This window comes from Netta rufina, assembly GCF_964035555.1.
Source record: "Netta rufina genome assembly, chromosome: 1".
NCBI lineage: Eukaryota > Metazoa > Chordata > Aves > Anseriformes > Anatidae > Netta > Netta rufina.
This window is the reverse complement of record NC_140123.1, coordinates 31740076-31807663: the sequence shown is the minus strand read 5'-3', so window position 1 is coordinate 31807663 and position 67588 is coordinate 31740076. Positions and strand designations below refer to the sequence as shown.

The 67588-nt window shown below is 37.6% G+C and overlaps 1 protein-coding gene across 2 annotated transcripts; it reads left to right on the top strand.

The window, feature by feature from the left end:
* The first annotated feature begins 25158 nt into the window (after nucleotides 1–25158).
* AKAP11 (A-kinase anchoring protein 11) lies at nucleotides 25159–67254 on the top strand. 2 transcript variants are annotated; one of them, XM_084294113.1, is made up of 12 exons: nucleotides 25159–25257; nucleotides 29466–29569; nucleotides 35322–35438; nucleotides 39108–39155; nucleotides 40521–40646; nucleotides 41527–41791; nucleotides 42249–46905; nucleotides 49311–49466; nucleotides 53952–54035; nucleotides 54776–54822; nucleotides 56805–56965; nucleotides 62355–67254. In XM_084294113.1, the coding sequence occupies exons 2-12, from the start codon at nucleotides 29510–29512 to the stop codon at nucleotides 62499–62501; spliced, it is 5868 nt and encodes a 1955-aa protein (XP_084150239.1). In that variant the 5' UTR covers nucleotides 25159–25257; nucleotides 29466–29509; the 3' UTR covers nucleotides 62502–67254. The 2 variants fall into 2 exon arrangements, with proteins under 2 accessions (XP_084150239.1, XP_084150240.1); XM_084294114.1 differs by lacking the exon at nucleotides 53952–54035.
* The last annotated feature ends 334 nt before the right edge of the window (nucleotides 67255–67588 follow it).

Below are 67588 nucleotides of genomic sequence, written 5' to 3'. Positions count from 1 at the left end.
TTCCTGATTGTAGGATTCACTCTCTCCGCAACTTTCAGTCTTGCTATATGCAATGTGGTAAGATGGGCTATAGAGCAGGATATCTTAAGTTAAGACAACATGATGATGGCTATAGAGGCCTAAATGAGTATATTAAAAAAGCAGAGGTGCTTTTGGGCAGGGAGAATGACCAAGTGTTGTTTTGTAATGTGATTTTCTTATGATGCTCTTAGATTACCTCAGTATAGGACAACTTGTCTTTACAAAGTTCCATTTTTTTAAGTGACCACCAAAGAATTCAACTTTGATTGTCCTAAAGCAGAGGGTTTTTTTTTTAAATGTGCAAATAGAAGTATTTTAAGCATCGGTTATGCTATATTTAATAGCATGATCTGTATGCCCTGGAGAGCACGTTTTATGCAGCTCTATGCCTTAGAATAGCTTTGAATATCAATTCCAAATGCATTTGATAAGGAGGCTCAAAATATTTTATGGGATTTTGCTACGAAGGTCATGGGTTATAACTGTCTTCTCTGACGTGGCTTTTCTAAGGAAAGATTTTTGAAAACAGTGTTAACTATCTCATGATTATTGCAGATTTCCAAGTATTGTTTTTTTCCTTAGTACTGTCAAAATCTCAGCTCCTAGAACTGAGGATATACATAAGATGTATGTTAGCAAACAGAATTCTTTATAACTTAATCCCGACATTTGAAGTGCTTTAAAGCATACTTCCTAATATTTCAATACAAATAAGATATGCCAATTCCCTAGAAGTAGTTAATTTTCCAGAAAACTAGTTAATCCCAGTAGCTTTTGTGGAGCCTGCTTCAACATGCTAGATTCATGAAGACAAAAAAAACAACACTGTATAGTGTTTACTGGATTAATTTTTCTTTTCCCAATAGTCTGATATACTTCTGTGGTCAGTCAGCATACCTTGAAATCTGTGACGGCAAAGCCAAGCAATCAACATTTTTTGAAGTGGATGATATTCATGTAGATTAATGTGCTATGCTTCAGAAAGTGGAAGAGAAGGTTTTTAAATGACAGTAAATTGCTTAGCACGTGTTTATGTTTTGTGATTTTCAAGTAGATTTTTTTCCAGCTTGTGTTCAATTGTTGTAGCAGCCTCTGATTTGGGTGATGCGTGTATTGCCTTTGTAATACGTAACGCCTTCTTTTTAGAAACTGAGTGAAGCTCATGGTTTTATTTATTTTCTTACAGGACCTTAAAGAAAAAACTTGTTCAAAAATATTTTTTTTTACTATGATGGCAACTACAATTTTTTTTTATGATACCTTTTTTGTGTATTTCTCCCTAACCATTATTTTTTCTCCTAAATACATCTTTCTTTCAAAGAAAAATATTTTAAACCTCTGGAAGAACAGTAAAAGGTAAAGCATGTGATCAAAAACCTTCCCAGACAATTTTAATCCAGTATTTCTTTCTTTGGGACTGGAGTAAATATCCTTGGTCCTATAAATAATAAATAGAAAACACCTTTCTTTCTCCATCCCCACCCAAAGAAATTCAGACTGTAATGTTTATAATTGTAATTTAAGTAAGAGGAATTGATTTATTTTTTTTATAATGGCCCATTTTGTATATTCCCTTTTTTGTTGTTGTTGTTGGTTTTTGTTTGTTTTTGCAGAGAAATACAAAACCTGACAATTTTTACTTTTTAATTGAACTCAGTGATGTTTGTTCACTTAATGAAAATTCATTATGCCCTGATAATGCACAGATCTTGTTGCAAGGCTAAAATAATTAGTGTTTTTCATTGCATCTAGGCAGGAAACCTTCATATGTAATGGAAAAGTAATATTTAAACCAACTAGGAGAGGAAGTGCAGCAGTGTTACTTTTAAAATAAATTTCAAACTACATGTTATACATAGATAATTTCACAAAGGACATATAAGAACAACAACAACAAAACCCACAATGATTCAGTTTCGCTTGATGCTTGCTATTAATTATTGCATTACTAATATTTGACACTTTTTCTCCATTGCTCTATCTGTGCCCCTGAGTATTAAGTTCTAGAATACAAGTTTGAGAGTTCTGGTAACTAATAATTAGCAGTGTAAAGTGTATTTGTGAAAGTTAAAGTTGCAAGCAATGTATGTTGTTGAGGATAACTGAGCTGGAGCAATATATTTAGTGTACAACCAGGAAATCATCTTGTCACTTGTGTCAGTGAGAGCCCCAGAAAATTGTATGAATTTTGCTTTTAGTTTTTCACCCCAATGTACCTCTTCACTACAATGTTCTGACTGTTGCATTTATACCGTGGGCTCCCCCATTTTTTGATTGTTTTCATAGATTGTATGTTTTGTGGTATGAATTTCATATCATCAAGGTTTGATGCTGCTTATGCTAACTGCAAAGATTTGATGTTTGCAGGAACTGTACATGACTGTATTGCTGTCTTAGGTAAAAGGAGGAGTTTCTGATGACTCAAGGAAGCTGAAGAGTTTGGACAGGAGTTTAAACCTGTCTCCTGCCTCTTCAGAGCTGAATGATAGCGTCAGTAGGATTGATAAAGCATCATATGGTAATTATCAGTAGATGATCTTTACTGGTTGTATAAATTCGTGTATTTATATATAGAGCATAGTGTGGAACTTGATCTTTTCTATAAAAAGAAAAAAAATTTTCTAGTTCTTTTCTACTACTGTTGCATTAGGTTTAATAGCTCTGTTAATGGTTAGCTTATGTACTTGAAATGCTCATTTCTGCCATACAGAAGCCCAGCCTGTTTCTCAGAAATTGTGTTCCATTTGGAAACCATCTGGATTGTTCCAGGAGTATTCCTGCTGCCAGTTGGAGCTAATACCACCATTCGCAGTAACTTTTGTAGGCTTACATTGATTGCCCACAATTTTATAACCAAAAAAAATGCTTTTGAAAGGTGTTTTTTTATTATTATTATAAATTATGCAGAACTAAACTCAAAACACGATCCTTTCATTATCTGTAAAAGTGCGTGTGTGTGTATATATATATATATATGTAACGTATGTATGTATGTATATATATTAGCACTGTTAACACTTCAGCAAACTAGCAAAATGCTGGCAATTACAGACCTGAAAGTATTTCTGGACAAACTGTAATGAATTTAGCTTCAGTGCTTAAAGAGCTACCACCTTCAGAGCAGCCAAGAGAAAATGCATACATTTACATGGTAAAATGATAAAAATCTCTTTCAAATGGTTGAAGACCTTGTTTCCCAGTTGACACACACTTTTTATGTAAGCATTTGGATGGGATTTTGAGTTCATATTCATGTAACCTTTTGCTTATATTAGCAAGGGCAGAAGAAGCTGGTGTGTAATTTGTATTTAACACAGGTCGTGTCTGTACTCATGTTCCCACACTACTTCCCAGCTCCTGTGCCTGGATAACTTCCCAGCTGCTTGGCAAGATGAGACCCACACACGTCTCCCCCAGTTTCCATTCAGAATAGCTGGACAGGCAGGCTAGGAAAGATCTGTAGGATGCTCCAGGAGGTCTCCTAGACTAACCAAGGCTTCAGGCCTGTTATTCTCCTATAGCCATGGTGAGCTAAAATCCTCCAGGTTGTACTCCTGCAATCCCTGCCGAAAGCGTGATTTAGTTTGCCATCTCGCTAACAATTAGCATTATCTACTTGAATGCCCTTTGAAAGAGAAGTGCTTGGGTAACTTCATCGACTGTGTCAGGTTTTTGAACCTACTAGAAATTATGATAGCTATTAGTAGGACAGGTATGCAAGTGACTATTCTACAGAACAAATACTTCGGAAAAATATTGTAGTATGATTGAAAGATTAGTGACGGGATTGAAAAGAAACTGAAAGTAAAATATGGTACAAAGCTTAAAGCCATTTTATTTATTTATTTATTAACAAAGACCTGCACAGTGCCCCAAATCCCTACTATGAACATCTGAAGGGAATTACCATTGTAAGTCCTACTTTTAATCAACTAGAAAAATAGGATTGGTAACTTTTTAGTTATTAATAACCTGTCAATGACTGTAACAGGGAAAGGGTTATAGATGATACTATTTTTCTCCTTCCCTGCATTAGTTGCAGTAAGCTTGGCATGGGACTGCTTCTCATTGCAGCTGTGGTCAATTATTATCTGAATATAGAGGTTGAGGAAAACCCTTAGAAGCTGCTTGGTTTTGTTTCTTCTGTGAGGGAGAATACATGTGCTGACAAGAAACGACACAGGGGGGTCTTAGTGAGATTTTTAAGATATCAGAGCTTCTTCTTGTATGATTTGTGAATGTTTATGATGAGTACATAGGTGTGGAGACACTCACCCAGAAGGTTTCCAGTGGCACTGTCCTCTTGAGATGCCATCTCTCTCTATTGAAATAGGTATTTCAATATGCTTTAGGTTGTACCATAACTCACATACATATCAACTATCTTAATAAACAAATAGTGTCTTAAATACCAGTAAGATCCAGAATCTAAGTAAGCACTTGCCTTATCTCTCTCCACTGATAGTTATTTTTTTCAGAATACATTCATTGGTATTCTTCGCTTGGGACGGGTAGAAAGTTTCCATAGGATGTCCAGAGCAGGTTATCTTTAAATCTGAATGCTATGGAATTGCTCTGGATGTTTTGGCATTTTCAAAAAGCTAATTTCTTCTAAGGGTATTTCAGAGGTGCTGAGAGAGGTCCTAGCACAACATGAGTGGTTTCTCTTATTGGCCAAGCTTGTCTCTTAGAGTAGTATTCCAGCCAAGTCCAGCATTTAGTCAGTTCTGCAATAACATCCACTTACTTGCATGAGTAAATGCATAAAGCACACGTGTAAATGTTGCTGGATGCATCTCATTCAGAGATGTGATACTACAGTTTTCTGCACAGCTCATATGTTTGGGTCTGAATGTATTTTGAAGCAAAAAGCTGAAATACAGTTTCTACATTTCCACCTTTTTTTCTGCTTTCTCAATTAGATGAAAATACCTAACATGGTTTGTACTGTTCTAGTAAGGTGGAAAAAAAATAAGAATCTCAGAATCAAAGGATAGTTTAGGTTGTAAAGGACCGGTGGAGATCATCTTGTTCAACCTGCATGCTCAGTAGCTTCTGCTGTTCATTTCCCCTTGGTCCTGCTTACCCCACAGGGAAACTCATTGTCTTTGCAAATATGCAGATTAAGGCCACAGACTGTTGGCACTTACACATGTGCTTGGCTTCAAACAGCACTTTAGTCCCCCCTTGAGATTGCTCTTGTATTTTAGTTTAGCATTTACGTGTAAGCCTAGAAGAGATTTGGGTAGGTAGGAATTGTTCTTCACGTGGAAGTCATCGTCAGACTGATCATTGGTAGACTTTTGAATGCCATACCTATGAATGTTGTTCTCTTGCCAGTATTTGCGTGTGCATGTGTGTATATATGCAGTATCTAGTTAGTGTGTGTGCACACACACTTGTACATATATATGTATATATATGCCCTGGTTTTACCCAATATAATGACGCCAACTTGTGTGTAGAGCCAAAAACTTAAATATATACAATGCTTGAGATGCTGCATTGTTTTTATTATAATATTTTTATATCAGATAAATTGCAGGATGTTTACAGATGCTTATTAATATTTAACTTATACAATGGAGTGGCAGGATGTTTATGATTGTTGTCAGCTAAAGAACTGTACAATATTCTGGGTGAAATTTTGGCTTTGTTGAAATCCTTGGCAAAACTCCTATTGATCTCACTGGGGCCAAGATTAAACCCCTCTGAATCTATTGTTTACTGGCTATTTTCCTACTGTGATTTTTTTTTTTTGAGTGACTGAAATGTATTTATTTATCCCAATGTGAAATCCGCAGTTGCTATTTGGATTTTTCTACAGAACCTGCAAGATACAACACAGGTGGGAATATATGCCTCATTGAATGTACAGACTTTTTTCATTGTTCTGGTCCTTGAATACGTCTAAGAAAATAGCTTCTAAAATAACTTTTGTAAGATTTAATATAGAATCTTCTAAAAATAGATCATTTTTCATATCTTCCTCCACAAAGTTGGCATGCAGTGTAGTAAGTGAAGATGAAGAATTATTTATACAGTTCACTTGGCTCTGCTGATCTGGAATGAAACATAAAGAACCTGGTCCAAAAGTACCTTATCTAAACAAACACACAAACAAAAAAAACAACCCAACTTTATATTATATAGTGTTTTAAACTTCTCATCAAGACATGGAGGTATCTTCAGAGCCAGTCTGTAGAATTATTCTTTTAATATTTCATGAGTGAATACAATTACGCAAATATTAAGTGGTAGGGTAAGTCAGACATTGACATTAAAGAAAGCACTTACTAAGAGACAGAAGGATCAGTTCTTCTAGCACCAGGGAGGAAAAATATTGTAATGCAGTGCTTCCTAAATCCCCTTCCAGGGTATCTTTTAATTCTGTATGCTCTGAGTATATTCTTCCTGTAAAGAGACAGAAGGCTGTGTAACAGCCTAATAAATACAAATTATTATTATTATTATTATTTTTCATCTGAGGCTAAAAATTTTGTTTTCAAGCAACAGCTATTGTGCACTTTGAAATATGTGTGTCTGGAAGAGGTAAGTTTGCATTCATTGTAGGTAGCCATCCCGGGGATACAGTAGGACTTGCAAAATGAGATAGTTATCAACAATGTTATCAAACGTTGTCAGAAGCTGAAGAATTAGGGAGCCAGCCTTATTCCCCTGTGAGGCTCTTTCTGAAGACATCTGTACACAATGCCCACCACCCCTAAGCTTCTTTTGCTCTAATTTTGTTTAAGAAAGGATAATATTCCGATTCACACTCTTCCCCTTGCTAATAAGGAAGGAAGTATGCACGCTGGTTGAACTTTCCAGGATTTTGTCTCTGTTGGCTATAGAAACCTCAAAAGAATGATCAGCAGTCGCTTACGAAGGATACACAGGGCTCTGCCTGGGCTCGCTGGTCTGCTAATGGGGATCTGATTGCAGATTTGGGATAAAAGCTCCCATTGTGCTCCCTCTGTGGTCAGTCTCCATGGTTATTAGTGGGAGCAGGTGGGTGCCCAAGTGAGCAGACAGCTTTGCTTTTGCATGTGCATTGTCTTTCTGTAATTGTAATCAGGAATGGGGTTCAGGACTCAATGTTATTTGTCTGAAAGGCCATGATGAGTGCAGGATATAGGAGGAAATGAGGAGGCAGGGGCTGGAGGTCTGGGTTCTGCTTTTGGTTTCCTGCTGCTGAGTTGGTAGGACTGAGGGCAAGTCAGTTACCCTTGGTGTGCCTCGCTGCTTCTGCCGTGGGCAGGAAGGATGCTTACCAGCTTGAACAGCCCCTGAGACCTATAGATGAGTGGTGGTCTATGAGTGGCTAAGTTTTACTGACACTGTTGTATGTAGTATAAATAAATTAATTTGTTCATAACACTGCAAAAAATTTAAAAAAAAATAAAAACCTGCTTTTTCTGGTTTCAGTTCTGACTATTTAACGACCTACTACATGCTGGGTAGTCAGTTTTGAAGCTTAGCAATTGCTATAGTACTTACAATTACACACATAGTGGGCTCTGTTTGCTGCAGAAAAGAGTAAAACTTTCAACTGCCTGACAAAACTTGCCAATGAAGTATATCTAACAGAGCAGGGGTGTAACTTTTGGCTTTATTTACTTGTAATAATGGTAAGGAACAGTGAATTTTGTTTGTTTACATACTGTTTACAATGGCACAGTTTTATTTTTAATATATTAAAACAATTGAGGTATTTATTGCATATACTATTTTAAAGATGTTTTATGTGTTTTCACCTTTGGAATATATTGTTACATTTCCTTGTACAGATAATTTGGGTGGCTTTGTTAATATAGTTAGTAATTTTTATGACTACTAAGTGACCAGTTTTCCGTGCCTTTTTATTGTTGAATGCATGATTACATATTTATTATTGTATGGAAGTCACTGAGATGTGTATTTTTGTATTCTGCTGGAAGCAATGGTTGATTTTATTGTACATGATAAGAGATGCCTTCTATAATGGGCACTCATATGAGATCTTCCTTCTCAAATAAACAGAATACATTCGATGTATGTAAGTCCTTGAATTCTTTCTGTGTCTGGAAATTGATGGAGATCCTTCAACACCATTACACTGAATTTTAGATGTTATCCACTCAAAATGTGGGCTGGTAGCAATGTCATCAAATCTAAAACAAAATTCCCCACTGAAATCAATACAATATTAAGTTCTTGGCACACTGTAAGCCTTTGTAATTTAAAAGAAAACTCTGTATGCTAAAGCTAAATAAAATTTGGATGAATGACTATCAAGCATCCTTTCTATTCAGTCTGCCACACATTGCACTAAAATTGTTTCAAATTGCAGTCTTTGAATGCAGCTTTTGAAAATCCTTTATATGGCTACGTGCGAGTCCCCATGTAACTAGTAAGTAGGTCACTGTGCATGTAGGTGTTTACATTTGCAGGGATCTTCCGCTAGGTCTTGCCGGCATACAGCGTATTAACTGTAAAAATAGATTTACACTTGCATCCATAGTAACAACAGTCGTTAAAACATAATATACATTTCTCCAAGGTCAGTGGCAGTAAAACAAACACATTTTTTCCTGGTAGTATATGCTGAACCTCTATAACTCCAACCCAGGTAAACAGTCACTGAGCTGATTCCACGCCAAGAGCTGAAGACAGAGGGCAATTCTGCAGGCAACGATCATCTGCCGTGTTGTGGGTCAGTGAGCTACTAGGCTAGCACTTAACACAAGACGTGATGTGAAAGTAACTGCGATCAATGGCATATGCAGAAGACAATGTACAGTGTACGTGAGCTCCAGCCAGTTGATTAGGGAGCCAGGTTCCTGTTGTCCTGATGTGAACGTATACGTGAGAGGGATTTTTATGGATAACCTGTATTGTTTAAAGGTCAGAGCTGGTGGTTTTAGCAACCAGTGAACTCCAGGTGCTTATAAATCTTGTAGGATCAAAGCTTGTACTTTAATTTTGGGGGTGTTTTCTGTGTATTCCATTTCTTTAATAAATCCTAAATGGTTGGTTGTAATAATCACAGCCATGGAATAGATGAGAGGCTGTATTAAGAAAAATAGCCAATGAGCCAAAGTAGGGGATGCTACTGGGGTGGCTCTGCAGTGCATGAGGAGACTGAACATGATGGTGCATTGACACCATGAATTCTCTAGCTTCTGGCAATAACATGTAACACAAGTAGGTTTCAAGTAGGTTTCGTGTCTGTATGTTAGATTTGTGTGACTAAGAATTCAAAGTGTTGAAAAGGCGGTTTTGCTATATACTTGGCATATGTACTTAAGGAATTTTTTAATTACATTAAAAAGATGAAGGTTAAATGGATGAACTTCCTACCACAATGTATATTTTAGTCCTTGTGTTTAATCAATCTGTTAATGCCAATGACACTGAATACCTGATGATAAATTATTTGAAACTGGGCTTTTAACCCCCATGACAGAGTTTATTATAACCTGAAAACATGAGTTGATAGATGTGTCAGAGTTTAAATCAGAACTCCTGAAGGCATGAAACCCCTAGAAGCAAATCTAATAGAATTCTTGCTTGGAAAATTTATCAAAAAGGGCCATATAGATGTCTAGTCTAGAATGTGAAATCAAATTGAGATTCCCCTGATGCCAGGGAAGATCATGAGGCAGATCGTCTTAATTGCCCGCATACCAGGTGATCAAGCCCAGTCAGTATGGGTTTATCAAAGGCAGGTCCTGCCTGACTAACCTGATCCCCTTCTGTGATAAGATGTCATGCTTAGTAGATGATGGAAAGGCTGTAGGCATTGTTTACTTGGATTTTAGCAAAGGATTTGTTTGCCACAGCATTCACCTGGAGAACTGGCTGAGAATGGCTTGGATGCACTGTTCACTGAGTAAAAACTGGCTGGATGTCTGCGCCCAAAGAGTCGTGGTGAACGGAGTTAAATTCAGTTGGAGGCTGGTCACTAGTGGAGTCCCACCAGGGCTCACTATCTTTATCAATGATCTGGATGAGGGGATCAAGCGCACCCTCAGTAGGTTGGCAGGTGACACCGAGTTAGGTGTGAGTGTTGATCTGCTTGAGGGTAGTAGAGCTCTGCAGAGGGATCTGAATAGGTTAGATCGATGGGCTGCATCCACTTGCATGGCATTCAGCAAGGCTAAATGTCAGGTGCTACACATGGGTCATAACTACCCAACGCTGTGGCTTAGGCAAGTGCATCTGGGAAGCTGCTCCACAAGAAAGGACCTGGGACTGCTGGTCAACAACTAGTTTAACATGAGCCCTCAGTGTGCCCAGGTGGCCAAGAAGACCAGCGGTATCCTGGTCTGCATCAGAAATCAACTAGGGAAGTGATTGTCCCTTGGTGCGCAGCACTGATGAGACCGCACCTCAAATACTGTGTTCGTATCTGACCCCTCACTACAAGAAGGATACCGAACTGTTCAGGTGTGTGCAGACAAGTGCAACAAAGCTGGTGAGGGGACCAGAAAATGAGACTTAAGAGGAGTGGCTGAGGGAACTGGGATTGTTTAGTCTGGAGGACAGGAGACTGATGGGAGACGTCATCACTCTCTACAACTACCTGAAAGAAGGTTGCAGGGAGGAAGGTGTTGGTCTCTTTTCCCAGGTAACATGTGATAGAACATGAGGAGATGGCCTCAAGTTGTGCCAGGGGAGATTTAGATTGGACATTATGAAATATTTCTCCACAGGAAGGGTGGTTAGGCAGTGGAACAACCAGAGTAGTGGTGTCACCACCCTTTGAGGTATTTAAGGGGCATGTGAACGTGGTGCTTAGGGACATGGTTTAGCAGTGGACTTCATAGTGTTAGGTGATGTTTGGCCTTGATGATCTTAAGGGTCTTTTCCAACCTAAACGATTCTATGATTCTTTTTGAAGAGTTTTAGTGGGCACGGAGTGACAGACTACAGAAGGAAAAGTGAAACTGAGCAGCTATCGTCAACAGCTCCCTCACTTCACGTTAGTCTGTTAGTCATGCACATAGATGCATGTGGTAAAAAGTGGAAAAGAAAGCTATTTTAAGATGATACCATTCAAGCCACTGGTACTCTGTGTTTAGATTAAAATCTGCCCCTGTCGTGGAAACAGAGGTAGGAGTATGGTGTTAGCCCAAACTGTCTAGTTGAGTCGTACCGTTTCCTTTGGAGTTATACAATTTGGTTTTGAATTACATAATTGCAGTTCAGATCATATTTATAAGCACACATTTGGGAAATAAAATAATCCAGGGCAAGGGAACTCTGGCCATATTCACCCCACAGTCAACTAATGGCAGGAAAACTTCATGGATCAAGCTTGTATGCTAGGCATGAGAACATAAAGGAGACACAGTATTTTCTGACCCAGCCAAGTGCACAACATATGAGTGAGAGCAGCAGCTGACCCAGGTCCTCTTCTTTTAGATAAGCACTAAGAGGATCTACACGGAAGTTCATCTGTCTTTTTATAGGGGGAGAGGCTCAGAGATTTCACAGTGATGAAATGGGACATCCTGGAACGCCAGGATTTCTGCTGGGGCTTTACTTTCCATTTCCTTTTTTTCTGGCAGCAGCCCAGAGCTGTGTCTGCAGTTACCCCTCTGAACTCATACCTCCACTCTGACCTTTATCTGCTATTTTCTTCTCACATGTCTCAAAGCTTTCAGTTGTTCTCAGGTGCCTACTGTCATTTCCCAATTTACGTTTGCCAAGTGCAATTTCCTTTCTTCAATTTCATTCCAAAAAAAAATCTTATCTGCTGCCTGTCTACTTCAGAGTGACAGCAGATATACATTCTCCTGGCAATCACGCTATCCTCTGCGTAACTCAGTTCATTAATTAAAAATCAAACATTTAACACCTCTGAATCCCTAACACACTGTCCCTGGTAATAATAACCTGCTAATATCATAACAAACAGCATGTTTTCTCATATGCTGAGAGAACTTTGCTGAGATTTTCTGGGATTGGCTTCTTTGACCCTCTGTGGGAGCATTCATTTCTCTGTAGGTCAGGTCAGCAAGTTTTTGCACAGGAGCCTGCAAACAGCTGGTGAATCTCACACAGTATCAGAGTATGTCCTTCTAATTTATGCTTGATGACTTACTTCCCTGATAACTGTTTGTCTAAAAGCATGTACTCAGTCAATCAATCTGAAACATTAGGTGAATATTTTCAGATGAGTAAGAAGGAAGCAAGTTTGGAAGTGGTTGAAGATGTCACGGAGCTGCTTCCAAAACGCTGTTTGGACTAGGGAAAGCTGCAAATTTAAGCACAGTAGGTTCACAAGTGACTTCAGAATATCTGCAATAAGAGCTCAGTAGGTAATGCTTTCTAGCCAGTAGTTACCAACTTTTATAATCACTGAGAGGAGCAGGTGGGTTTGGGGGTCAAACCCACATTTGATCCATAGTTCAAGTTTGGAGGATGATGCCATAAACCCAACAAAATATTTGCACATATGGAATACTTGACATAAGAGACAGAAGAGCACCAGACAGCACCGACTGCCTCATAAAATCCAGTTGAAATCTGAAATTATTTTTCCAGATGGCAGTTAGTCACATCTGTCGCTTGTTTTCTTACTTACGAGAAGAAAATATTCAAAGTTTACATATGAATAAAAATCAAATATGTTCCTTAAAGAATTTATAAGTGAATTAGCTAAACAAGGGGAGATAGAGTAGACAACACTTGTGCCAGCCCTGATCCTCCACAGCACCTAGAAATGAACAGTGTAAGTTTTACAGCTTTAGTATAAAACCTTCCCTAAATTGCATTAGGAAGGTAAATAGTGCTTTACAAATCAAACGTCTTCAGTATTACATTTTCAATATAATTGCATCTCCCTGTGGCCACTCAGCCATGAAAATGATTACTGTGTAATTCCCAGAATCTTAAGCCTATTTAAAATATCGATAGGAATATTAATTAAATCTTCCAAACACTATAGAAAGAGTAGCCTGGGCAAATGAACCTAAATTCCTGAAAAATACAATAATCATTAATTATGTCAGGACAATCAATCACCATTTATTTCTCAGTCAATAAGAACCATAGCTAATGGCTGACTAAGCTCAGTTAAGGTTTGATGAAGTACATTCTTTTAAATAGAAGTTAAATTAACCCGTATTATTTGCCAGCAGGATAAACAATAGGTTGTCTTATTTACTCAACATAAATTCTGTCTCGAAATGTATATATTTTGAAACAAGATTCATTGTCCTGTGTTTTCTTAGATGGCCAGTCAATCTAGAATATTATTAAAGATTTTTTCCCTTGATGCATTAAATGGAAAAAAATCTGTAACATCAACCTTTATGATTCTTTTATATCTGTTAATCTAGTACCTAGTTTTTGGTATCCAGAGTAATCCCTGGGGAAGTGGAAAGAGAAAATATTTCTCATTAATTTAAGGAGCTCTCCTAGCCTCAGCAGACCTATTTGCTTCGTGACTTGTAGGAACTTGGCCCTTAAGCTATCTCTGGGTTGGTGGAAGAGGTCTCCCTAGGAGAAACCCCGGGAAGCACCCCTGGAAAGCTGTTACATGACATATCACCAACTTGTTAATGTTCCTACTGCAGCTGCCAGACTCACTTGTTGCTGCTGTCAGGTTCCCACCTCCTATATTAAATAGCTAAAGATGAGAATGTTAAGGTCCATGACATGCTAGAACCTGCTGCAGCCTTGCCTGGAGTATGAGGTGATTCTGGTACCTACAACATCCTTGATAGAGCCCCTTACTATTTTATCAGAGCTTGGTCTGCTTTTGATATTCACTGAAATATATATATGTATATTTAGTGGTTCAAGATATTTACAAAAAAAAGTTGAATTGTTTCTTTGCAATTATTATTTTTTTTTTAAACTGCCCTAGAGTAGAAGACACTCTCTTCTAGAGGTACACAAGTTACAGCTCCTAGCAGGACCCATTCTGTGGGCTTTCCCAGAAGACATTCATGTACCTCAGCCAAAATGCAGTGTCTGTTTTTGAATCTTTTCTTTTTCTCTCATCCTTCCTTTCTGACAGTCAAAAATAAAACTGGAGCAAAAAGACAGTTGGCAACACCACACTATGCAGGGTAGCTGCATCTCCCATCTTTCCTTCTCCTTTGCCTGTCAGTAGCTTTGAAGGTGTCTAACACCAACATTGGTGATGACTCTTCCTTCAAGCATATGAGTATCCTTCCACAGGGGAGTTGAAGACTTTTTACTGGATGGAGTCCGGGAATGGGGAAATACACCTCTGCAAATACAAATGATGTTGTTTTAGTGTACAGAATTCTTCCTTAATTGCTGTCATTGCTGTTTGTTGAGTTGTAATGGCTCATGCTTATGATTATGTCACAGGAAACCACCTCAGCTGAGCTGTAGTAACTCTGCATCTGTCACAGCAAGTTAGAAGCAATTCAACTTCATCCTCTATGAAAGAAATTTAAACTATGGTACAGCAAAAGCCTGCATACAGATATTTTAATTTATTAACTTGATCCAGTGTCTAAACAATCTGATAAATCACCTCTAATATTTATGAAGTGAGTACAATATGCTGTGATTCCACTGTACTGCAATAAACAGCAACTAATATTCTCTGAATTATTCACAGAATAACATGATTTATAAAATACTTACATAACTTGAGCAAATTGGACATTTTAATCCTGTCTTGCCTACTAAACTAGATGTGATTTGCAATTTCCTTTAAAAGTAGGCCACCTAGTGCCTACGGGGCCACATCACAGTGAAAAACCCACTGCAAACAGCTTGTTTTACTCCCTGTTTATAATCCCTTTAAACCACGAAGCTGCTCGCTCCTTTTCAACACATACTATGAGTTATGTTATAACAAAATTTAAAGAGCGGAAATTTTGGGTTGTGATTTCACATCAACGGATCTTGCCCATTCCCTGCCTTGCTCTCTGCTATTTTCTGAGCCCCAGCACTGTTTTCTGTCAGGCCTCTTTGCCAGCTAGTGTAACTCCCTAACATGGTCAAGAACAGGCAACGACCACAACAACACGGTGGGGATCTGCTGGGTTAATGAGCTAAATCAAATTACAGCAGAAACACTGACAACTCCTTCTTCTCCAGAATGTCACCGAGCTGCTTTTAGAGGCGAGGAAGAAGGCCCCAGTCCTTTACAAGTGCTATTAAAAAATCATGAGCTAAGCAGTTTCCATACGGGAATGTGACATCTCCAAAGAAAGGTGAAAAGCATAGCCTGAAATGATGTTGCTAATTCTGTAGCTGCCTGATTAGTTACTGATGATAGTTGCTGTTGTAACCAGCACCCAGGGAAGAGACTTCAAGCCAGCATTTTGCTGGACCTTTCCATCCTCCTCCCAGTGAGACAGAAGCAGAAAAAAATAACCATTTGTGGTCATTAAAGATCCCATGGTCCTTTCCATTGTGTGTTCAAATTCTGGTAATGGTCAATCCGATTTTCGCATTGGATAAATCTTCTCCACCTTAGCAAAATTATCTCAGTGATCTCAAGTGAGAGGTGAGTTGTTATTATTATTATTTTTTAATGCATGTGTAAGAACTGTAAATATTGAACTATTCAGCCTTGCACATGGTATAGCATAGCTAAAGTCAGCTAATGCATTTGGCAACATTCTCCTTTTTTCATAAGTTCAGTCTTTCAGGTACAATTCTGTTTCCATTTTGTGAAAGATCAGAAATTCATCATTCTGTTTGGCTTTTGAAGAAGTGCAAAGCTTTTACTTAAACAAACAAACAGCAACAACAAAACAAACAAACAAAAAACCAACACAACCACTAGTTAGGGGATCAGATCCATGTTACTAACATTTGTAGAAATACATTTGTAGAATACATTTGTAGAAATCCCATGTCTCAGAGTGAAATGCTTAAAAAACAAACAAACAAACAAAAAAGATTAAATGTCAGAAGTTATAAACAAATGCTTTGTATATTTGACCTAAATCAGATAATGGACTTACTGCACCTTCATTTAACACATCTTTTGTTAATTACTGCCAGAGATGGTGCATAGGCTGTTGGATCTGACATGGACATGATGCCATTTCTGCTGTGATAGGAAATTTAATAGGAAACCAAGTCTAAATGAGCTTCTTTTGGTCATAAATCTCAGAAAATTACAGAAACATTCTGAATTTTAAAGAAACCTGCGTTCTTCAAGAGAGATGTAGCAAGCTGATCTGTACAATATACTACTGCATGCATACTTTGTGCAGCTGTTTGTCAGCTATGTCAAAGGAAATCTGTTATATCAAATTGACTGAATATTTTGTCCTTGGTAAAATAGTATGTGCATAGATGGACATCAGTTCTGTAACACTGCTTCTCATTTTTTTCCCTTTTGCAGAATTGTACTTTTGACTTGGGTTCATTGCTCATTAATTTTGAATGGTGAAAGACTGTTGAATGAAAAAAGAGGTGTGCACGATCACACTTCAGCTGAATGTCAGAGATATTTTTATATAATTAATGTAGTCCAAAAAACGTCAGTCTTTATGTACACACAGAACATTAATATTTTAAATTAGGCTTTTCTTTCTAATTTTAGAATCATTGAATCATGAATCAAGACATAGTTTACAAAGAGCCATACGGCACCACTTTGGGATTGCTACAGAGAACACTGTTACAGAAATAACTGTAATTCAAATTTTTCAATGATATCTTAAAACTTGTCAGCTAGAAAACTGACATTCATTTTGCCTAGAAACTCAGCATTAACACAATCAATACAGATCAGCAATACTGCTCTCTTTTCAAGTGCAGCTAAGTAGAAAATCATCCTTTCCTTGGACATGTTAGGTACAAGGGGACAAAATAAATGCCCTGAATTAAAAACAAATAAACAAGCAAACAAGGCTATAATCTCTACAATGGATCCTGGCACATTTTCCATTTCTTAGCTTTGGCTCTTCCTGCACCACATACCATCTACGAGGACTGGACTTATGTGTTCTAATGCTGTGCCTCATTAAATATCCTCTTTTTTTTCTGTGATAAGGAAAATCAGCCAGTCAGAATAGCAGGAACTGCAGTGCTGCGAAGGGTTTCCTTTACGTGAATGACGAAGGAGGCAGGATGAGAAAGTAAACCTGCCTTGCCAGAGCCTGAGAGAATTAGGATCCGAAGACAAAACATTAGTCTATTTCCTGACATAGGATGTGTGCAAACTCTGCAGTGATTCTTCCCAAACCTTGATGTTCTCAGCATTCTTCACACAAGCTATTATTATCAATTTTCAGAAACAAAAAATGCTTTCAAAGCCCCGGAAAATCAACATAATTTTGCCAATGAGGTAACTGAATTAGATCAATGTAACTTTGTTTTCAGATATAAAAATGGTAAGGTTAGGCCTGTAGGAGAAATGAAATCCATTTCATTTTTTTTTTCTCCTTTAGTATGATGCATTTAAATGTTATATTACTACAGAATCCATCATCTGTACATTATTATAACTTCATTTTCTGTGATTTTATTATACAAATATACAATCCTCATGATGGATCAGATAATTCTGTTTATGACTACTGTATACATTTTAGAATAAAGGGGAATAAACACGAGTATTATAGAGGCTTCAGCCACTAGTTTATTTCCTGTACCCCAACTTTATTGTCCCTAAAACCCCCAAAATTGCAATTTGTCAATCCTTACTTCACTTTTAGTAGCAGGAAAATTATAAGGAAACCTTCTGACTGCAGTCTTTCCTGATAACCATCTTGCAGGGACAAGCCTCAATATTTCCACATCTTCAAAGCTAATGAAAGGAAAAGCTGCTGGTAATTCTGGAAACTTTTCTGCAGATAGATAAGGAAAAAAATGATGCAATACTTTTTACAACACAGCTTTCAGGATCAAAGTATGACTTATCTATAGCACATCTGTTTTATTATGCAGCATGTGGCCTGGGCAATCATTTGAAAGCAAATACCATTTCTCATTTTCTATTCACTTATAGATAGAACAGTGTCTTATCAGATGAAAATGATGATACACTGTTAAATTTCAAACAATTTTATTTTAATATAATTTTATGATTTATTATATATACTTTTATGATTTACATTTTCAAATATTCCTAACACAGTTTCTTGCAAATGACCAAAGAGATAATTGCTTATTCCCCTTTCAACCAATGAAAAACATTTTTTTTAGAAAATATTTTTTAAAGAAACGACTAATACATCATTGCTACACTGTCCAATATAACAACAAATGGCCTTACCAGGATGTATAATTTTACACTGTTTCTGAATCTCAGAAAACTCAATTTACTGCCACAGTCAACTAAGCCATAAGAGAAACTATTGAAAATGCTTCTGAATATTTTTGCTGCTTTGCAGCTGATACTCTATTTTCTGCATATCACATTTTAGCAACAAAGAAATGCAGAGACTTGTTCTTAGATTCTAGCTTGTTCCATTCACCTGCAGTCTTCCGGGCCAAACTGAAGTCATGCAGCTGCTTCTTTTCTCTTTTTGAAGCCGCACCTTGACTCAGTGACAGAACATTATAGACATTACTGTGGTCATTATCCTTATGTCTCTAGATGCAGAAAATTTACCCAGGCATAGTTCAGCATTACCCTGTCCACTGCATCACTTGCACAATAGAATTCAGCTCCTGTCTTCCATATAGTTTTTAGCCCACGGTTAATGTGTACGATAAAGCTATATTTAGATATCAGGAGTACATGCGGTAACCATCACTCCAGTTCTGTAGGTAAATTAGATTTATTCTGGAAATACATTTCAGCTTTACTTGTTTACATTCCACATTTCTGCTCTGATCTGCTCCTGTGACAGTTGAAAAATTAAATGTATTTGGCTCTAAATAGGCTGTGTAAATGTAGCATTTCTGAGCTCAGAAATTTTCCTGGGAAATCTTCATTGGGAAAATGACATAGCACTCAGTAAATGTAGCTCAAAAAGAGTCAGTCAGGAATCTTACTGCAGTGGGGAACAACTAACAGTATTTCTTTCAGGCTTTTCTATTCTTTGTCTCATTCTGGCCAAGATTTTCGGTCTCCAAACCATGATTTCCAAAGAGGTCCTTGGAGCAGAGCTTTCAGTGGCCATTTTTCACAGTAGCAGGCATTGGGATAATAATTGCCTTTCTGTGGCATAAGGCGTGAGGGATTCTTTGCATCATGATGAGCTTTTATACAGCCACATACATGCAGGAGCATGACACTGCTAGCCTGTCTTAGTCATGACACTCCTAGTCATGACACTCCTAGTCTGTCTGATTTCTTCCTTGTCACTGCTAGTTTCTTTTTTTTTTTTTTAAGAGAAGTGAAAATGATTTTTTTTTTTTTAGAAGCTACTGATACTCCTATTATTGCTGATAAGGTGTCACCAAGCAGTGTAAGAACTTGTCAGTTTCCCTTCAATATTTTGACAGAGAAGACAGTGAAATGCATTAAAATGCACTGATGTTTAAAAGAGCATTTCTTCCTTTATGTATCGAATCAGGGAGGAAATGAAATAATTTCTGAGGATGTGGTACAATTGAGGAAATTAAGAATTAGAGAGACTTAAATGATTCACAGCAGCAGTTATTTGTGCGTGGAATATAAAATTGGGCAATCCAAATGGACATATTGACTGAGACTGACTTGAACCTTAAACTTATACTGAAGTTACTGTACCATCTGAGAGAAAGACCACATTTTAACATATAATCCACCAGGAATGAAGAATAAAATACACCATGAACTGCACATTAGACTATCTTCAGTGTGGGACAGGCTCACAATGCACATTATTTCCAGTTTGAACATATACTCTGTAAAAACAGCAATAATGTGGGACATGCATAGGAAAGGCAAAGGACAAAGGTCAATGAAAAGCAAAGCAACCACCATAAAAATAAGTTGGAAACCAGATGGTAACAGGATGGGATTCACCAAGAATGCTGTAGCACCTCCGCTGTAGTTGAATGAGAGGACACAAAAATAAGATTCAGGTTTATTTACAAGTAGAAGGAACAAGATTTGAAATGTAGCTCAGCAAAGCATCTGTTGTTCCTCTTATTTCACAGCAGGAGTGTGAGAGACTACTTAAATAGACGAAGTTGCAGAAAATTTAATTATCCCTAAACTTTTACGAGGCAGTTCATTATCTCCAGGAGTTACCACTGCTGAAGTAACGATGTATATGACATCTCTTGGCTTTAAAGAGCAAATATATGCAGCAAGTGGTTGGCAATAACTGAGAGATTTCTTGTAGAAACCTTCTTGCAGAGTATACAGTATCTGCAGATTTTAAAAATGATGACATTTATTCTAAAACAGAGATGATCTAAACATTTTAAAAAGCAGCTGATGACTTCTATGATGATACTATAATCTTAAACTGCAGGAAGGCAAAGATGTCCTTTTTAACAAAATTTTCCAATACCTTTTCCAAAAATGTTGAAAGATAATTTCAACAATTCCAGGATTCTGCAGTAATTTCTGAGTCTGTCTTCAGCAAACTTAGCACTTATGCACTGCTGGTTCAGAAAATGTAGAGGGCTCTCTGTATTGCTGTTGACCTTGACATTACCAACTACACAGTATGGTGTAAAGATCATGATCTTTTACCTAGTTCAGATGTATTTGCCTCATGACTGCACTTTGACAAGCTCATCATAACTTAGATTCATCCATAAATACAGACTGAAGACAATGAGACATATATTTGATAACAGACATGAGTTGATTCCAATCTAATGGTCTATCACAACTACCTTCTGGATAGTGGGCATCTGCAAACAGATATTATTAGGTATTCCTAGCACATAACAACATTTGGATAACAATAGTCACAGAACTAGCAATGAAGGACACCCTAAAAACTCCATTCTGGGCTTGAGTGTCATCTGTGATCTCTAAGGAAAGCTTAGTTGATGTCATAAACTCTCACTAGTGGGAAAATAAATAAATAAATAAATAAACAAACAAACAAAAACAACAGGTGCATAAATTGCAAGACAAAGTTGAAGAAGTCCATAAGGAATCCAAAGTGAAGTACAGTTTCATTCCTTTCTGACAGCAGTCAGTTTTTGGGAGGATGTTTATGCACTTTCTAATTGAACAGATTGGCACTGGAAATGTTGGATAGTACTGGACCCATCACAACTTTTGAGAGAAGCTAAAGCCGTGACATGGCTGTGGCAGCTGGACAGAAGTCCACCCAAGCTGGCTGTTTACTTTAGCTCAGCTGAGTGGCCCTCTCTCTCCCTGGCAATACGCCGACTGCTCAGTTGGTTTCTTGGCTCCCCAGGCATGTCAGCTGGCAAAGAAATAGATTGTTCCATTTTTGCCAGAAAGGCTGCAGAGCCAACGTGTTTTGTTGCAGTGCTTGATGAAACAAAATATTGACAAGCTGGAATTTCTTGTAGAATAAAAATTTCACTTCCCAGCCAGCTCTTGTTACTATCGTACACCCTTGTGTAATGTAGTGATGGTGTTATCGCATCCTTTAAGTAAACACAATGCGCAGAAAGGATTTGACTCCGGAGAGTTCTTGGATAAGAATCTCCAAGCATCTGAAGCCGCCTTTATGCAGCACAATGCATCTCTTTATAAAGTTATTTTGCAACGCTTTCCATTTTGTATTTAAAGGCCTAATAGGTTGGCTCTGAGAAGCCATTTGTCAGCAGGACGTAACTGGTGAACTGAGTGATGAATTCTGAATATAGTCTGTGGATTATGTCTCTCATGCATATTGTTTTGGGAGATGATTTATGTAAGTTACAGATCAAACTCCTGGGAAAGAAAAAAATAATAACAGCGCAATGTAGTTATATATAAAGATTATTAGTTTCAGTGTTTAAAAAAAAAAAAAAAAAAGGACATAAAAAAAATCTAAAAACATGCAAATAAAAATTACTTCTGAAAAATGTCACTGGAAACAACAGATTAGTGAAACAGCCTAAAGAAACCATTATGCCATAATGCCCGCAACTGAACCATTTGTCAGAGACAAATGCCATGGCGCAGCACACGTGAAAGATTCCTGACAGGATGAGTAATGAAACAATGCACTCAGATGAAGAGTTCCAGTTTTGGAGCTGGTAGGTGTGTCAAGAGTGTTTTCAAGGCGACATTGAGCAGGGTTTAAAGGGCAATGCAAGTCATCACATGGGTATGCACTTGGTGGCAGAACAAGCCAATTTAAGCTGTTTCTGTTCGCGGTCGTCTCTGTGCTATCCCCAGTGCGATGCTGACACATTTATTATGTTGGTGAACTGGATCAGCAAAAAGGAAGGAAAGCAGGTTGGTTTTTAGTCTTCTCAGTTCAATCTCATTTACTGCTTGATTTCACAAACGCTCATGCTGGCACAGTCCAGAAGCAGTTCAGATGTAAAAGCAGGGAGGTAGCTGAGCTGGGGAGCAGAAGCTTATGTTATAAACAGATAAGCCACCCAAAATCATTCATGAAATTATATCATTAGTTCACATTAAATAAGCCATGGATTTTTTTTTTTTTTTGAGGAAAAATAATATCAAGAATGGCAGATCCTTCCTAGCCTACTGTAAGGGCATCAGTGGAAAGGCTTATCCAGGTTTTCAGATTAAAGTGCACCTATCTCAAATTAAAAGTAGGAATAGCAAGACTATAAATTATCTATCTGCCTTTGAGAAAGAAATTCTTCTTATTAATTACATCAGCATAGTTTATAGGATGTAATTTAATGTCTTGCCTGGACTTAAAAAAAGCTTTAGTTATAGAGGGACATATTTCACAGGGAGTATCATCCATGAACAAACAAACAAACAAACAAAAAAAATAACCAGCCACTGATACAGTTATGCAGCTGTGTAGAATTCATGTACGGAGGAAAAAATCTTAGTAAGGGACTAGTAAGAAAATGGATGAAAAACTACCATAAAGTGACCAACTAATCCTTCATCTCCTTTTACAAAACTCACCTTGAATACCTTTGCAAGACAACATACAAGTCAGTCTGAGATGATCCCTCAAAAAGTTGCTCCAAGCCAGGGATCTTGAAAATATCAAGCTTAAAAGATAGGTTTAGATGGTGACTTAGGATAGTGCCGATGACATAATATTTCTGACAAAAACATTCTACAGATACACATTTTTGATGCAGGAAGAGCCAACAGAAGACACTACAGGTGCATTGCTCTCTCCAGCCAGCTTCACCTGATGCTGGTCCCTCTCTGTGCCTGATCCTAACCTGTGGGTTGATGTCCTGGGGTTGTGGCTGGCTGTGAATCCCCTCCCCAGGCCTGATCCTGTCCCCCATTTATGGACTGACATCCTGCATGGCCTCGACCCATTTCTGTCCCCACAGAAGAGCGTGATGCTTATCTATGGGCTGGGGCTGTCCCCAGCTTGCCCCTCCCCCTGGCTGGGAGCAATGGGACAGGGTCCAGCTGGGGAGGCCCAGCTCCGAAAAACATAAAACTGAGCTGTACAAAATGTGCTGTACAGGACATAAAATATTAGAGCCCAGAAATACTCTATTTCTTCATAATTAATCTACATTTAAGAAGTGTTGGCTGACCAGCCAAGTTTCCTGTGCACTTACATACTCAGACCTTAAATCAGTTGAAAAAAAAAAAAAAAGTAATTTCAAAGCTATCTCAATTTTTATTATTGTATAAAAAACATTTTTTTCTGACAAACAATGGCGTGCTGCGGGTTTTGTTTCATAGTTTCCTGATGAGGGTAAATCTTGATTTTTTTTTCAAGGGTTTGGCAGGAAGCCATAGGAACTCATTATTCTGAATAGTCTAAGGGGAATTATAGAACAAAGGGAATAAAAAGCTTGAATTTATTTTTAAAGCCTGCTTTCTCATGTTTACATTACTTGCAGATCTATTTTGTTTTGGTAAATGTTTACCAACTGTAAGTCTTGATATATGAAAAACAACAAACCCCTCTTACAGAGCGTTTAGTTTTCATGAAAACTGAAGGGTATTTGGATTGAAGGAGTTGGTCAAAAAGAGCTATTTTTTGGTTAACCAAAGATCTGCAAAACTGTTAAAATTTCTTTACTCAAAAGAATATATTTCCAAACCAGGACGGTCTCAATGGACATTGAAATGATGACAAACTTCAGTTAAATTTGATTCAATTATTCATGTACTTTTTCTCCATCCCACAGGGACGTGCAGTTGCTGGGAATACGAGCAACCTTTTATTTGTCCCACTTAGCTAACACTGTGACACACTTTAGAACCAGTAGTGCTTTGTTTCTTTTATCCTCGTTTGTGCATGGTTTGCAGGCTTTGCCCTGTAGCTTACTAGTTTTTAGGGTAAATTAAAATGTAGATTCTCTATCTGTTGGCAAAACGAGTAATTGAATATGTATCCTCTGACTTCTAAAGCGTCTAACATGATTATACAACCCAAAAGTGGCCTGTGATCAAGGATTAGATAGAAAGGTAACAGCTCAAGCAAAACTAGAAACAGGAATCACGTGGAAAAGCTGTGGAGATCTGGCAAAAATTCCCACAGCCTTGCCACAGGGCTCAGATGGTGCTGAAAAGAAGAAAGAAATGTAGATGATAAGAACCCAGGGCAGTCTCTGTCTGTCTGTCTGTCTGTAAGTCATGCTTTGAAATCCTCAATACTAAAAAAGCTACAGGGCTACCTTTTTTATTTTTTATTTTTTTTAATTACTATTTTCTTTTCTACCTCCAGCCACTGTCTAAGTTTTGGGTTCTTGCTGAGAACAAGCTTGGGGACTGTTTCCTTCCCACCTTCCAGAGCTTTGTCACAACCAACTTGCCCCTGTGGACACGGTGCCACCTCAGCATGCCCAGCCTCAGCTAAACCTGGCTGGGCACTGGGCGCCTTTTGGGGAGGGGCAGCGCCATTAGTGCTGGATTAACTTTGTTTCGCATTGTTCGAGGAGCATTAACCCCTGTGCACTGCTTGAGGCACGTCCCCATCAGCGCCCTCCCCGGCACGAGGTTCGCGCCCGGCCGTCCCCTCACAGGGCACAGCCCCGCCCCCTACGGGCCCGTAACGGCCATAACGGCCCCAACGGCGCGCGCCCCCTCACAGCCCCTCCCTCCCGCCCGACCTCAGCCAATGGGGAAGGCGGAGGGAGCCCCACGTGACCCCCGGTTGGGCGGGGGGGAGGGGGAAGCGTCGCGAGAGCGTCGCGCGCGGGGGGCGGGGCCGCGCGGCCGTGACGGGAGCGGCGGCGGCGGCGGCGGCGGCGGTGGTGGGGCCGGCGCTGTGAGGAGGCGAAATGGCGGCGGGCGCTGAGGGATCCCCACAGGTACGGGCCGGCCGCTCTCCTCCTCCTCCTCCTCCTCCTCCTCCTCCTCCTCCTCCTCCTCCTCCTCGCCCGCTGCCACAGGTGGGAGGGGGAGCGGCGGGTGCTGCCGCTTGGCTTTCCCGGCTCTCGCTGAGGGGGTTCTGGGGGGTTTTGTTACACCTGGAGTGGTTTCTGCAGGGCTCCCTTGCGTATCGAGTAAGGTCGCTGTGAGCTGTAGATCTGGTATCGTAACGGGGTTGTTGAAGCTCTGGGATGTCACCAGAGTGAGGCATCGAAGAATAAAGCCTCCTGTTGTACCTGGACAAGATCGGTGGTAGTAAAATCAATATTTCCTAAATATCCCCCTTCTGCTCCCTTAGCTAGGAAACAGCCTTACATCACTTCATCTTGGCAAGGTTATATCAGAATTGTCCAATTGAATCTGGACAAAAATACTGCCAATATCAAATCCTTTGGAAATCGAGTGTTTCTAGAGAGGGTTTCGTTCCATTTCTCCAGGTAGATTTCCAGGCCTGCAGGCAAGGTGAGTTTTTGAGGCTAGATAATTGAGTTATGCCATCTCGGTCAATCCCTCGTAATTTCTTATCCCTCATGGATTCTTTAAAAATCTGTGGGCAGCTGAAAAAGTACGGTGTTGGAACGTGTTACTCAGTGAGGAAACACAATAATGTGAATTAGATTATTCCATCTTCCTGTTAATCATTTGGTATGATTATAAGCTGAAAAAAATGCCTCCTAAATAAGGTATTCTATAGTAAAGGTCTTTCTAAGAGGGAGTAAGTTTGATTAAAAAATTGCTGCTGCTTGGAAAACAACATCACCCCCCTTAAATGGTTTAGTTATGCACGAAACACGTGACACAATAAAGTACAGCAACTTAATTGCATGGTCCTCCCGAAATCTAGGTAAATCTAGATTAATGGATATTTCTGGTACCAGAGTAATGATTTTTTTTCCAAGGCTGTATTTTGAGAAATAGGTCCAGTCCCAGGGAATGGTAGGGGCAATAATATTTAGCAATGATCTAACCAGAGAAAAGGAAGGATTCTCTTGAAATTGGTGAAGTTTAGTGTCTGTGTCATACATCTTTGAAATGAGGGAGCAAAAAAATGAGAGAACCAAGCAAGACCAAAGAATACAACACTTCTAACGCAGGTGTATTTACCTACCCCGGTTAGTGTGGATGTGGCTGTTGTCAAGACAGTTTATTTTTATGAATAGACTGTTTCAAGGCTGCCAACCCAATTAATAAAAGTGATAAATTATTAGAACAGAGAAAAAAAGCATTAAGGAAACTTAATAAGAACTTATTATGTAGAGTTCAGATTTACTGCATGTACGCTTCAAATGCCTCAAGCCCTTGTATACCTGTGACATAGACGTGCACATGTACACGTCCATGCAGCATAGACACGTGTACGTGTCCATATAGCTACTTAAAAGATTTGCTCTGCACACTTGTGCTTAATGACAAAAAAGATTTCCTTTTTGTTTGCTAATGGTTGTCAGTGAACGCTGACTTCCAGTGAAGTTGTGTGGGATAAATTTGGATAAAGAGTTACAGTTCATGGCAAAATTCCTCTTGAATGCAGTTAAGCTGATTTGGCTCCTGAATTCTGCCTGTTACATGCACTCAAACAAGATTGGGGAAGCTAGCTGAATGCTCATTATGTGGTTTGATGAGAATAGCAAATCATTGGCAAAATGATTTTAAGCTAAGAAAACATAATAAAACTTGCTAGAAAGACAGAGATGCTTAAATGGGCTTTTATCAGTTATTCCCATGTTTGTTAAATGAGTGCTGATAGCTTTTCAGAACCAGGAAAGTTTTGTTCCTCTTCCATCTGGTATTTGTGCCATTTATTCCCCTTTTTGTTGAGTTTACAGTAGGAGGAAATGTAATCTAATAGTCAGATTCAGTATGAAGAAGTAGAAGTTACCATAAATGTTAGGTTTTAATTTACATAAGGTACAAACTATTCCCAGGCTGTTTTGTTTGTCAGTATTTTTGCTTCCTTTCTAGTTAGTTCGAAATTTTGGGTACTGTAGAAAACAGATAATAATTTTATTCATTGTCAATTTTTGTTCTGTGTTGTATTCCCGGACAAGCAGGACCCTTGAGATTTCTCTGAAATGAGTGACAGATGTGGGATACCCTAGCTGGTGGAGGGAACCTGTGTAGGGCAGGATGCTGATAAGACGAAATGGCTCTGGTGTCGAGTTGAGGCAGGGGTAAGCCAGTACAGTTATTCTCTGGCATCTTTGCACTGTGCTTTACAAGGCTGCTGGTTCCACGAGGTACATGATGCTGCAGGGGGCTCAGTGAGGGTGCCTGGGTCTCCAGTGTGTGCTCACTGACGCTCTAGGATAACGCTTAACCTGCTCTCTGGAGGTGGTGAAGCTGTGGAGCGCTGTACCTGAGTAGATGCTGTTGGAACCCACGTGGTTATAAAGTCATCTCCATGATTTTTGTGTCGGGCTTTGTTAGAATTGCTGCAAGGAATGGTTGGTCTGCAGATGGCAGAGCTGGAGCAGTAGGACTCAAGCCTGGGTGAGAAACCAGCTGTCCCAGAGATGGCTGTTCTGAGCACGAGGATGTGGTCGGAGTGGTTCCCCGGTGTGATGAGATTAACCCAGTGAGTGGGTTAGCCACTTCAGGTAGAGCAGCAGGGACAACGGAAGGTGGGTTTATTTTTCTTGCTTGTTATTACTTCATGGCGGTTCTTTTAACACGCAAATCTAAACAGAAGCATCGCTATGTTTTTAATCTTCCATCCACAAAAGTTTTCTATGATTGAGATTTGTTTATTTGAATTTATCATATACAGATTATATATATGTACATGTATACTGTTTGCTTATCTGTTGCATGTTGTTGTCTTCATTTTCCAAACTTGAGAGAAAGCTAGTTAAGTGAGATGCTGTGCTCCAGAAATGGAAATGGTGCAGTTTATGTAGGTGTAACTTTTTTTTGAAGGTTCTGACAACTTCATCTTTATGAAGGAATGCAGAAATCATGGTGGAATGTGTACAGATATATGCAATCATCAGTATTATTATACCTGTGAGGAGGCTTTGTTTTTATAGTTCCTGATGGGGGAGAGAAGATGAAGAATACCATGACTTTATGTCAGTACTACTGTCAGGACTACTTTCCTTATTTAAATTACAAGGACAAACCCATGATTGTTCCTGTACAGAGTGTGTGTGCGCTTGAGGTGATGTCAAGAAAACCAGGCTGGTTAGCTGGTTCTCTATGGTCTGATATATTGATTTGTATTTATTTTTTATTTGCAGTCAATTTGATATGCTCCTTATCTGGTTTGTTTTGGTTAGTCCAGGAGTCTTTTCTTGGCTAAATTCTGTGACCATCGAGAAAGATGAAGTATCAAAACTTGTATACAACTTAAAAGGCCTGCACATGCTTTCTGTTGTTATTAATGCCTTTTATTCATCACTGTTTTGAGGGGATATAGGGATGAGTGAAACGAGACGATTTTGTTTCTTTTCATTGCTGTGAATTAAACAGAAAATTGTGAAACCTGTTTAGATTTCATTCCTAGATACATATATTTGTTGTTAGAATTGGGTTTGAGATCAATAAGGGTAGCTGGCAGCAGCTCTTCTGACCGATCATGGTGAAGTGCTGGTGAATGCATCCTTGGTCCCCTGAATTTTGTCAGCTGAGGCGGGACTGCCCAGAGCAGTGCAAGAAGAAGCTCGTGGATGTGTGTTACCCTAAACAGGATTTGCGTGCTGTTTGTCTGTAATGCTTGTAGGTGACAGAAAGAATCAGGCCAGTTGGCTGACTGGGTAAGAACTGTTTCCCCTCTGGATTGCTGAAGTGTGGTTCCAGTGCCTTGTGTGGTACAAGAACCTGCTGATGAGCTTCACTCAAGGCTCAACAGTAGTGAAACAATATTTCACATAATGTCTTCCACCATTGAAATGTAGTTAAACGTTTATGAACTAGTTGTAATATGTGTGTGGGGGTTATTGTTACCATTAATTTTACATTTTATGCCTCATTTGAAGTTAAGGCAGTGTATTTTCCAAGGGCAACAATCTGGATGGGGTACTACTTGATCTTAGTTCCAAAATATGTTTTCTTTCTTTTGGCTCTCTACTTTCTCTACTTGCATTTTCAAAGTGTATTACTAACTAGGTAGGGAACCATAAAAATAATCAAGTGTAAATGTTTTTTGTAGGTATTTTGAGCTGACTTTCATTGGATACTAAGACTGGTAAAATCATGGATACGTACGCAAGGGCTCAGGGCAGTCGAATGAAACCAAGAACATCTGTGAAAAAGGTAACTCATTAAAAAAAATAATTTCATAGATTTTGCATCAGTCTAATAATAACCTAAGTGAACGTTAAGGATTTTTTGTTTGTTGCTTTTTAAGTTTTAACTTCGGTAATGTTTCAAAGAGGCAAAAAACTGTCCTTGCTCTCTGCATATAGCATCGTAGAACTGTGAGAAAGAATAATTGGTAGAAGGCTTTTGCCTCTTGTCTTCCTTTTTTGTTTTGAGGTGATGTGATATAACTGTGATGTATTTGTATGTTAAAATTTACCTTGTTTATGGAATATAACTATTTTATTTTGATTGTTGGTTCACATTTATATGTAACAAATTAAAATACACATACATAGCATTCATTGAAAGCAAAATCTGTGTTACGGCTTATTGCAGTATCTTTATATCTTTGTTTCCGTTCTGGCTTATCTTTATGTTTATGTGAACTTCTGGGCAGTGCTTTGGTGAAACGTAACGTCTGCCTCGTGCTTGTGAAAGATTTTTTGAACAGTATTTATTTATTCTTTTTATTTTTCCCTTCAGTTTAGAGAAATAAACTGCAACTTCCTCAAATGAAAGTATTACACGGCAGTTTATCCTGAAGGAACAAATTGATTTATCCAATGATATTTCTCAAAGTAGTTGAATGCAGATGAGTATTTTTCTGGATCTTCCTTGACTTCTGACTTAAAACTGTATGGTGCTGAAGAGAAATTGAGCAAGAAAGAATTTTGTCACCTGGAAACTGCATTGTTTTGTAAAAGATTTTTAGAGAGTCAGGGTATGTGGTCCTGTAAGAACTGCTTGAGAGCAAAGATGAGCTTTATGGGACTGCCAGGCAGAGAATCACTTGTTCCAGTTTCTGATAACTGCCATGCATTAAGCAGTTTCTAATTATGGGTGATATTCTTTCACTTTAAGACATACTGTATACAATTTCTTTTTTTTACAGGTTTACAAATACACTACAGTTAAATTATTTATTTAACAATATTCAGGTTATTTTACGCTTGAGGATAGAGTGAATTTTAGAGGATGTTTTTAATCTGCCCTTTTTGTTTACTCTTCAATTTAAACATGCACAGCCCCAACATAAAAACAGACAAAAACCCCGTAGGTTTTTAGGCCTTTGCATTGCAGAAACCTCCCTCTAATAACGACAGTGACCAGTGATTCCTCACAGATACTAAAGGTTGCCTAAAATACTAGTTCTGTGAATAGCCATTAAGCAGCCTGGTCCGTGTGGTTCCAGTGGCATGAATTCCTCCCTTCCCAGGTGTCTCGCAGAACTCTGTTTTCATTCAGCCAGACTCTGGTGTTTTGATTTGTAGCGGCCTCCTCTTGATTTTTCCCTGAGGGGCAGCTACTTAGCTTATGGCAGGGAGCTTTCGTTCTTTCTCACAGAGCCAGGCAGTAGGGTGGTCAGAATTGCGCTATATTTCATCTGCTGTTGATTCACAGCTCACAGTCTGAGTCCTGTCTTCATAATACTTCAAAAAGAAATGTTGAAGTAGCTGTAGAAGTCAGTGCATGGTTGTGGTATGCACATTGAAAGTTCAGGTTTCCATTTTTACAAAGTGACTTCAAAATAATAAGCCCATTTAAATCTTACAGCACAAGAAGTCAAGAAGAGCTCTTTTGTTACTTAAGAGTAGAGTAAATGTGACTCGCCAGCATTGGACTTGGTTTCTTGGCAGATAATGGAAGAAAAAATGGGACTTTTTTTTTTCTGATACCTTTAGTATTTCCTGGAAAATTTCTGCTTGCTTTGCCAAAGCTTTCTCCAGTGTTACAGACATCTTGCAGGCTTATTTGGTTGCTTGAAATTTTTAGGAAGCAGTTGTATAAAACAGTTCCTGAGATTACTGGTAGAAACTGTACACTAGTCATACTGTGAAGGATCTGTAGCTAATGACTTCTTGATTTGTGGTCTACAAAGGGAACAATGCAAAACTCTGCGTTGTTCTTTTAAGCTGGAGAAGTGATGCGGATTTGTGATTGTTGAGGTCTGTCTTGCCCTGCATGCAATTTAGGATATTTGTATTTTACCCTAGTATAACTTAGTGAACACAGATTTCAAGCTTACTATTGAAGTAGGGTTTCCTGTCAGACATCTGAAGTTGAGATTGCTGTGAGGAAGGAGTACACAGACCTAGCAAGTAGATCTTTCTAGGTAGCTTGTTGTTTTTTTTTTTTATTTTTTTATTTTTTTTCTCATAAGTAGATGTATATTGGTAGTAGTTGTACTACTTAGAAGAACAAATTAGCATCTTTCTGTTGAAGATGACCTCTTGTCCTTATCTATGCCTATCAGCGAGTCCCTGAGACTATCAGATTTTCAATTTTTAATTTAGCCGAGTGTCTCATAGGCTGGAGTTGAGGGAACTTGCTTTCAGTGCCTGTTGGATAGGAGGTTTTCTCTGAAATTGAATCCAGTCCTCCACTGTCAAAAGCACAGTTTTGGTAATATGAAGAAGTTTTCAAATTATAGCCTCAGAGTTAATGAAGGGAGATTAAGCCAAAAACACAAAACCAAAACAAACAAAAAACCCTGAACCCCAAAATCCCCTAATGCTGATTTTAAACCTTTTTGAACCATACTGCTGTAATGATTAATTCTATGAATTTCAGACTGAAACTATTCACAGCAAATTTATACCTGTTCATGGGTGTCAGTATTCACCTTAAATAGTTGTGATTTTTTTTCCCTTTTGCCGATGTTCACCCTCATGGTGTATTTGCAGTTGTCTCTTCTCTGTTAACCTTGATTTTTTGGAAAATGTAAGCCAAGGTTTTAGTGTGCTTTTGTATGAAAGCTGCTGCATTCCGGTGATTATCCTTCATAGTCCTCCTTTCTGTGCTTGTTGCAAGTTAATCTTCTTTTTACGTGTGGATGATATGGTGTGTGCAATTACAGACGATGCGCTCAGTGACTGGAATGATGTCAGTTCTGGTAAAGGATGCTGCAAGGGTCATGTTTGCTATTTTCAGTGCTGCATCATATTGATTGTTCACTGCTATATCGTGATCGAGAGGTAAAGTCAGGTCTCTTGTTTCCCAGCTTGTGAATTCAGAATTCTATTTAAATGCTTGCTATTAGTTTTTAAGGACATACCCTTGTGCTTGACAGGTTTGCATTTCAAACTATTCTCACCTTGAACAATTTGTTCCTGTATATGGTGTTGCTCTTCTTAATTGATGATGCCTGCTTGCTTTGAGTTACTAGGTTCATCTGTACATTTACTCTTTTTGTTTTGTTTGTTATACTTATTCATGCTGATGATACTTGACCTCAGTCTTGAGTTGGAAGAAGCTGGTTTTTGGTTACTGGCCCACATCTATTACCCTATCAAAAAAAACAAACAGCTTTGCTGGCTCTGTCTAGGCCAGTTCTTTTCTGGAAGCAGCTCTTTTACAAGCTCTTTGTTTTTTAACTCTCCCTTTGGTTCAGTGTCAATAACCTATGGAACGTAATATAGTTGAGGGAGATGATATCTATCTTCTTCCTGGTAATTTCTATACCTATTTATTCTTTCCATGTTCTAAGCTCTTTTATATTGATTCATACGATCTTAAAAGCACACATCACCTCCTTCCACTCCTTAAGTCAGTATATTTGATCTCTTCAGTCATGTAGGGCCTCTGTCAATGTGTGTGTTGAGTTTGCGTGGCAAGGGTGTTGTAGCAGGGGGTCTGCCAGACCTTCGTATAGTACTGCTTGATAGTTCTTCCAGACCTGAGGGAGATTTTTTTTTTTTTTCAGATTGCTGCACGTTTCTTTCTTATGTATTCAGCCTAATATTCTCCAAAATTCTGAATTTAGTAACTTGAACTACAGTGATTATTAATACCATACTTCTGTTCTAGTTTTCCATCCTGTCTTTTCTTTTGAAATATTAAACTCATTAAGGAAGAAAATACTTACATGTAAGTAAGATGTATATCGATACTTCGTAGCCTTAGAAAACCCAGTAACTAGAGAATAATCTTCAGCACTTGTCAGACTGAATTACTTCTAGCCTGCAGAAAATTAGCAGGTCATGTTTGACTTTTTTATTAATGTTTTAAGTGCTGTGACTGATTAAGTTATTGTATAAGCTGGAAATGAGACATTTCAACATGTTGGTTTGACTTCAGAAATTACTTTTCTGTGGGATGAGTTGGGAGAGACTGCGTGCTTCTAGATTTATTGAGGGAGAGTGTCTGAGCACTATTGGCATTGCAGCCACCTGTAAATCTGGATGATTTAAAGACTCAGAGACATTGTCTGCGTATTTTGGAAAGTATGGAGATCTGTATGCAACATGTGAGAGTAAAATTGCAACTAAACATATGGAGACAAAGGAGTAGATGAAAGTCAGAATTATTTGAATAAATTTAAAATTTATTTCAAATGACCCCCAAACTGCCTTAAATGCAGTCCAAAATGCTTCAGTTGCATTGCCATCTCTTACTTTTCCATAAAAATGACTATTTTGACTGCTTTAATGTCACTTGGCCACTGCTGTCCTAGCCTTGTTTGCTAACATTCTGAAATACGTTTTGGTAATTTCAGGGATCCTGAATTTTGCTTTTGTCTCTCCATTCTAGAAATGCTTTCCTAGTTCCATATTACGATGAACACGTGTGGTAACACTGGCCATGCTAATTGGGCTTCTAGTGCAGTAGTATATAACACTGTTTTTGTTTTTTTTTTCAGAGTAGAATCATCTTTCTTGAGGTTTAATTGTGATGTATATGATCAGTTTTTACCATAAAGAGATTATTTCGCTGTGGGTTTGTCAGAAATGCAAAGCCTTCTCTGACTAAATTTTGCTTTCTAGTGCTTGTACTGTTGTTTAGGAAGCTATGTAGGTTTTAAATAACTTGTAAACTTGATGCATTTCTCACTTATTTTTTATCAGGGCAATCACACGGAGAATAGATAACTAGATTAACAATTTAGAAGCACATTGTGGTCTTATTTTTACTTCTTAATCTTTCTACTTGCCAGAGAAGACAATTTTAAAAAGAAAATTGAAGAAAAAAAGGTGGCTGACTTTCAAAAAATAAAAGTGAGAGGATATTATAGGTTGGTTTTCTTACAAGTTGAGGACACCTTCAGTTTTTCTGTCATCTTGTTTTATTTGATTTCAGATAGCAGTGATAACTTCTGTTTTGCTACATTTTCTTACAGTGGGAGAAATTCCTACATTTTTAAACCTTTTTTAGCCATGCTTGCATGTCACCATAAATTTAAATAAGAAATGTTAAAAGAAATAATTGCACAGAATTAAGTTCTTTATTTTTTCACAGAATGGGAAAGGAGAAAGTGCAGGGTGGTTCTTGTGTTCTTATATTTGTTTTCTTCCACTCTGAGTGGTGAAGCCACCTCTATAACATTTCTTGGCTAAACTTGCTTTTAATTCTCTTTAAGGAAAAGCTGATGGAAAGTTCCATGTACAGGCTCCAAGGAATGGGTGGGGCTTGGGTTTCTTATTGGATTCATCTGTTTTCTTTTTCCCAAGTCTACATGTTCTCACCATATTATTATTATTTTTTTTTTTAAGTACAGACAACTTATTTTGCAATAAAATTTTCTTGAAGAAAAGACCTTATCTGTTTAAACTCAGGATGTGGAATTTAATGGTTAAAACTGGTGGTTTATGTACAAAATTGTTTGAAACAGTACTTATAGTAAGGAAACCTGTGGGAGTGTAAGGGATAGACCCTATATTCAAAACTGAAAATACATTTGTCTTATTTTTTTTCCATTATTTTTCAGAGTTTTGGTGAAGGTGTTCTGCAGTCTATGAAGTCACTGCTACACAGCAGGAAAGAGTTATGCAGTATATCAGCAGATGAATGTGTAAATCGGGAAGAACAAGATCATTTTATTGAGGTTTGGCTTAATATTAATATTTATATATATTTTTGGGGTATGGCAGAAAGTTACTTAGCTTGCAGCAGGATGGGAATAGCGAATGTGAGCAATATTGCAACTTACTGGCTTTTAACTCTCAACCCCAAATTGTCATTCTTGAATTCAGTCACTGTAGTCTTGAAAACAACTGTGACATTTCAAGACGACATTTCTCTGCTTTGTGAAACTAAATAACAAAACGTGTGGACTTTGTAAGAATTGTGTAACTGGGTGTATCGCATTTGTGAGCACTACTGTGATCAGGTTGTATGGACAGTACCCTAACAAAAGTAGCAGAGCATTTTGATCCAGGTCTGAAGATGAACGTTAGTGGATTATTCATATTAACCTTGTGCTCAGCACTAAAAGCTGATCCAGTACAGTGGCTCAGGGCTTCTTGTATATGAATATTTAGGCCAAAAATTAAACAAGGTCTGGTGGTGGAAAAAGGGTTAAAAAACAAATGAACAAACAACAACAAAAAAGTAGGCCTGGACAGAAATCAGGACTATACAGGTAAATCTTGAGCTGTGAGGAGGATGACTAGAGCTGTTTCATTTATAAGACTGGAGAAGCTGGTCTAAGGGAAAATAAAGAGCTAAGAAGCAACTTGTACTGTGTATCTCGTATTAAGAGCTTTAGAAGGCTACTGAGTAGTTGACAGGCTTAACAAGGAGCATATAGAAGGGGGTGGTGACCTGAACTGGTCAGAGAGATGGGGAAATGAAGCAAAAAAAGCTCAGAAAATCATTAAGGAAGATTGGTAGTTGGATAAGGAGTAGCATTAGAAGTGTGCCTAGCAGAGGGGAGGGAGGATTGCCTGGACCTCTACGGTGTGTTGCAGACTGGCTGGATAGTGAGGTTGGTGACTGGAAAATGTGTTCAGGGAGCAGGCAAGGAGCTGTTCTTGTGAAAGATGAACCACCCCTCTATTTTTTTTTTTTTTTTTTTTTTAAAGCAAAAATTGCTAAATAGCAAGTAGCTGGCAGCAGTTGGTATGCCTATAACGATGGTCCCTATGGAGAACGATAGCTTTCTATATTTAGTTACCTTATTAGCTCAAACAATTAAGAGCCTTGTGGTTGAAATGTAAGAGGGTTGATAGAAGGACCACAGAACAGGTGTTTTTTGTTCTTATAAAAATATAGAGAAAGACATCTATATACAGAAAATTATTAAAAGAAATCATTAGGACTGTGAAGGTAATTGCTTAAACTTACAAAAACTAGATTTAGGCTTCCTGTGCCATTTCAGTTGAGCACCTCTGCGCCCATGGATTTTGATAACCTTCAAATATAGCTTAGTTTTACTTTAAGTTTATATATAGCTTATATATAGCTTTATATAGCTTAGTTTTAGTTTATAGCATAGGCTTGTCTTACTGATCGTTGGCCCTTCTATCTCCCTGGCCTACTCCCCAACAACTTTTGAATGGCTGCACTATTTTCAGAAATGTTTGTGATCTTAAATGATACTACGTTTCTCTGAAAACTGGAGTTTAGACATAATAAATCTAAATTAATGTTGTCACTGAGGCAGAAATAGGCAGACTCAGTGGTGTGGTCTCTTTGATGGCAGTTTGCTGGCTAATCAGTGTTAGCCCTCCTCAGCACAAAGCTGCAGCTCCTGCATGCTGCCCTGTCTTGCACAATGAAGTATTCTCTGGGAGATGGAAGGGATTGGAATTACTGTTTTGCGGAGGAGGAAAGGACATGTAAGAAGACAAAAGAGCATACACCCACTAGGAAATGGTACATCCATTTGATGCTGGTACACGAGCATCAACAGACCCTAAAGCCTCCTAAAATATTATTCAGAGAACTGCTTTTCCTCCAAGTCCTTAAATAGGTTGGTATTCTTTCATGCCTCTTCTGTGGAGAAATTCAGTTCATATTGTGCAGGTAAAAGTTGTAGGAATTGAAAGGTGTCTTTCGGATACTGTATGGATAAAAAAATGTAGGAGCTGATGGATGTATCACTTGAAAAGGATTGTTTCATAGTTAGCACAGTGAATATGGTGCTGTAGAACTGTAATTTGCCAAGAACTTTTTGGAATGTTACTGCAAAGTGTTTCATTTAGGATTTTGTCATAACTGAAGTAAGGATAAGTGGATATAAACAAAAAGATGCTTTTGGGGGGCAGAGGAGTTTTCAAGCAAGACACTGACTGAAATAAATCAGAATTTTTAATATTTTAGTATGATTTCAGTTTGAAAGGAGGCTTATCATTTCAGTGTGTGACAAAACGTACCACTTACTTGAAACTCAAATATACTACAAAACAATTGTTTTTCAGCCATTTCTTTTTCTACTTCTTCCGTAGTTTCTGTATATGCACAAGCAAGTTGCTAAAACGATTAGTAAGTGATAAGCATAGAGGTGTGCTTTGCTAATTTTAGGCGTGAGAACCATTTGACTACTTTATATAAACAGGGAGTAGGTGTCACAAATTTAATGTGAAAAGTTGGGGATGCCCCATCCCTGGAGGTGTTCAAGAACAGGCTGGATGGGGCTTTGAGCAACCTGGTCTGGTGGGAGGTGTCCCTGCCCATGGCAGGGGGTTGGAAATAGTTGATCTTTAAGGTCTCTTCCAACCTAATGTGAGCTGTGACTTGAATATGAAGAATCCATTCTATTGCATAGTGCTCTAAAATAATTGAATCCAAGCCTTATTCACATTTAACTGCAGACATCAGTGGAAGCATTTATTCTTTGTGTACCAGTTATTACAACCTTGTTTTGAAAATAAATGCTTTGGGTTTTTTAGTAGTATGCAGTTACGCTATTGATGAGTCATTAGGGAAATATTAAATGAGAACTGAGGAACTCTGGCATTGGAAACAAAGTTTGAACAGGTGGTTGTAACATAGGTCATGAGCTGACACTAAAGAATTAAGATAATACAAAAGATTTGCTGCCTTTGATCTGTTAGTGTTGAATGATACAAGATGCCTGTAGGCAGAATAGGAGACTGTAATCACCTGTCTACAAGCCCAAAAACCATAGGTATGGTTGACATTTCTTACATATACCAGGTTCTTGAGTCTGACAAGAGCTTTTTTGGGGGGTTGAATATTTTAATCCTTTCAATTTAGGGGTTATTCTATTTGGATATTGCATGCAAAGAAGTGGATTAAAACACACCTGCTGTCTTTTGGCCTGAGGCTAATCAGTTCACGTGGTAAATAGTCTAGGTGTTAGCACTGTACTCTCTTCAGTATATCCAAATGCGTTATAGTTTGTTAGCATGGACAGATTTTAGATTGGAACTGGTTTATACGTGTCCAGCTTAAAGTGCTGATCTTTGCTAAATCATGTTTATTTTAATAGACTGAATGGGACATGTATGGGTTGATAAATTTATACCAGCCCATAGGCCATTAGAAAATGTTCTGTGTCGTGTTGTGCCCTTTAGCCTGATCTGATATTTACAAGTCAAATATTATAGTGTTAACTGTTTATACGTAAGACTCTGCAGTACTGTTCAGGCAAGTTAAGTTACCCAAATGTATGTTTTTTCTAGTGAACGAAGCTTTTTCTAGTAGAACGAAGCTTTATGATAAAATATGCTAAACATTTACATTTCTGTAGGAAATCTACAGAGTTCTATTCTGTTTCTTTAATATTGTTCATGTGTTTATTCTACAGATTACATTTATAGGTTTTGCTGAAGAGATGGATACTGCACATTTGCAGGTATGGCATGTCTATCTGGATTGGAAAACAATGTGCTTCAGTACTGGTGATTTCTTCTAAGTAGTACACAGCTTGTTGGATAGAGGAGTTTTGATTTTTGAGAAATGAAGTATGTTTACATTCAGCATTTAGAAGCATAACAATTTTAAACAGGTTTGAGATGTTGAATATAATTATTTTAACGTCATCACTAGAGTTTCTGTATCTATTTTAAATACAGCCTGAAGCAGTCTTTGTATTGGAATGGTCTGAAGTGGCATACTTAAATTGCATGTAGTTTTTTTTGTTGTTTTTAAAAACTGTATCAATATTTTTGCTTACGACTTTCTTAATATTTGTGCGTACTAATACAGTACAGTTGCAGTGTGCAAAGCTAGAAGTTCTCTGAATTGACTGCTAGCCATGGAGTTGCTATTATTTCTGGAGAGTTAGATGAGGAAATATTTGAAGAGGGAAGTGTAGCCAATTAGTGGTGTTGTCATACAATTTTAAGAAGTTAAGGATTTATTTCTCTTGCGCAACTTGCATGTCAGTATAACACCATAACGTGTTTGTAGTACTACTCCACACTTTGTCTAGATCTCAGTAGGGATTGCTGTAATGGTTTGCTGGTGTTTAAAACGTCTGTTAAACAATAGAAACTATGAATCCATTTGTGTTCAGAATTGTACCTGTATTGCTAATTAATAAAGCTATAGTCTTGCTAAATATTCTCTCAAGTATGGGTGAGAGCTATTTAATTATATAGAGTTAGATGACATTTATACAAAAATCAGGCTGAATAGGTTTATGAAGACTTGCTTTGTACAATATAGATGCGTACTGTTTAGATTGAAAAAAAAAAACAAACATAAATCTTTCACAAGCCTTCTCTGTATTTTCAATAAATATAAAAGTATCTGAGATAATGCTGAAAAAGAAAAAGCCAATGTTCCTTTTTCTATAATAGTGGGCCATAGCACCATTCCAATAAAGCATGCTAAGAGCATGCAGAGATCCACTGAGATCAGTCTTCTGAATGTATCTGGGTACTTTGTACAGTGTGCAGTTGCTTTTTGGTGCTTCCAAGATTCCTCTTTGTGACGTTTAAGCCTTTTCTGTCCCATGAGAAACACTGGAAATTCTTCTTTTGGTAGAAGAGCAAGTTAAAGATTTGTGGATTGAATTATTTGTGGAAAAGAGTTTTATACCAGAGCTCAGGAGAGTAAGTAGAGAATAGAGTAATAAATAGTGAATAAAAGAGAAGCTTTACCAAAAGTAGCAGCTGTTAATATTTGGGGAGGATATGATATCAAAACCTCTTCATTATTTTTCACTTAGTTTTTTTCACTTCATGTTCTCAATGTTTTCGTATATGAAAATCAGGAGTTGGCAGCTGTTTCTGCAGAGCTTCCAGATGTTCTGAAATCGCTTCAGTTGTGCAAACTAAAAGAAAACGAGATTGTTTTTCTAAAAGATGTAAAGAAGACCTTGGTAAAAACAAAACATCAGGTAAATATTTTGTCTTCTGTGTCTGAAGTACGGAGTTATATTGCCTTAAAGAGGTATTATTTGGCCTCTTAAAGAGTTTAATAATATCATGCTTTGTTTAGCTTGTATTTTTGGGCTGCAGTAGTATTAATGTTACATTTCTGTGTTTTTGTTTTTTTTTTGTTTAAAATGAATGTTAGAAAATCTCAATTGTTTTTTTCAAGTACAGTTAAGTACCTGTATTATTAACTCAAAATATCTGCAATGCTGATCCAGTCCTTTTGCTCAACTATAGTCCCTTTTACTGCCAATTTGGAAAGAAGGTGAAACTTGTTAAATTGACAACTCTGCTCTGCTCTGCTCTAGCTTACATCTTCTGCAGACTTCCCCCCTTGAAACAGAGATGCCAAGAAATTATGAGAGTGTCAGGTCTTCATAAAACTCAGTGGGTTCTTTTCTTCTCCAGTCACATGTTGTTAAAGCAACTTTATGCAATGTTGCCTTGCATGGTAAAATTAAATCATGTTGCATACAAGTTTTTTTATATATTGAAACATATAATCTGTAAACTGAAATAACGTTCAGCACAAACATGCTCTTGAAATTCTGTCTTTATGGATTTTTTAACACGTGTGTTCTTTAAATAGATTCATGACTGCATATTATCAGGGTTGTATTATACAACCTCTTTTGTCTTATAGCAATGACTTATTCAGATTGCAGAGGTCATTAAAATGCCAAATGATTTTAACTATCACTTTACACGTTTATTTTCTTAGCTTTAAAATACTTGTAAATTGTTTACTGTTCATAAAATGTGTTGAGGGAATCTGTTGTTATTCCTGACAGTTGAAGTTATTCAAAGATTGTTATACGGGTTTTCTTGTTGCTCTTTTTCAAGAATCAGCTTCCTGAAGTGCTTTGTGTGATGCGACTGTCTCCTTCATTCCCAAGGATCAAAGCAGATTATGTATTTACCTTGCTGAGCAAGTATACCACAGGCCTAAGATACGCAGTTGAAAAAAAGTCATTGCAAAAACATCGAACAGAGACATCCCGTACAGAAGATGATGATACTAATCAGTCAGTCTCTTCAATTGAGGATGATTTTGTCACTGCTTTTGAGCAGTTAGATGAAGATGAACCTTCAAAGATGCAAAGTGTTGGTAAGTTATTGCATGCTGTTGTAGGAATTTTAATTGAAATTTAGGCTGTCAGGATGTTATGAGAAAATAATGTAAATAAATACATATTTTTTACATTTGTATTTTGTAAAGGGGTATTATACAACTGTAAATTTAACTTTTGAGGCTGTTCTTTTCACAACAGTTTCATAAACCAAATCATAAACCAAAAATTCTAACCTCCATGTCACATGCAGATAAAATAGCATCATGTTCTACCTTGTGCTAAAACAAAACAAAACAAACAAACAAACAAAAAACCATGAATTTCAGTCGTTAGGATAATAGGATTTGGAAAAAAATATTGCTTTAATTATGAAAGATGAGTTAGTGTATTGTAACAATTGGAATTCCAGCCATTGCTATCAAAGTCTGTCCAAAGTGTTCTGCTTTTCTGTATAAATTCTGGGTTTTGAAGCCGTTGTTTTTTTCTTTTCAGGTACATGCAGCTTTACTACTCGAAACCATCGAGATGCTGCTTCACAGACCATCCCTGCTCAATGTTTAGAAGCTGTTGACTCAAAGACCTCTGTGGGTTCTGTACGTCGAAAGTCATCTGCAAGATCTTCTGCTTTGATTGATATTTTGGGACTTAAGGAACTGTCTTCAGTAAAAAATTCAGTTACAACCTCAATTTCTGATCCTTGGATACAAAGGAGTTTCTATAAGCCATATAATCCTTCTGATCAAGGTGTTAATTTGTTATGTAAAACGCTGTTTTCCTCTTCTCCAGCTGAATCCTCTGAGTCAGATTGCTCCAGCCCAAGCCCCATTATTTTCTTAGATGAAGAAGGATATCAGAAAAGCTTGAAAGCAAAGCTCCAGCTGCCAAAAATTCCAGTAGTGAAAGATGGTATAGAGGATTCAGACTCAGAAGTCAGTGAATTTTTTGATAGTTTTGATCAGTTTGATGAACTAGAACAAACCCTGGAAAAGTCTGGTAAAGCTATTAGGGATCCCGTCCTAGGGAACCCCTCCCAGAAAAGGAGGGCTGCCCATGAACAACTGTGTTCTACAAGCATTACAATGAATCCTCAGAAATTCAAGTTTGATCGTCCTACCCTCCCAGCCAATGTAAAGAAACCAACTCCTCGCAAACCGGAATCACCATACAGCAGCGTTTTTGATGTCCCTGATTCCCCTCGCCCAGTTAAAACATCGGGGGAAGAGAATGGGGGCTTGTTCAGCCCTATTAGATCATCAGCTTTCAGTCCGCTAGGGAGCTGTGGTTCTTCTGAATGCTTGTGTCGTATGAATCTTGGCGGAGATGAGACAGGTCAAAACCACCCTGATGCACTTTATAATACTTACTCAGAATATGCTGATAGTGTTTCATTTGAAATACTGGGTTCTGTTTTTCATTCTGACTCTTCATCAGAACAAGTATGTGCAGGAAATGATTCCAAATGCAACAGGATTGCTGTGAAAGAAGAAGGTCAAGCTACAGATCTCAAAATTAAAACTAGCAAGGAGCCAGATAAACAAGTGAAATCTAAGCATAAATCATCAATAATTCGAGATAGCATTCAAAAATTTGCAACTGAGTTAGTTGAAAAAAGTTTTGGCAGTGCTTTTAAGGACCTGCAAAAAGGTGTTTCTTCATGCACCAACGCACTTTGTCACTTGGCTGCTAGGTTGACTTCTTCGGTCTTTCAAATGGCTTTCTATGAGATTGGAAGACGGAGAGCAATCTCCCTGAAGGAGCGTGCCATTAATGGGCTAGCAAACTTTTTGGTGAGCGAAGCTATAACTGGTGCTTTGAAAGAACTGCGGCACGTGAAGAAGCAAATATTTACCAATACTGTTGCACGGTTTGCCGCAGACCTTGCTGAAGAACTTGTGTTTGAAGGAATCATGGAAGTATGCCAGTTTTCATACCCCTCGACACCTACAGTTGCACAGCCTTCTTCATTTGATTATGAAGACAAGGTGGTGAGATCCTATGCCAGAGATCTGTCTGAATCTGTCATTCAGGAGGCTTTTATTGAGCTATCCCAGGTTGATGTGACCTTCACCACACAAGCAGCCATCAGTGTTTCCATGGACAACATTAAATATGTGAGTGCAGAAAGTATGTTAGAGTCAACACGGACTTCCACGTTTTTGCCAGATTTTAATGACAGGGTAGCACTGAATCCAATCCAAGATTCCAAGAAAGAATATACAGTACAGCAAGCACTGTTTTGTACCTCCGGTGTTGTAAGTTCAATACCTGTGCCCTTAGCTGGAAGAGCTCTTTGTCAACATCAGTTTTCCTCTGATGCTTATAAAGCAAAAGTATGCACTGCTCTGAATTCTGATAACAATATGAAAGTGTACAACGACTGCTCTCATCCATTTTTCACGAGCAGAAAAAGAGAGGAGGAAGTCTCTTCTTTCAGAAATATATACCTAACTTCAGATCAGAATCAAAGTACTGAAAATAATCCATCGCTCTTACATAACCAAAATGATACCAAACAAGCGAGTAACGTGTCTGGAATAAGCACTAATTCAGAATTAACGAGTGGGTCAAAAAGCATTAATAGTTTCTCTGGAACTATGGTAGATATGATAGTAAATGAGGCTTATGAAGCCATAACCTCATCTCGGGTAACAAAAGCAGTAGAAGAGTACACAGAGTTTTTGTCAAGAAAAATAGTAGATAAAAAAACGTATGTGCAATGTACTGGTGAAGATGTCCCCAAGAATATGTTTGCAGATCACTTGGCCAAATACATCATAAAACAATCTGTGGATGAAAGTAAAACTGTGTTATGCAATGCTGGTGAGAATTCGGCATGTAACGTGGGCTCACAGACTTATGCAGATACCAGTAGAAAAGAACAATGTGTGATAAAGAAGCAAGATGCTGAGAAACCAAGTAATGTTTCTGTAGTTGTTGAACAACAACAGATGCCTTTGAATAATCCCTCTAAATTTCTTCTTACTCCAGCTAATTCAGTTCAGTGTATTTCAGAATCTAAAGATTGTTGGCAGGAACAAAAAGGACACAGGTTTTCAAAATCGCCACCGTCTTGTTCCACTGTGACTTTTGCTAGGCATGTTCTAGATGACTTTACTGATGCAGGAAGCTGCTCAATGACACACTTAAACAAGCCCTCAAAAAATCACGATATTCAAAAACCACCAGCGGGACCTTTGACTTACAGGCAAGCTGATTGCTTTCCGCATGCAAATAGCTTCTCTTCAGTGATGTTCGGCAGTGAAGATGCTTTGCAGATGGCTGATAAGTCGAGTATCAAAGATGGAAATAGCAGTGTAATGCCTGACACACCCCCGCCAACTCCTTTAGTACCGTGTCAAGCTAGTTCAGAAAGAAACCTGAGAAAACTATCAAAGAAACTCAAGGGAGAATTAGCAAAGGAATTTGCACCTGCGACGCCACCTTCTACACCATACAATCCATCTGTTGCAGGTTTGTCTGAAAGTGAACACGGCTCTTTGGAAAAGGAGGAATTTATGCTGAAACTCATGCGGTCACTTTCTGAAGAAGTAGAAAGTAGTGAAGATGAAGATCATTCTGAAAAGGTTGCTGAGAATGAGGAACATTCAGAAAAAACTATTCAGTATGCAGATAACTTAGCTAGTCAGATAATTTCAGTAGCGACTGAAATGGCTGCTTCCCATTTAGATGATAAAACAAATGAAAGAGAAGCTGGTAGACAGGTTCAGTTAAGTACGCAAAACAAAATATGTGGATATCCAGCGTTTATAAATACCCCAGAAGAAACATGCAGCTCTTTATGGAATTATGCAGGTGATATGGCAGGAAAAGTAATCAGCGAAGCCAAGAAAATGGTGAAATCAAGGCATTGTAAACTGTTGAGGTTGAAGCGGGTTAATTGTCAAGTGGATTGCCTTTATGTGAGAAAAGATGATAAAGATTCTAGTTCAAAGGAGTGGTGTGGTCCGGTGCGGGACCAGTGTCTTGGTGAGAGAGATTCCTCTGTACTTTCTTTACCACAAGGTTCAGGCACGATGGGTTTGACTTCCAAGTACCCAAGCTGTGAAAGTGTGACAGATGAATACGCAGATCATATAATTCGTATTTTGAAAAGAGAAGGTGGTAACCCTGAACTGTTGATGGATCAGTATGCTAGCAGACTTGCTTACAGGTCCATCAAGTCAGGCCTACGGCAAGCTGCTAGGAAAACGAAATTGAGATGCAACACGACGGTGTTTCCTGGGCAAAACGCACAGGTAAATGGTAAACTGGAGCTGATCAAAACAGTGAATAAAGATGCAGCACAGCAAGCAAAAAGCAGCATTCATCACTGTGAGGAGCAAACTTACGAAAGGGGTATTGGCACGCAGAGAACAGATTGCACGGAATTGTTACACTTTTCAGAATCCCTTGCTTGCAACATAACTAGTGATGTCAGGAAGAAATTGAAAATATCAGGAGCGTGTTTACCAAAATCTCTGACAGATTCCTGTCTATATGAAAAGACTGAACTCGAGGAAGTCACAGGAGATCTTGTTAAAATAAGAATATCTAGAACACTGCTTCCTTTCTCCCCCAGTCATAAACTGTATCATAGTACGGGCAGTTTAAATGAAAATGGCTACAGTGAAGGCATAATTCAAGCTATAGAACAATATGCTAGGAAGGTAGCAGATGATACTCTAGAAAAGAGTTTAGAATCTGCTGTTCTCCAGGTGGCTGAAAACAGAAAAAATGGGGACAGGCTTTCATATACGGACAAACTGTCTCCTTTTTCTGGAACTGTCTGTAGATGCTGCAGTATGAAGGAACATCAGTGCTGTACCGAAAGTGCATCTCCTCACTTACCTGCGCAAAGTTCCTCCTTTCCAGTGAGGCATTTTCTTCATTCTAGATTGGGTGGTGCCTGCCAAAAACCAAGAGTCTTGCACCTGGATATTCCCAAAATCCACGTTGATGTAGAACAGAAGACAGTGTTTCCTGACAAGGTGGCTCCTGCGGCTGTTGAGAAAGCAGAGGGAGAGCTGAGTTACACAAGCGTGACAGCTGACAGTGGAATTGGACAAGATGGAGTCAGTTTTGCTGAAAGCCTTACTACTGAAATAATGACCTCAGCTATGACTAATATTGGTCAGGCAGTTAACATAAGGTAATAATAATTTTTCTTGTTTCATTCTGTACCAGAAAAAAGGGCTGTTAATACAGACATAATGTATTTCTAGAAGAAAAAATTCCCAAGTACAAATTTTATGTTCAGAGTACTTTCTTTCTATTCTTATGGTGATATATAAATGATTATATAAATATATATATAAATATATATAAATGGTAGAACAGTTTTTTTCCACCTGTGGGAGCTTGAAACCAAGATTCCTATGTATATCAGCATGCATATGTTCCAGTAGCTAACTAATAATTGAAACTTAATATTTCAACTTGAAATGATGTTATTTTACCTACAGTAGAGAAGAGCAGACCTTACAGGTTTTGTTGCTGAATGAGCCATGACTGAATCCAAGTTTGTTCCCTACCTGTATTTCACCTTCTGTACTGAAAAATAAAAGTAATTTATTCTGAATTATCAGTAGAACCAACTTTTGGTGCTGTCCAGACTGGACATTGCTTTAAAGTACAAAGGGTTTACTTTGCTTATGATTGTTAAAATAGTATCCTTATTATTGGAAGAAAAAAAAAAAATCTTAAGACACTTATAAAACAGTAACACAGTAGACAAGAAACTGATGTTCAGATTTCTGTATGCTTAGCGAAGGCTAATTTACCATTTCCATACTAACTTTGGGGCAAACAGCAACTCTTTCTTAAACTGCAGGGATCAGAATGACTGGAAATCTACCTTTTGGGTCCAGGAGCCATTTTTACATTGTTGCTTATTCCAGTTCATCATAATACTTATTTTCCTACTTTGTAGGGGGTGGGGAGCACAGAGTTCCTCACGGTGGCAGAGGATTTATTTTCCTTTAGTTTCTAGAGGGACATCATGATGAATAATAAAATAGACCTGTTTATGTTCAGTGGCTGAAGACTGCAGTGGATTTGAATTCATTTTTTTCAAGGTTTGACTAGAAACTCATACTAAGCTTCTGCCTGTAAACAGCAATGGAAATTTTTGTTCTTTGGGAGTAGTGATAGGCAGAGCTTTTGCAGAAAGTAAACCCCATTTTAATTTCTATGGTCTTTTCAGTAAAAGCATTTAATAACAAATTCTGGTAGTTTACAAATGCTAATAAACTGTTTAGTGTGGTGCAGCATATGAGGAGTTTGGAACCCTAGTCAGTGTGTAACCAAAAGAAGGTAGTAATATGTTTTTTTCTAATACCCACAGTATCAGAGATGGTACTTGGGTTTTGAATCACTTCTTAAAAATATTGCTTGAAACTTTTAGTTAGAATATGACAAGAGCATCTAAAATGCAGGGTTTGGATAAGTATTGTTTGTTGTAATATCTGTGACAAGGAGGAGATGTTAAGGTTTTAACATGACAAAATTTACAAATGCTTCTTACAGCATCATCCAGTGATGTTTCTTGAACTGTTACCTTCTGTGTTGCCTGGATGGACTGTGATTCAAACAGTCAAACTATTCTGAGCTGTATCTTCGCGTGCAAAAATTCATTTTTACTGGAGCGAAGCATTGACAGTGATGTGATTAGGGCTGGCTTTTTAAGTTGTGGATGTTACAGTGACTGCTTGCTGTGGTGGTAGTACGTTGATCATTTTTCTTGAGCTTTCTACCACGTCATCTACATCTAACTATGGTTTACCCATGAAGGTTAGCTCCTAACTATATGTTTTCATATTATAACTTCTTTCTAAGGAGTTGAAACTTCTTTAAAGTTACCAAACTGGGTCTTTTGAAGGATCTTATAATGACTACGTTTATTGAACATACCTGCTTGATTGTTGTTGTTTTTTTTTGGATTAAAAATGTAAATTCATTTCCCGAGGAAGGAAAAGTCATGTGTTTCTACACATACTTGAAACAGGAAGACAAATCTTTATCTGTGGGAAGACCCTTTTTCAGAAATGAAACAATTCTAACCTGTTAAATATCACTGTGTTCTTGAGCAATTTGCCCACAGTAGCAGACCACCTTGCTGGTAGCAGTGAAAGCAAGGAGGGGAAAGAGTTGAACAGTCCTATGGTGAGCAATTCCAAAAAATGTTAATTCTTCTGCTTGAAAAGCATACCTTGATCTACAGTCTGTAAGACTAAAATGCGTAGATGGTAAAACTGTTCAATGCTTCATAGCAAATAATCTTCGGAATGAGAGTTGTGTGTGCCATTCCCTCTGCCTTCTAGTAAAAGAGTTACAAATAGCAATCCATGATCTAAGCCTGTTGAAGTTTCAAATTGATTTAATTGCTTTATTTCTTATTTTGAGAACAGGGTACAAATTAATGGATACCCTTTACACCCTTTTATTTTTATTCCCCTTGGAAATTAGTATCTTTGCAGTAGTGTTAAATTTCTGTAAATGAATTAACACGGATTGGCATGAGATGTAGTGATGTTTTTGTCTTAAATTTTTGTTTAGCTCTGCTGGAAGAGAAGGATTTCACTCTGTTGAATCTATTGTTAGCCAGCAGATGAGCCTTAGTATTGGTGATGATAGCACTGGCAGTTGGTCCAATCTAAGTTTTGAAGATGAACATCTTGATGAGAGCAGCAGTTTTCTTCATCTCAGTGACAGGTAACTATGAATATATTTGTACAGTTAAACATTTATCTTGGCATCAGGTAACATGATATCAAGTGGTTTTCTCCAGGGGGGTGAAGGAAAAGATCTTATTTTGTCTTCAGTATTGACCTTTGTGTTAAAAATTACTCTAATGTGTTTGAATCTGTTTTCTTACTAAATATTTTTTTCTTGTTCATGAATGTTAATACTATATGGAGTGTAAAATACGTAGACTATGCATTTTCACTTAAGTCAGGGAGTTGTATCAAATAACACTGTGTGCAGCTTAAATATTAGCAAAAGATGCAGGTATTTTTAAAAACAGTCACCACACATAAAGAACAACTCGGCAGTAGTGTTGTTTATTGTGGTCTGGATTTAAAAATTAATGTGCTTTATGTAAATTCATCTATCCTCGAAAAGAAGAAATGTGCTCTTAGTTTGCATGAGGATTTTAAGCAGCTATTTTTAGGGGTTGACTTCTTAAGCTGTTGTAACTGATGTTGCTTGTGCACTGGTGTGTTACTAACCAGGAACTTACAGGTGCATAGTGTTGGAACTTACCTGTTTGGGATGGTAAATTTTTCCACAAGAGCTGCTTCTGCACTTCTCTGACTGATTGGTAGCCAGCTAAATTAAAGCAAGAACTTGAAAAATCGGCAACATCTGTTCTCAGAGGAAACTATAGTGAGTCGTGGCCCTAGCTTTTGCATAGGCAAGGTATGAGGAGTGAGTAAGTTTAGTTTTGCATGAGGGTTGTAACACTTACATAGAACATCCAGCACTTCTCTTGAAGAACAGTAGAAATGGGGAAGGGCTTTTCCTTTTTTTTAAAAAAAAAAAAAATAAATAAATATTTGGTACTAAAATGAAACTACTCAAATGTTTGCAATATTTTTGTTTTACTTAACCAAGTATTTTAATCCAACCAATACTAAAACTTCTTAGTCATACAACTAAATACTTTTATGAAAGAATGCATTGCCTTAAAGTTATTTTGATAATGCATTATCTATTGAACGAGTGAAAATTTGACTTACGTGATAAATTTGAACTATAAGGAAAAAAAGATCTAGTGTATTGGCAATTAGAATAAATATGGGTTAAATAATGCTGTGGGGAAAAACGTGCAAAAAAATACTCTGGACCTTTAGTACCCATCAAGTACCCATCATGTTTTTATTATCATTCCCAAAACATCTTTAAAAAAATAAATCCAAAACTTTAAAGAATATCTGTTCATTAGGTGAAGAATGACCTATTCTGGCATTTAACCTGAAGAATGGGGGGACGTAATCTGGATAGCAAGGTGTTGGCAGAAGAAACTGGCATGCACAAAATTATTTTTTTTGAAAAACTGCTGTGGATTGCTAACAGCACGCATGTGTTTGGCAGTAGGTTTTAGCAGGTGGAAATGAGAGGATCTGGGGTTATTGCCCTGAGCAAAAAGACATGGAGGGGGAGACCTTCTGTAACAAAACAAGCTTCACTAAGAATGCCAGTTGTGGAACAGTAATATTTTGATAATCTTCTCAGGAAATAAGGAAGTGTGTGGCAGTGATGAAGATTTGCTGCTTTTACTTTTTTTTAAGCAAACTTTTTTATTAAACAGGAAAATAACCTTGCCATCCATCATGCAGTTACAATAGTTGAAAGTTTGTTTTCTTTTTGTGCGTGGGGTCAGGACCATCTATTTTAAAATATTGCACTGATTATATGTAACCCATGACAATTTGAAATATTTAAAGTACTTCAGTTAGCTTTGTTCCCTTGGCAAAGGGAACATTTCTTAAGGCAAGCCATTTTCTCGTATCTGAGAAGCTGTCCTCAATCTTGTGCCATCCTTGAGGTACGAGGTAGCATTAGACTGATTTGTTTGTAGTGCCAATACATTATAATTGAGTAACATAGTGCACAGGAAGCAAGTTTTACTTGTGCAGAGGACCTGCCTTTTCCCCCAATATTTTCAAGGCCCTTTGCAGTATTCAAGGGATAGTGGCACTTGAGACTCCTTTAGCTAACGTTTTCTACATTATCTTCATAATAAGCTTACAAATTCAATTAATAGTAGTTTGAAATTTGTGGAAGACAGGCTGAGACTTCTCAGAAAACATACCAGTACAATCTGCAGCAGTCCAGTTCAATTTAACTGCCTTTGCTTTACTTCTCTCAGAGGGGGGGAAAAAGACATTTTTTGTAGTAGCTCTGTTGGCAAGGTCCATGCTCTCTGGATCTCAGGTCAATGTAAAAATTGTGCTTCTGCACCTCACAGAGGATTAAACTAACTGTAAGCAAGGGAGCAAGACAGCTTGGAAAGAAGCTTTATTTGAATGGAAACAAGAAGGAAAGTTTGTATCATCTGCTTTGCATTTCTAATGTCGGCAGCTTAAGGTTAGAAATAGAAAAAAGCTTAAGACTGTTGTTTATTTAACATATATAGGTATAGGCTTAGGCTTTTCCAGAAGATGAATCAGAGCATCCAGATGAGGTTATACTTCAGAGCAGACGTCTGTAGCCTTTGGCTGTATGCACATAATACAAAATCTTGAAGCAGATGAACAGAGTTACAGATCCCATATATAGGGTGTGTGTATATTTATACGTATATATAACTGAATGCTTTTCTTTTGGGTACTTCTTATGCTGGCTCATTTTGAAGAGCAGCATGAAGCATTATAATGCCTTTTTCTGTTTATTGCTTGTTCTGTCATCGCAGATCTTTATTTTCAAGATTTACTTTGTTGTAAGATGCTGAACTAAAAGTCACATAAAAAAAACAAAAAACAAAAAACAAACAAACAACAACAAAAAAAAACACCAAAAACAAAACACCACAACCTTCATATGTTGCCATATATAACCATACGATCCTAATCTCCTGGTTAAATATAATGTAATTTCAGACCAAGTTTGACCTCTGTAAAATAGATTAATGTATCTAATCAGAACAGTACTGTGCGTGAGGTCATTCTGTTAGCTTGCAAATACTTTTTCCTTTAGTCTGAGAACTGGGACAGCTTTTATTTCTACTTCTGCTAAGCTAAAACCTTCAAAGAAAGAGCCGGAGTGCAAAGCGTTGATACCAATGAATTGTGTTAAATCTCTATTCTATATATGTAATTCAGAAACAAAATCAATATTAACTTTTACTGTGGTACTCCTAGTACAGTAGCTTGAAAAATGTTTTTAAGACCAGATTTGCATTTTCCATGCAAATCAAACCAGTAATTGCAGATTCTTGGTAACTGCCTTTAGTACTTATTCTTTTTTTTAATTGTGCATTTTAATAGGTTGGCTTGCAGTTCTAGGACCAATTTTATTTGGAAGCTTCTGCTCTTCAATTTTCTTTATTTTTTTTCCCCTCAGTTAGGGTGTGTGTTCACATTGCAGGCTTGCTAACCTGCTGTTACTATATGGAAATCAGTATTGAAGCAGGCACACAGGGAAGCAAAAGACACTGACAGGTGATGCTGTTACTGACAGCTTCTTGAAAGAAATTAGTATCTGGCTCTTGAAATGTTCCTTTCCACCATTTCTTGTTTTAAATTTGATTATTTGCTGTGAGTGGGATGAGTGGGAAGGAAGAGTTTTGAGCTGAAGAAAGCATTTTCTTACAGCAGTTCCCTGGAATTGCAATGTGGCTGGTCATACCATCTACAGTAGATAATTTGTACTTATCACAACATGCTGGTTGTCTCAATCCTATCCCTGGAAGACTTCCAGACATGCTTAGGGGGAGGTATGAAATTGGGAAGTGGGAGATTTAATCCTATGAGTAACACAATTTTGTACGAGAGCACAGGGCTAGCAAATTAACTGCAGTGTCTAAAATACACTAGTGTAAAGACACTGTACATTTTTTCAGTTCTTTGCATCGACTTGAATGTATTCATGGAATAAATGCAATGTGCTTGTGAACTGAGTAAATTAATCTTTTTAGTCTTAGATTTATTATTGATTTATAAAACAAAAATTTAACTTAAAGACCAGTATTCAGAATTCATTTTTTAAAAAAGTATTTTTTTGATTTATTTTAAGAATTCCTTCTCATCCAGCTGTTGGAGATCAGTGCTGGGCTTTTGAAATGAGAAGGATTTAATTTGTGCAGTTTTCTTCACAATACGTAATACTAGGAACTTTTAGCTAGCCTTTAAACACATATTATATTTGTAATCCATATTCCTGTGAGTAATAGCACTGAATTTTTTGAGCTTGTATAAATGACAAACAGTATGCTTAGGCCTGAGGACAGAATTACTGTTAGCACTGATCTGGAAAATTAATGAGTACAAATTAATACTTTCACCTGTGTACAGAAACTTACCAGTTTTGCATTGGTATGTAAATTGCTGCTCTGAAGTTCCAGCTAACCTGTTTAGGAAGTTTGAGTGCTCTTGTGTTAAATGTCTTGTCAAAGCAGCTCTGAGGAAAGCAAAGGTTCTAGTTTGAGCTATTGTTCTTTTCTAGTTCAGCTGTGTTCTCTTCTTCTCCTGGCAGTAATGGTAACAGCAGTAGCTGGAGCAGTCTTGGTTTAGAAGGAGATATGTATGAGGAGAATTTATCCTTTCCAACATCAGACAGGTTGGTTGAGTTGAGAAACGTAAACCAGATGGGTTCCTCATAATTAATGCATGTAATCATCATTTTTGGGAAAATAAGAATATGGCACATTTTTTAATGCTTATACATTATTCACTCTCACTTAATCACTATATGATTTTTTCATTAATTAATCCATATTGAATGGTTAAATGTTGCTTTGCAAAATGATGAATGTGTTCTGCTTGCAAAATGACAGGTCCCATTTATGCATGTTTTTGCTTGCGGTTTTACAAATTTTTAGATTTACTTTTTTCATGCAAACTAGAGCTTGCTTCCTACAGGATTTCTGTTTTTCTTTTACCTAGTGGAAACTTTCAAAATTGCTTGGTGAATGATTTTTGTAGAACACTTACCATGCAGCAGCTTTGAATAACCTATAGCTGTTCATACCTGTGATATAAGATGGCTCAACCTTTTTGCATATGAAGCAAAACTAAACTGTCCTACTTAATTAAAATCAACAAGTTTTCATCTCATTCTAAAAGGTCTCTTCTCATGTTTCTCCTTTCCTCTCTTCCTCTAAGAGCAAATCTCATGAACTCCATGACAAATCTATTTCCAACATGAAATGGTGTGAGAAGCAAAGCTTCTTTTCATCATCATTCCTTAATTCTTCTATGATCTTCCTGTCCTTTACTGTTCAACCTTCATTACAGTCTTAAGATTGACTATATTTATTGTGCATATATTAATATTTTTGTTATATTTTAAAAATACAGTGATGGAACAGACGATAAAGATGAAGACACCAAGGATGCTGTAGAAGGTAATGTCAGTTCCAGTGTACACTGCTGTTCTTGGCCTGTGCACTTGACATAAGTTATTTTTGTTTATTCTTTGCTTTTGTAATCTTCAAAACAAAATTACAACCCTATTAATCCGTATTGATCATGTCACATGTTAGTCAAGCATTGGAATATTTTCACAGACTAATGCCCTGCTAACACTTGCTAATGCACTTGCTAATTCAGCCTTTGAGGAATGCTAGTCTCTCACTTTCAGATAACACACGTATTTAATGTATGGTAGTGAACACTGGTCAGTTTCTTGAAAGTATAAATTTATATGCATAGCATATCTTCTTTGTGAAATATATGATGAGTGATGGCAGTGCATCTGCATGACTGTTTGAGACATTGAAAAAGTCATTCATACTGACCATAGTAAGCTTTGAAGAGTGTTTATGAGAAACGATGCAAAAAAATTGGCATTCTAGCAAATGTATTGAATCCTTTTCTTAGTGAAATACAAAACAGGGTCTGTCTGGACTCCCGTTACAGCTTCTTTGTTTTCAGAGAACTTTGCACTGGTTCCAGTCTGAGTGAAGTGCAAAAGGTTGTTAACTCAAGTGAATACACAGTGCCTTCTGTGATTTGGTTTCTCAGTATGAGGCTGATCTTAAAGTAAATTACAGAGGTTTTCATTGGCTTTGCTATATTCTGAGGATAAAATAATTTCAAGAAACCTCTACTACCTGTTTACAGTGGTTGTTCAGTCACGTTGCATGTCTTCAAATGCAACGACATAAGCAGAAAGGTGTGTGATTGTATGTGTATTTTAAGCTCCTGGGAGACTGTACTGGTTTAAACCACGTTTCTTGACTTTTTTTCTGTAAATTAGATCTTCCTGTGAGGTATTAAGGCAATAACTGAATCATTGAGTGTGTCTATCCTCAAAAACTAATTACAATTAATATTTTCCGTTCTGTAGGTTTAATCTAGGCTGTTGGTATACTATTGCTTTTTGTTTTTCCTGACTAACAACAACAACAAAAAAAAAAAGCATCTCAAATGATCAAATTGCTTGAGGAAAATAGGGTTTAATTTTATTTCTTACATAGTTAGTGTCTCCTGTAGTTCAAGACACTGCTTTATACTGTATAGTGGATTTTCTAGTGACCATTTCTTCAGTGTGATTACTTCATCTTGGTATCGTTTTGAGAAGACTTCTGTTGCTTTCATTGTAAGACCATTTAAGTAGTATTCTGGGTAGAAAAACTTTGTGTGTGGTCTTGTACATTTGGAAGATCTAATTATGTCAATATCTAGAAGGTCTGGCTTTGTCAGAGCTGACTGTACCTTGTTTCTCAAATGGTTTGAGACAAAGTCTTGTCATTCTCAAATGCACATTTATTTTATAAAACTAAGAAACATATCCAAATTTCCTAGTGATATGTTACCGCAGTGCTTTCTGTGGAGTTTAGTGTCACTAATTTTTTTTTAATTGGTTCTTTCTCCTATAAATGTATTAGATTTTGGGACTCCTAGACCAATACTCTGTTACTCACCAAAAACAAACTTAGGTTGACAATTAGGAGCATGTACATACCTTATGTACTTCAACTGTAGCAACTTGGTTGGAACAGTTAGAACAGCACTGTAGTTTGAAAAAACTCAGGAAATCTGATTAACTTTATACAGGAAGGAGTTGTGAAATACAAACTAGAAAATTTATTAGATGAGGGCAGAGAAAAAACAGCAGCTGGAAAACTGAAACAACTGAAGGATGTGAGACTATTACTGTTCAGTTTGAAAGGTGGTATTAAATTCAACTCATTGTCATTTGGAACATGCATTAAAGCTTAGATTCTTTTTAATACTCACATGTTTGTATTCAGTTGTAAAATTTTGACCTTCATACTGTCTGTCTGTATTAATGTATTTAAGATAATAGTCTAATCAGTGAACTACAGAGACTTTTTGAAGCAATTTGAACCTGTAGATTTAATGACTTTATTTTTAATGTTAGGTTTGGAGCAAGTAAAAAAGACTTTAGCCATAGTAAATATTGATCTGGAACCAAATCTAGTGGACCCCCAGCTCAGAGCAGCACTCCAGTGGCTGGTAGCTTCTGAAACAGAGGTGTCCGATCTTCACTTTCATGACACTGCTACAGGAGAATTTGTCCTGGTAAGTACTTTGGTTTGCTGGACACTGGGGGAGAAGTGGGAGGTGGTGAAAGCAGGCTTTGCTTTGTTTTTATTTGCTACATCAGCCATTGAGCTTTTCCAATCAAAAATAATGAGGTATGCCAGTGAGGAAAATCATTATTTAAATCCAGATAGGTCAAAGTGGAACAGGCTGCTTAGTCTGTGCATGTACCGTAAATAAAACAGCATTAATCAAAGCTGAGCTATCTTGTTTCACAAGTTGTTTTCCTTGGCTTACTCTGAGGAAGATACAATTAGAGCATTTTTGTTCAGTGAAAAATGTACTTTTTCAAGCACTTTTTTAAACTTAGCATTTAATTGACTATAAATTGAAACTTCTAATTTGAAACTTCTCATTTCTGAGAATTTGCTTATGCAAATGGATTTGTAATATTATGTTCTGATGTACTGTCTCAGGTTTTATGCCAGCAAATGCACATTTTCTTACCAGAATGAAATTTAGATTCTAATTAAGTATTATGTATGTTTTTATTCTGGAAGCAGCTGCAATCAAAGCTATTAAGAAGGCTCAATAAGGCGGTTTCATTTTAGGTGCCTTTGTTTTGGTTTTAGAGATTGAATTTTATGTGACCAAAGAGAAAGCTGAATGTAAAGGAATTAGAGAAGATTCAGGAATTTGCATCTCTTAGGGAAAGGCCAAAATTTTGGCATACCTGCTGACCTGAGAATATTTCCATCACAAGCGTGATAGAAACTTTGTATTACTGTGAATCATAAAATTTATTCCTTTGTGATAACACACCAAACTGTGCATGATAATCCAGCATTTACCACATATTAGCTATTTTTTTTTTTTTATCTTCTGCCAAGGAATTAATTCAACTTTGCATAGCTACTGAAGGCCTAACTAAACAGCATTAGAGACAACACCTGCATGAGGTTGATAGGAATGATAACTTCCCAACTATTTTTATTCTGTGACCTTGTAATGTGTGGAAAAGTTACCACAAGTTAAAAATGTGGAGAAGTTAAACGTTAAGTCAAAAGTTAATGATTCCATTAGCATGCATTTAATAATGAATACCTAGGCAAAAACAAATAAATGTGTACAAGTATCTAAGGAAGCTAAAGCTTGCACAGAAACTTGCTACTGAGTCTTCAACTTGGTGCTTAAGCAAAACTCAGATCAGTATTTCAGGAGAAATGGGGTGTGAAGGGAAGTAGAGGTCAATATTACAGAATACTAAAGGCTCCCAAACTTAGGTGAATGTTTGCACCAGTGGTGCTTAGTTACTGTAGACTTGTGTTAAGAGTGTGAAAGGTATCTAAAGGTCAGTCTGGATCAGACCTGGGCTGAATTTTCCTAAGGCTGGCTTCTCCCTTTCTACATGTAGAAAGTCTGGAAAATAATGCTGGCTTTCTCTTCTGTGTGCGTAACTGTGTGGTGTATGCATGTGATCCTGGGAGTGCTAAGTCACAGAACCACAGCAGGGCTGAGGTTGGCAGGGACTTCTGGAGGCCATATGGTCCAACTTCTCCGCTCAAGCAGGGTCACCCAGAGCAGGGTGCCCAGGACCATATCGAGGTGGCTTTTGAAGATCTCCAAGGAGGGAGGCTCTCTGGAAATCTCTCTGGGCAGCCGGTGCCGGTGTTTTGTCACCTGCACAGCACAGAAGTGTTTCCTGATGTTCAGAGGGAACCTGCTGTGTGCCAGTTTCTGTCCGTTGACTCTTGTCCTGCCACTGGGCACCATTGAAAAGAGCCTGGAGGTGGCCCCTTTGCACTTTCCCTTCGGGGATTTATAGATCCACCCCCAGTCTTGTCTTTTCCAGGCTGAATGGTCCCAGCTCCCTCAGGCTGTCCTCACAGAAAAGATATTCCAGTCCTTTATTCATCTTGGTAGCTGTTGAACTTCTTACAGAATGGCCATGTCTGTATCTTAGTGGGTGTGCTGGGGGGCCCTCGCCAGTGATAAATAGAGGGGAACGTTCACCTCCTTTGACCAAACTCAGCCCGGGATGCCATCAGCCTTCTTTGTAGCAAGGGCTCATTGCTGGCTCATGCTGAGCTTGGTGTCCACTGGGGACCCCCACCCAGGTCCTTTGCTGCAGAGCTGCTTTCCAGCTGGGTACCCCCAGCATGTCCTCGTGTCTGGGTTGCTCCTCCCCAGCTGCAGGGCTCTGCAATTCTCCTTGCTGATCTTCACAAGGTTCTAATCTGCCCAATTTTTGTATTCTTATTTAAAATGACCCAGAACTTTGGGAAATAACTTTTGGGGCAAGTTGAAATATATTGCCTCTGCTCCTTCTCTGGAGGTTGGCATGTTTGGCTTAGAAGTATTTCTAATTCTTCTGCAACTTCTTACCATCGTAACTTTGTAATCTGCCAAGTTACTCTTTGAACTGATGCCTAAAAACACATAGGAAAGTATCTGGAAACCATTCTAGCTATCCTAATAAGAGAATATGCTGAAAAGAGCACTCTGAAAGATAAGCATCTGCTGTGTGTAGACTCCTTTAAAAAAAAAAAAAAAAAAAAAAAAAAAAAGTAATGTTCTGCTACCTGACACAAGTAATAAAGTGATACAGAATTAACACCTAAAAAATAAAAACATAGGATCTTCAGGCAGGCAATAGTGCAATCCTGAAAAAAATATACATTTTTAATAATTGATTCACTTGGTTTTACATATTAATTTCTCGTTCTCCAAGTGCAGTTATGTTAAAATGAACTGAAATACTGATTTTTCCCTTTTGGGGCAGAGAAAGATTACCTGGCTTTTATTCTGTCCCATTTCCCAGTTGTAATGTGTAACGCTGTCTGTCTACAGACCTGTTTATGTCTGGGCTGAATTGCCAAACCCCAGAACACCGCCTGTTATTGTCAGTCAGGCTCAGCATCTTTCCCTCTTTCGTAGGGTTTGAAGGAAAGTGCAGAATTCTCAGAGCACTGTCTCTGAACAATCTGTTATAGGAAAGACTAGGATGCATACAACATCATGTGATCATTTTTTGAAATTAAAATATATTTTAAAAAATTATATTTAAAAACAAGTATATTTAAAAATATTAAAAATATATATAAATTCAAATAACGAAAACTTTCTGAAAGGATGCGTGTAACTTTAATAAGATCCTCTAGAAATGTCCCTCTGTTCTTTCAGGATTATAATAAAAATGAGATATTTACCAGTACAATTTAATAAGTCTTACAGTTGGGCTCACGCTGGTGATCTTTGACCCAAATTGAGGTTCTTAAATTAGTAGTCATTCTCGGTTCTGTTGCTAGTAAAGCTAGACAGGTACCTCCAGAGGGCACTGCAGCCCAGCAGAAAACTGAACTGACCTCTACATAGAATCTTTCCCAGCTATGTTTTTTTTTTTGATCATCTCATCGCTATTTTGGCAAGGTACCTCAGTTATATAAGGAATGAACCTGGGCTTTTTAGATCACATTGAAAATAATTTTCACTATAAACAGTTGGAGGGTTCTGGAAGGGAAGAAAGACATATGCTTCTTTAGAGTGGGATAATGAGCCACTAATGTGATGTGGCTGTATGAAAGATAAAAGAACTACTAGTATATATCAGGTTAGGTATTACTAGCTGATACTGGATATAAACTCTTCAATGTTCATATTATGCTCAATAAGGCAGAAAAGTTAATTACCTGTGTATGAAGCAAAATACATTGGTTAGGAGCTAGTACAAGAAGCTGGTAAATTAGAGTGGATAGGTCTCATTTTTCTTTTTGGGAAGCCTCAACAACATGGATATGCAAGTACCTCGAAAACACTGAATTTTTAATCAGTGTGTATCTAGCTGTTGTAGGATTTCTGGTGTCCATCTTGAGTAAACTCAGTTGTTTCATTTGTGTGCTGGTAGGAAACATCAGACGTAAAGAATTGGTGGGATTAAACTTTGATTTCAATTAAAACAGAAAGATAAGCGAAGCCAGGTGCTTGCTCTCATCTTACCATGATGCTATCTTTTTCTTTAGGCAGAAATTTTAGGCTGTATTTGCTTAAGGAGGTCTTTAGACTTTAGCCAAACCTCTCTGGCATAAGAAAAAACACTATCCTTTTATACACCATTTATAAAATTGCCTGTTGCAGATTATTAACTCTTGTTTAATTGTGTATTTCAAATGTTACAAATAATTCACAGAAATAACGTCAGAGTTCAGCCTCTCTTTATATATAGAACTTATATGTAGAATCTGTGTTTTAACTGCAAAAAGTTTGTTTTCAGTATATATTCAAGATTAGAGGATTCTTTTTTGCTCATTCAAATTAATGCTTGCTCAGGAAGCTAACTGTTTTGTAGGCAAGCCAGTCCTAAAAGCATGTATAACTAAAAATACAGACTAAAATGTTCAGTGTCCACACTGTTCCTGCCAGTTCCATCACCTGCCTTGTTGCAGTCGGAATATCACCTAGGTGAAGTATCAGGGAGAAGTTGTCTTCCTCTTCATTTCTTTCCTAGAATTTACATATTTCAGTCTGACAGGTCTTGGGGAAAAGAAAAAAACAACACCATGAATATTTCATTTGGTAGCTGTGGAAGCTATATCACTGACTACTGTTTATGACTTTTGAAAACTTAATTTATAGAATATCACTGTAAGGGCTATAAAAACCAATAAAATCCTACCATTGCAAAGAATAAGGTGAATGTCTAAATTGTCTTTATTAAACGCAGCATTGATGGTGATGCTGCAAGCTACCAAGAATATATGTATTTTAAACTAAAAGATTTTTTTGCTCCTAGGCAAACTGACAAATCTGTTGTGTCTTAGTGTTGGCTTTCTTCCATACGTAGCTAATCTTGACACATCAGTAGAGGAAGTTTCTTGCTTGGATTCCTGGGTGAAAAAAATGTTTTAAGCTCCACCAATCTGTGTTCCCAAGTGGTAGTTTAACATAACCCTCACCTTTTCCTCTTCCCTAAGATGCCATAATTTCCCAGCTCTGAAGACGCTGTTTCCGTTGAGGGTAGCATCCGTACCACCCAAACCACACTATATGTTGTGAAAGGAAAATCCACATCCTTTTATTAAGACTGAGTTTTGACTTTTTATATGTGCGTTATTGGCATGGGAGGGGTGGCAAATGTCTTAATCTTGTGTTCAGAATTTCCTGTTTTCTGCAGGCTTGATGAACCACAGCCCTCATACCTGTGGCACCACATCATTTGAAAATGTCACTCCCTGCAGAAGAAATTTTAGTAAAAACTGCCCAAAAGAAAAGTGCTTGATCCTTGAGGAAGTTTTTGTTTTTATAGATGTGGGAATAATGATTAACTTGTTACAACTGATCTCTTATGAGCTAATGTTTCAAGAATAACTTCTGCAACTGCTAATCAGGATGTGCTGGTCAAAATATTTTATGTTCCCTGTCTCCCCTTTAGCTTTCCAGAAGACTGCGAGAAAGGAATTGGAAAGTGGGAGATCTCTTGCAAGCAGTGTTGAAGTACTGTGAAATGATAGAGAAGGCGTCTGATGGAGAGCAAGCTCTGAATAAGTCTTTGGCTGGGTGGCTACTGGAAAATGCCTGAAAAAAAATCCAAAGATGCAACACTCTTCGCTTCATTCCTCTTTGAAAAGGAGATAGGAAGAACACAGATACGCAATGTAAAATCCAATTAATGAATGTTCAAGTAATTGTCAGCATTTAAAAGACTGAGGTGAAAGTCAAAATAGCTGTGCTGTGCTTTGTGATACTGTGCACATGGTATGTTTATTCAGTCCATAATCGATATTGTCCAGCCATGCATAACTTGTATTTACTGCTGTGTTCAGACCATTGAAATAGTTATGAAAAAAATACCTTGTCCATGACAGTAGTTGAGAGGAGACGGTCTCAGGCGTGATATTCAGGATTCCTGCTGTACCAGGATAGCCCTTTTTCCCATTTGTGTGTGCTGTATTTGCAGTAGGACTAAGAGAGTTTATATTCTAGAAAAATGTGTTCCAAAAAATCCTACTGCAGACAACGATAAAAATTACTGATCTTGGCCAGGTGTTTTGTGCCCAAGGGCAGAATAACCAGGGGGAAAATTGTGGCTTGTCCAAGCAGACCTTTAGGACAGTCTGCTTTCATAGCTGCCTTTATCAGATTTAACTGCCTGTGAAGATGTGAGTCTGCTCTGAAATTGAGGTGCAAATACATGTTTCCTCTTGTTGACCAGAGAACTGGTAACTTGTGGTAGAAGGGCAGAGTGGGCAGCTGAGCATAATTTCATAAAACCTTCGGCAAAGTTTCCTGAATCTTGCCAATCGAGTTTAAATTGTTAAATTTCTTCCTGAAGCTTCTTGTATGTGAACACTTGAACAGACATTAATGTTGAGTCTGAAGAATTTGTTTGTTGGTCTCTGTTGTGGTTTAACCCCAGTAGGTCGATAAGCACCCCACAGCTGCTTGCTCACTTCCCCCTCAGCGGGATGGTGAGGAGAACTGGAAAGGTGAAAGCGTGAGAACTTGTGGACTGAAATAAAGACAGCATAATAAGTAAAGAGAAGCCGCACTCACAAAGCAAAACAAGGAATTCATCCAGTACTACCCATCGGCAGGCAGGTGTTCAGCCATTTCCAGCAAAGCAGGGTTCCGTCATGCCTAACAGTTGCTTGGCAGGACAAATGCCATGACTCCAAATCCCCCCCTTGCTGCCTTTACCCCAGCTTTATTCCTGAGCGTTATGTCATCTATATAGTGTGGGATATCCCTCTGGCCAGTTGGGGTCAGCTGTCCTGGCTGTGTCCTCTCCCAGCTCCTTGTGCACCCCCAGCCTGCTCACTGTCAGGGCAGCAGGAGGGGCTGAAAACTTCCAGGCTCTGTGTAAGCGCTGCTCTGCAACAACAAAAACATCAGTGTGTTATCAATATTGTTCTCATCACAAATCCAAAACACAGCACCCTGTGAAACTCCATGAAGAAAATTAACTTTATCCAGGCCAAATCCAGGACAGCCTCACACACACATGTGATAAAAGTGGCAGATAGAATCTTTTTCCTCTGAGAATTTTGCTCATCTATTTGACCAGTCCAATTCTTTATTTCTTACCTTCCATATAAGTTTTCTCACCAGTAATGAAGATAATTTTGTTACATTTTGAGCACTTCAATGTTAGCAAGGAAGGCTAATTAAAACATAAAAGATAAATTTGTTGTAAATTGATTTTTCATTTTTCTTTACTACCTTTGCTGATTTTTTTTCAAGGCACTTCTGGTCAAGTCGTTATAGCAAATCTAATGTTTCTTACTAGCGCTGCTGACTTGCATTCCTATCTGAAGGAAAATCTGGATTTTTATCCTGTGGTTTGAAAGTGCTTTTTGGGTTATGTTTGTTTGTACATCCTTTGTTTAGAAAAAGACACATGCTAGTAATTACAAGGCTGCCACCTCAAAATTCCCTCAAAATTCAAATCACTTGCAAGAGAATCGTGGAGTTTTGCTTATGTTGGATGAGCCACAAAATCCTAATGGCTTTGTCACAAGGAAATACACTGTTGGTATGTCGTATGACTTTCAGGGTTGGATCCTAAATGAAAATAAGTGAAGTCTCTAAATCTATTCATGAATTTTAGTGCAATATGGCAACTGATTCCTCCTGCCCTCCTAAATTACTCTAAGGTGTCACACTGGTAATCTCAAGAGCACTTTTCTTGCAATGTTTTTGTGTGTCAGGAAGGTATTCTGCTAGTCATTGAAGGTCTTTTTGTAGAGACCTGGGTAGTTCTAGTCTTCATTTGTCATCTGGATTTCAAAAGGGACCCTGTCTTGGATCTCAGAGTTTACCTTTCAAACTGAGGTAAAGATTTGTATATGCAAATATGTTCACACACGTGCGCGCGCACACACATAGGTATGTGTATGTATCTGTACATGTATTAGATCTCACCTATAGGAACATGCAACATAAATTTTTACTGCTAACTTAAAATTCCATGTTATTCTTATAGGTTATTACCTCACTTCATGTATCATTTCACTGATTGAAAGATTTATGTATGTCATTTGACAAAGACACAAAGACCAAAAAAAAAAAAACAAACAACAAAATTGTGCTGTTTTTCCTTGTTATAGGTAATTGACGTTAAGTGACGGAAATGTGTTTTCTCTAGAGCACAGAGGGGAAAGATTTTAATTTTTATATGTGGAGGATGGGACTAATGACAAATACACTTGAAGGGTTGTGCACATTTATTTCTTTATGTTTCTTCACCCTCCCCCAAATTTTCCTTTTCCTTCCCCCCCCCCCCACCCCCCCCAGGTGTAGCCTTTGACAACATTGACTTTCAGCTTTGTTCTAGACAAAAGTTTGGAGCCATTCTCTGGCTTTAACATTTTCCCTTTAATAGATCATTAATGTACTTGCATCAATTTAACTTGAAATTTGAAATGTCAAGAAGATCAAATACAAAAAAAAAAAGCATTCCTCGGAACTAATTTTAGCTTTGCATTTTGGTATTCCATCTGAAGTGAAAATTCATGACGTGAGGATACAATAGGGCTAGTACAGTGTTTCTGTACTTGTCCAAAAAGCCCAGCTGAGAAGTTGGTGAAGCTTTTTCTTTTTAATTGCCTTTTCTGGTTAAAAGGTAGAAGCAGATTGTGCAAATTTGAAAACTTAAAACTGTTCCAAAAGTTAATTAGACAATAGTTGCACTAAAAATGGTTGTTGTAAATGGAGTCATCTTTTCAGACTGGATCAAATACATTGCATAACTCTATTGATTGGTGTTAATGAAGAAGTTGATTTATTAGCCTGCAAGGAAAGTAACAGCTTCCAAATTACATGAGGAGAAAAGTTACAAAATATTTCATTTTTTACTTAATTGGAAAAAGCATAAAAACAGCCTTTCAAAATTATTATAATTGAATAATTTTAATAACCGTTGGGGAAACCTTGCTCTGATTGTGTCTAACTGGTGCTGTCTGTCATATTAGTGACACAGCTGTTCTTTGCTAAAGTGAGTCTTAATGCTATTACTAAGTTTATTTAAAACTCCTGACCACAAATACAGAAGTGAAAATGAAAACTGTAAAAACATAGAGGACCACGTTTTGGTCCAGTTAAACCAGACAAATGTGCTTTATAAACACATAATGAGGTGTAGTTTTTTTTTCCTCTTGCATTTTTTGTATGGGAAACCTGACATAGTAATTTAATTTTAAAGAAAATATACAGTGGTGTTACTGTTCCATAAGGCACCCTCTCTTTAACACTTCATTAAATACATTTGGTGTTCTGAAAAATAGAACTGTTTTGATGTTTTGTAAGATACTATAGAAAAAGCACTTGGAAAATCATCCCTCTATAAATTAGCAAATAGAAGTGGCCATATTTAACATAAATCTAAACATTTGCAGTGGAGTACATAAATCATACAAAAGTACGCATAAAGCCTAAATATAGAAAACAAGACAAATCCACATGCTAAGCTTAAAGATCTACTGTCTCAAAATGAGGATGTGAAAAAGGAGTCAATACCACGTACTTGAATATAGTTTGCATAGTATGTTTGTTCTTGAGTAAAAAAAAAAAAAAAAAAAAAAAGACTGTGTAAACTTTTTAAAAATAATAAAATAAAAAATAATAATAAAAAAACAGCAAACACATAAACCCAGCAACCCACATTCCGAGACTAATTAGGTCTCCCCAGAATGGTACCAGATTTTAAATGTTTTCAAATACTACTTGTCTGGGACCTTTTCTATAAAGAGCCACATATTGTTGGAGATGGGAACACAGTAAGTACCAAACACTGTCACCAGCGCAAAAAAAAATTAGTTTTACACAGGTGATTTGCAAAGATTAAGGAATGATTTTAGTGCAAGAATTCTGGCTTTTCAGCAAGAGCCACTACTGTCAAGCATTTACTTTACTTGAGCTCTGAAGAGGCAAGTACAGAGCCCAGCCACTGTAGACACTTTATTTTATACCATCTTTGTACATTCCTGTTGTATAGCTGGGGTTTTAGTTTTAGAGGGCCTTTGTTCTGTTGTAATGTCTAAATAGTATTTAATACTAAACTTTATTATAATTCGCTGGAACTGCTGCTTATTTGTGCAGTGTTAAGGTAATTCACAGCCCAGTTAGTGATGCAACTGTATACCAAAAGCAGTCTGAATTACTATAAATGTTTATGTAACTGTACTCAATGAATATGAAGGTCTTGTACTGTATAATGGTGATGAGTTTTGCCATTTTAATAACTATATTCAGTTTTCAGATTATGAACTCCAGGTTGCACTAAATTTGTTCTTGTTTTAGCAGTGGCTTAAAATAAAACATTTCACTGGCTTCAAGAGATCTGTCATTTCTTGTAAATTTGTTATTATTTTTCAGCTAAGATTGGTCTTGGTCAGTGGTTATGTGAAGGCACTTGAAGAACGAACTGCATAGTAAATAGTGCTAGTGCATCAGTAGATGGCATACTTCTTACAGAATTAAGTTGCTGTCCAGGAAGAATAGGAGAACACTCTTTTACCGTCTTTGGGTTGAAAGGTAAGCACAAAGTGTCGGTCATATTAAGTACAGTTGCATGGGTTACGTTAGGAGATATTAGACAAGAAATCAACAATAATATCTCAGTGTAAGTAGGGTGCAATAACCGATCTACCTCGATCTCATCCTGCCTGA

Excerpts from the sequence above, each read along its gene's own strand:
- AKAP11 (XM_084294113.1), top strand. The coding sequence starts at position 29,510 with ATGGATACGTACGCAAGGGCTCAGGGCAGTCGAATGAAACCAAGAACA. Across the intron at positions 39,156-40,520 it reads TGGATACTGCACATTTGCAG|GAGTTGGCAGCTGTTTCTGC; the intron begins GTATGGCATGTC and ends TATGAAAATCAG. Across the intron at positions 41,792-42,248 it reads TTCAAAGATGCAAAGTGTTG|GTACATGCAGCTTTACTACT; the intron begins GTAAGTTATTGC and ends TTTTCTTTTCAG.